This window comes from Ambystoma mexicanum, chromosome 3p (assembly GCF_040938575.1).
Source record: "Ambystoma mexicanum isolate Mex_15411 chromosome 3p, UKY_AmexF1_1, whole genome shotgun sequence".
In the NCBI taxonomy this organism is placed as follows: domain Eukaryota; kingdom Metazoa; phylum Chordata; class Amphibia; order Caudata; family Ambystomatidae; genus Ambystoma; species Ambystoma mexicanum.
The window spans coordinates 347,381,059-347,453,147 of record NC_090925.1 but is presented as its reverse complement, the minus strand read 5'-3'; positions in this window follow the sequence as shown (position 1 = coordinate 347,453,147).

Here is a 72,089-nt window from a genome sequence, read left to right as displayed (position 1 = left end):
CTGACAGAATCTCTCTCTCTCTCTCTCTCTCTCTCTCTCTTTCTCTCTCTCTAACACACACACACACACACACACACTCTCTCTCTCTCTCTCTCTCTCTCTCTCCTCTCTACTCTCTTTCTCCCCCACACCCTCCAACAGATATGAAGAACACAGTTAGCCATTTCAGCTTTCTCCGTATGTAGGTAGACCGGCTGAGTGCCATCGCACACCTCACCCTCTATTGCTCAGTGGCCAGCTAGGATGTAATGCCCATCGGTGCTTCTAACAGCGTTAGCCAGGCATTCATCAGGCAATTGTGGCACGAGCCTCAAACACCTCTCAGAGTGCACGCTGTCCTGGGTTTAAATTAAATTCCACACCCTCCCCACCCACTATGTGGGGAGACTGGCCTATATTAACGCAGCCAGCATAGACATGTTTGGGCAGCATGAAAATACGCTGGAAAATGCTCCTGTGCACGGTTGGTGAGCCGGCATCTATTGGAGTATGTTAGGGAGAATTCTCATAAATGGCTGATTTCCCTTACCTAATGAGTCCTTCAGCACCTTTGCTGGATTTCTAGGATTTATTTTTCTCACCTGGTAAGAGTGTGAGCCCTTTTCCCACTCTTACATGTGTTTTGCTGTGTGTGTTGTCACTTTTAGTGTGATCTTGAGCACTGGAGCCTCACCTACTCCATGGCCCCATATTTTCATGTGTGTTACACAGCACCTTCAGTGCAGTGACACAGGGTTGTCTTTGAGACTTCCCACCAACTCCATTTTCTGGGGCTGACTATTGTCTCCCAGAAAAGGGTGAAGTTGCTATTAATTTTACTTTAGTCACTTGAAACCACAGACCCAGTACACCCCATCTTACACGGAGTATTGGAAAGGGTTAACTCTTGTACCTTTTTGTCTCTTCCTCTTGGAGCATTGTTTCGCTCCCTTTACATTAAGACTTGGCTGGTAGCAGTGGTATCTATCCTAACTTTTCTACCGCGATTATCTTATATAAACGTGGTAATGTTTTAGGCCATTATATTAGCCTCGAACATAAACCCGCTTGACCAAATACATTTTATTTTGTCTCCGGCTGGGTTTATTCACCATTTCTTTTTGTTAAAGTCTTTCTCGTGTTTTTCTCTGCGTGCCAAACTGGGGATGACTCCTTTGTTCGATGTCTTTTCGAGGGCTTCTGCACAGAAGCCCTCCTTAAGGTGCCTGAAAGTCTAGGTAGGCAGGATGTGAGGGGGGGATCTTCGGACCCCTGCCATGGGTTCCCTTGGTAACCCAAGTCACACTCCTGTTTGATTGGCTGAGGGGACTGTCCTTGCCAGGACAGCCACCCTGCTGTGTGATTGACAGCCAGGCTGTATGAATTAGGGAAAACTGCATAAAAAGCAGGTCTCTGGGACTGGAAAGGCAGAGTCGCCACTGGAATGAAAGAACCAAAGAGGAACTGGCAAAAGAGGACCCCTACAATGACTGAACCGCCCAGTGAAGCCCTGCTGCAGGTCCGAATCTTCAGAATCCGACGACAGAGAAGATCCTCCAGGAAACTTCTTCCCTTGAGCTGGTGGGACCAACCAGTTCGCCCAAACTGCAAGCCAGGACCCTTCCTCTGGTCGAATTCGCTGTACAGAGCTACAGTGGGCCGGATAGCCAGGAAGGTCGGACCCTGCTTGGGTTTTAAGGAGCGCACCTTTTATTTGTTGCTTTGCTCTGCTGCTGGTTTCTTCCCTGGGTAGTGCAAGACCCTCCAGTCTTCCTACTTCTTGTCAGTCCGACAGTCGCTTCAGGAACCGTGAGCCTGCAGGAACTACCAGGAACGTCCGCCTCAGCTACAGCTCCTTCTCCGTTTTAAAGTACTGTGCAAATCCGGTTGTCTGTGTCGTTCAACCGCGGTGAAAGTGTTTGAAATCTTTCTCCAATCCGAAGGCTTGTCCTTCTCTTCTCTTTGAACTAACTTTTGTATCAACCAACCTCGTCCGGAAACCGTGCCACGAACTTTACAGCGATCTCCCCTGAACTGTGTGATCTTGAGCAAAAGACTTTTAACCCATTGACTTTGACCCTAAGCCTTTTCTACTTGATTCTATCTCTGTAGTTCCTCTTGTTCATTTGCCCTGAGTACTTACCTGTTGGTGTGATTTAATTTCTATTAACTTTGTCTTCCCCTCCCTTTTAAATTGCTGGAGTGCCATTTTGCTCCCACTTCATTTTGTGAGCTTAACTTGTCTGGAATTTAAGGGAAGTGGTGTGGTGTATTAAGAGTGTGATTTCTAAGATTGCTTATAATAGTGTAATGTTATACAACTGAAGAGTGAAACAAATGTATATTCTTTTACTTGAAAACCTTGAGTCAGTGTTTGCCTGAATCATAGTAATTGCTGTCCTTTGTGTAACTATTTGATACTGATCATTTACTCTTGAGATAAGTCTGGCTGCTCTGCTACTGCTACCAATTTAACTGTGTAGTACAGGCTTGTACCAAAGGTGAAATTGTACTGTCACTTGTAGTCTTAATCGTGTGTGGTGCTCTCAAAGGGTACTGCATATAATTCTGCCTAACAGAGTATTTGATGTTTTACCTCACAATACTGATTGTCAACCGTGTGGCCTCTTACCCAATTTTTCACAGATTGTGTGCTGCAAAATGCTCCAATTTAGCCCATTATTTAATGCATTTTCTCGGGTGTGGGAGAACCCCTTCACCCCCTCAAAAACACTCCTTGTTTATTTGGGGCTCCCTCTGTAAGCTCAGGCGCTCACATTCATGGAAATGTGTACGCCAGTTACCACTGCTCACATGCCCATCACACACACGCCTTATTCTGCACTCATCTGCCCCACACCCCTTACATTCCTCTCACACCCCCTCCCTTCCTGCTCCTTCTCATTTACTCCTCCGCTTTCGCTTAGTTGGCCAAGTTCCAAGCACACTGCAGCATTGTTTCCACATAATGCACATTGCTTGAATCTGGCCACTTCCCTGACATTCTGCCGGTGTGGTAGCAGCGGGGAAAGGGGTGTGGTGCTGTGAGGGCCCCATGGAGCCCCCACCCTGGCTGTGCGCGTGTTGAACTCTAGGCAGGTGGCTCCGGGTCAGAACCCGAGGCACTGAGAGAACCGCAGGGGCCGGGAGGCGGGCTGTGGACTGGTCTGGCTGGTGCCGGCGAGTCTGGGCCCAAAGCTTCCTACAGCAGCCAACAATAACTCACACATCTGTGGGGTCTGTGCCTGCATGCGTGCAACTACAGGAGGCAGCGGCAGGGAGCTTCCTTCCAGCAGCTAACTGCAAAAACACACACACACACACACGTGCAGTGTTCCTTCGCTTATGTGGCAGCAACATGTTTTGTTTAGCACATGTATAGAGAAAGTGCCGTTCCTGATACTATCACACATAAGAAGTGCGGAATGCATCCACCGTGCTTCCATAGTACCACGTGTCATGAACTAATGCTTCAATGGCTCTGCCCTTGCCCACGTGATGTTATAGTTATTGTGATGTGTACCGCACGCATCTGCCATTTTCATGGTCTCCAGGCGCTCTGAGGTGTGCACATGCGCAAGCCTATTCTGTAAGCAGCAGGGTATTGTGTCGAAGACATTATGAATTCAGTACAGTGGGCAAGCACAACTGTTGATGGCACCAACTTCCTGTTTACAAAGAGATATGTCTCGAGGTACAAATTCAGGAACAGAAAAAAATGGATACAAATAAATACATTTTAGGTGCTCCTGGTCTGAACTTGGCTACAAGGTCGGAACAGTGGTGCAAAAAGGAATCCCACGAGGGTAAAAAGTGTCTGAACAACTTTCAGTTCCCTTCTGAATGTGAGTATGGAAGAGTAAGATGTGTGCGCCGAAGGAGAATACCCACTTCCTGGTTTTGCCTATGTACACTCTTTGGAGTTCTAGATGTGGCAAAATGGAGCATCTGTGGGTGCAACGTGGCGAGCTGGGGTTTATCGTTTATCCGCAAGATGGCTGTTTTTTCGAACTAATTTGTGTAGCCTTGTATGTGATGCTGTGACGAAATGGCTGCCAATCTGCACTCCCACAGGAATGAGTAGTGACTAAAGCGCCTCCTCAGCTCTACACTGCTACGAAACCAGGAGTAATCCCAATGTCAAAGGTGAAACAAGGCACAACATGAATGTTGTACGTCCTTCGCCTACAGGCCGAGAGCAGGCTGTACTCTTTAGAAGGGATGTAAGATAGCGCAGACGCGCCCAAAATAAAAGAAATGTCCAATCCAGGTGCTACAACAATACATAACTTTCATTAAACTAAAAATACACAGAACTAATAAAAACACGAATGACCCAACCCTGTAAGGGCGAACACAGATAATGCAGACTTTGGAATAAAGGGACACACTGGGTTTAAGGACAGGCTCTGACAGGCAATCATTTCAGTAGCAAATGTTCAGGTTCACTGAGATTGTCTTTAAATGTTAAGGTGTAGGGTTAAAAAATGTCACTCGTGCCCTTTAAGGCAGGCCAGGGGAATCGAACCACTTCAAACACTGAGCGGGAAACTGGGTCCAGCACAAAGTGCAGTTCACAAGCAGCAATGACGCTGGGCATGAAGGAGTTTGGGACAGGCAGGCAATATCTGTCTGGGCCGGCATAACTCACACACTGCACAGGGCGGGGACAAGAGACCGGGGCTCTTACTTTGTCCTTGGGTTGCTGTGAGACCCAGTCCAGGGTCCCAAAGGGTAAGGAGAGACCTTATTCTCCCCTCCCAGCCAGGAAGGGTGCCAGAGAGCCCTTGCAGGGCTGCCTTTTCCAGTATGGAGAGTTCGGGCACCAGTGTGGCAGGCAGGCAGATCTTGGTCTGAACAGTAGCCACCCATTAAGTGCCCCATGGATGGTTGGGAGGTAGAAACGTACCTCCTTATTGGGAGTCTCTATTATCACCTCGCTGGAAGAGGACTTTGGAGCAGACTGTACCCCCAATAGAGATTGAGGTGAATCCATCTTCAGTACTCGAAAGAGGAATCAACCAAGAGGAACGTTCCCCAACCCACCTTATATAGGCAAAATGCCACTGCGGATTGGTCCAAAGCAAGCCTTCTGTTAAAGGTCCAATCCAGGCTAGCGTAAACAAATGTCATTTGCCTTCTGATGTCATTCCCAGAGTATTTTGTACGTAGGATGTGGGGAGTTAGACAGGAAGTTTGGGAGCCTTAACAATTTCCACGAGGGTGAGACACCTCTCTGGACGGAACCTCTCTCCAGGGCTACTCTAAGTCCACTCACTTCCTTTTTCTGCCTACTTCAAATTGGGTGGTTCGGTTATGCCGATTACATAGTCTCCATTGACCAAACAGCAGTCGGCCTGCAGCGCTCATTAGATGCATTATCTGCCAACGCCAACAAATTAAATATTAACCAGGCAAAAACAAAGATGATTCCAGAAGAAACTGAAGACGCTTCTACTTAGATAGGGCCTCTCAGAATCTCCAACCATGGCGCTGCGAACTGGACAAGTATTTGATATTCCTTTAGGACACCCCCCCCCTTTTATGTTGTTTGTTTTGCACCCGTAAGCCTCCGGGTCACTTGGTGCACGGTAGAAATGAATAAAGTAGAGAAAAGATCCTGTAATTCAGAAAACAAAGAACTATAACTCTGCTAAATTGGCATATTAAAGGGCTCTAAAGGGCTCCCTCTCGAAAGGGTATATAGCTATACATATAGTTGGTTGCCATTATCTGTTCTAGAGCGCAAGAACGCGTTCTGTGCAAAAAGTCACTAGAAACTGCTCAGTAGATTTATGGCTGCAAAGAAATGTATAGGACATTCTGGTGGCTTTTCTGTTAAAGGCCTCATTAAAGGAATAGTGCGCTCAAAAATATTATTGTCCCAACAGACGGGCAATAATGAAAAACATGCATTAAACATAATTTTAATGAAAGTTCCTATGTAAACTTTTGAGCAAACGAGGCTCAAAGCGTTTACATGGGAGCTACTATTTTGCCATTTCAGGCAGCCTCCTCAGCTCATGTTAAGCTCTGCCCTGGCGGCACTAAACAAGCAGCAAAAGCCCCCTACTGGGAGCTTTTGCTTACTGCAGCCAGAGCACAGCTGTACATGAGCTTGCGAGGCTGCCTTCACTTTCCTTTTACGTTTTCGGTGCTCCCCAAGCCCGGTGAAGCACAGAAAACATAAAATGAAAGGCAAAAAGCAAAGGCGCAGCAATTATAAATACAACGTTGTTGTATTTGTAATTGCCGTGGTTGGAAAACCATAGCAATCACAAATAGAACAATGTTATATTTCTGACTGCAGCGGCTTTCGCTTTGAGTCTCCTGGGGCTCCCCCGAGTCGGGGGAGTCCAGGAGACTCCAAGCGAAAGTGCCGCAGTCAGAAATACAACTTTGTTGTATATAAATGCTGCGGTTTTCTTTCTACGTTTCTCGGGCTCTGGAAAATGTAGAAATAAAACCGCAGCATATTTAAATACAACCACGTTGTATTTATTTTTGCTATGGCTTCATCTTTGAGTCTCCTAGGCTCCCCTGACCCGGATCGGGGGAGCACAGGAGACTCAAAGCTGAAGCCACAGCAAAAATAAATACAACGTTATAAATGCTGCACTTTTCTTTCTAAGTTAGAAAGAACACTGCAGCATTTATTTTGCAGTGCTTTCGAAAAAGAATTACATTTAAAACACTTACCAGCAGCACCTTGTGTTACTCTCTGCTCTCCGGCAAAAATGAAGCAAAAGCCACCTGCTGGTAGCTTTTGTTTATTACAGCTGGCTGGCTTTTGCTTCATTAGTGCCGCAAGGGCAGAAATTAACACAAGCACAGGAGGCTCATTCATTTCACAAAATGGATGCCTCCTAGTGCTTGACATTTTTGAGTTTGAGCATCATTTGCTCAAAACTTAACATAAGAACTTTGTTTAAAAATATTTTTTATATATATATTTTTGGTTATGGGCCATCTTTTTAGCCAAAAGAATTTTCGAGTGCATTATCCTTTTAATAATTTATAAAACTAGTGTCGTCCCAAGTAATTTGCATTTTAATTTTTATTTAATTTAATGTGCAATAGTTCATAACTGAACTTTATACACAATACAGAAATGACACATGTACCAATAACCAAGTGCACCGCAAAGAAAGAGATAAAACAGTCACTTCATAATTTAAATGCGGTACAATATTAAAATCCAAGCAGTTCATCAGGTTAACATACAACACGAGGAGTAGGGTGACCAGATTTAAAAAAAACAAACCCGGGACGGGCCATGGAAATAGAACTAGGACTAAAGTAAATGCACATACAACTTTTGTCCTGCTTCTATGTTGCTGGCCTGGTGCAGGGTGCGGGGGGGGGGGGGACAGGCACACGCCTCTCATTGGGGGAGAGTTCCAGGGAGTGGAAAGGGAGGGAATGGGGGCGTGAAAAGCATAATTTCATGCCCCCATTCCCACAGGTAAAGCGTTGGGACCCGATTTCGGGATTTCAAAATCGCGTCCCAGCAACAAAAAAAAAGGACCGTAGGCGAAACCCTGGATGGGGTTTATAAAATAAAAAAACTCCTGCGACCCCGGGATGTCGGGTGATCTCACCGGACTGTCCCGGGACAACCCAGACGTCTGGTCACCCTAACAAGGAGTTCATATAAATCCTATTTAATACACCATATCATCCAGTCTCCTGCAGTAAAATTGAGCTAATGATACATACTGCTGCACAGCCCCGTGCTTTCGGTGGCAAATTTGTATCTTCTCCCACGACTCTTCAATCGATAAAAAATCTAAAGTCTTTGAGCAGCCATCTGAAAAGTTCTAAATGTAATATTGTGAAAGCTTTGCATTCTAAAGGGTCTCCACCTCTCTAGGAAAGTCGCAGAAGCGGCATCTATGCATTTGCCTGGGGGTGCCCTTCCCGGCAGCCAAGATCTCATTGCTAGAGTACAAATGTGACCGCAATCGCACACAGTTCTGTCCCCATTCAGCACTAGGGAATGTAATGACATACTCCAGGAGTGGGTTTAGAGACTTCCCTTGACCAGCTGTTTGTACCAGTGATTTTGTATTTGTTTGGATCATTTTTGCCTTGTTAATCAAATTATGTTGATATTCTTTTTTTTAAACTTCCTACAGAATCACCGTCATCGGCTCTTTGGACGCACCAATTTGTGTTCCAAATTTCACTCCGAAGTAGGCTTTCATTTTAACCCAGTGAAAGCGCATTACTCTTTGAATGCACAAATTGCTAAGAAAGTTTTTCGCAAGGATTGGAGCTCCTGTCCAGATAACCTGGCAAGTAAGCCCAGTTTGCAGGGCGAGGCTTTTCTTTTCTGTGCCCTCAGATATATATCATAAAGACTTCTTATTCGAGATTACGACGATTCATCACTTTACTGCGATCCAATCAACTTCCTTGTTTAATGGTACTAAGCTCTAGGTTTTTCATTCCAAAACACAAAGTTTGTAGACTATGTCATTTGCCGGAGCTGGAGAACTCTAGACATTTACTTGCCTCATGCTCAGTTCTTAAGCCTATATATATTAAATTATTGAGTAACTTTGTTCATGAAATTCAAAACATAATCCATGGTGAGTTTTGGGGCTACTGTTTGTCTGGTAGATCATTATTTTATCATAAGCATTCAGGAATCATGTTAATTTGCATTTATGCATTTTAAACGGTTATGTATTTTAATGTTTTCATATATCATTTGTATAAATGTTAAATGACGATGCAGTGTGGAATGTTATTAATTAACTGTATAACACTGAATAATACATTTAAAAAAAGACGTGAGTAATCAGCACTCTGGTATGAGGTGGCTATGGTAATGAAGGGTAATGACAGCACTGTCTTTGAAGCACCAGTTCTCAGAATACCCCCCAAAGAGTGTTCCTGTTCCCTGCAGGAGGTGACAAACCGTCTCAGAAGAATCAAAGAAGGGCTTCCTGGTTTGAACCCAACATGGTTGTTGTAGATAAACCAAGGCAGACATCTGCATACACACCAGCTTTGTCATGAATGAATCCCTCACCACCAAGCTGACATCAAATGCTTGTGACTGTACAATTGTGTAACCTCAGTAGCCACCATGTCAAAACCAGACATAGCTAATATGTAGTTTTTAACAATTGCCACAAGACTTCTGAGATACAAATGTATGAGATGTTGAACCAGTGGTGCATACAGTTATAAGGCCACCTCTGTCAGTTGGAATTTTGGGTTCAGGAATGTAAATGTGACCTTTGAACCGGCCCTGTTTCCACTGCAGGGCAGCTGCTGGGGATATCGGTAGACTGTCAGAGCACGGCACATGGCTGGATCATGTTTTCTTGGCCTGGGCACTTGGTACATGCGAGTTATGAGGACAACTGCTCTTATTTATCTTGACATACAAGAAAAGGTGATCAAGGCCTCCATGTTACATGGCTTCCACCAAATTTCTACCTAATCACTCAATGTTTTTATCATAAATACATCGTTTTATTCATATGTCAAAGGTTTAAAAATGGTTCAACGTGGTGTACATATTTCAACAGGAGCCTGAGAGCAATTAGAGCTTGGCCAATTAAACGTATTGCATAGCTCCAAATCTACTCAATTCAACAGACACAAAACAACAATATTCAACATAAGGCCCAAACATAAATGGATCCCACATATACGTATAAAGTGCAGAGAAGCCCCTGCCACATGTGGCATGGGAGACATAGATTCTTGCTAGTTATTTTATCCTATAACCTGCCCCTTGTTTGCAGTATCGTGATTGCTTCTTAGAAAGGCGACACAGTGTGTTTCAGCCATCTAAAGAGCATTAGGTGATGCTCCTGCCATTCACCGCCTTCATCAGGACATAGCCAGTTCTTTTGACAACCAAATTTGTCCCTGTGTCTACAAATGAAATGAAACATATGTACGGTGGATTGTCCATATTGGGGGATAGGGTGCCGACCCACCACCTACCACCTATTATGGGGGATCCAATAAAACACTAAACACTCCCTTAACTGCAGCAAGCAGCTGATGGAGCACTCCTGGGATGCCTTTATCTTTATGGGGACATGGTTTTCTTTTGACAGTTCAGTATCCCAGTGTGCATGCCCAGTGTGCCAAGTCTGGCAGCATTTTGCTTCCCAGCCCTGCATTTCCTATTGGGGCCAAATGTGCTAGGGGCGCTCTGGTGCCTCCCCGTTCATTTGGCAAAATGGTGGCGCTTCGGCTCCACCACACATGTACAGGAGCCGGGAAGCTCTCATTGCTCCCTGGCTCCTGTTTGTCTTTTGTGCAGGAGCAGGAAGGGCCATTGTGGGAGGCAGCGTGATTGGGGTGTCTGGAGTCCAGACCAGGGCTGCAGGTAAGAATAAAGTCTGTATGTATGTATGCAAGGGTTTGTCTGTAACTGTGCATGTGTTGTTAAGGTGCACATATGAATAAGCAAGTGTATATTGTATGGGTGTCCATATGAATGAGAGAGTTCATGTGTTGTATGAACATGGGTGCTTGCGTGTGTGCTGGGAGGGGAGCAGGTCTCTGATTGGGGGGACTAGATTGGTGCAGTGGCATTTTTTTAACTAGCATTAATGCTTAAGCCTTCATGATGAGTTTTCGTACGTGGCCATTTTGACCAACATTGGTGCAGCCAGTCTGGACATATTTTTTTTACTGTGGCACATCATTTTTTACTGGTATCAGGGGAAAGCTGACATGTTGCGTGTTCTTACATGGGTTTACTGATCTAAATTGGTGCAGTCAATCTGGGTATGTTTTCTTTTAGTGGCATTGGATTTTGGCCTGGCAAATACAACAGGAGTATGTTCATATATGGGGATATTGGCATATATTGGTGTATGCAGCATGGACAAGTATGAGCCCAGCCAGCATGAAAAGTCATTTTTATACAGGCATATATTGTGTGCAAAGGCATCATGAAATTGCATTAAACTTGACATCTATTGTATATTTGTAGGTGTTACCTTACAGATCCTATGATAAACTGTGCCTTTTCACCCACTTTTCACCCAATTCTTTATAGAAAGTATACTGTAAAAGGCACTACTAAACCCATTATATGGTGAGAAACCCCATGCCCCAAAACCCACTCGACTGGTTTGGACTCAGTCACTCATGCTTATTCATGGTAAACATTCAGGCCTCTCCAATTGAGAAATTCACCACAAGCTACCACCACATAGAGGTTATACATCTTCCAATCAAGTGGGTTCATTCCAGGGGGCTGGTCATATCTGTGTGGGCCTCCAAGGAGCCTGTGCAACCTGTGGGCATATGCTTGAATACTAGCAGGGCCGTCTGTGCTCTTTTGTGGTAGCAACACTTAACTCATTTCAGGTATTTCCAACATTTTGTTGTAAATCATGATAGTTTCGCTACATTAGTTTTAAGGGTTTCGTAAGCGCACAATAAAAACAAACATTGCCCCTGTAGCAAAAATCAAATGTCGGCACACAGGCTTTTTGTCATGACGCATTATGAAAGTGGGGTATGACTGGCTGAGCCCACTTTCAGAAAGAATTACCAGCATCGCGTTGTTGCAACAACAACACAAAAGAATACACAAAAAAAAAATGAAGCTCTCTAACCCTCGCTGATGACATTCCAATGCTGCTGCATAGTGGCCTAGCCTAGGGAGAGCTGGAAGGGGCAACTAATGTAAATCGGGGAGTCTTGGGGTGCTTGCACATAGCTATTCTGGCTGGCGATGAGCCAGTGAAGATGGAAAGCGGCAGGTGAGATGGTGGAGGCGGTGGGGGGGGGGGGGATGAAATTGGCACTTTACAGTGGAGCATATAGAAGCCTGGTGTGAGCACAGTCAGTTTAAGGTTTCTGCAGCCCTCAAAGGAGGTGTTGATCCATATTTGGGGAAATAAAGATGCTGTGCCCTTCATGAGAAGGGGCTGGGGAGCAGCATACATGCCAACATTAGTCATTCCGTATGGAGAGGGAAGTCTATTCCTGGTTTTAAGTCTGCAGTCTAGGACTTGTAGTACTGGATTTATAATGGGGAAATTAAGGAGTTAAAAGTTATAGCAAGATCGTGGCTAGACTCTGCGGAATGGAATGGTTAATGTTGGTGGCAGAGGCGGGCAGTGATGGCGGCTGCAGTGTTTTGGTCTTAAACCAGTACTGAATCGGAAGGTGAGAAGGGCCGTGGGCACCTAGATCGACCTCAGTTTTGGTTGGCAACGGCTTTAAACAGACAGAGGGCATCTCGCGAGCCGAAACTTCAGGCAGAGAGTGCTGGGCGCCCTGCTGGGCTTCATGCGCGATACTGCCAGGGGAGGGCATTTTGAGTCATAAGTGAAGAACCTCTCCACGGCTGTCCAGGGCAGTGCCCGTCTGGTCATCTGTGCGAATATGAACGGGAGAAGCCGTTATTCTGTGCTAGAAACAGTTCAGCTGTGTTGTCCTTATTAAGGGCGCGCGCCGAACTGCTCATTTCGTTGGAGTTTTGTGTAGCATGCACGCCACCTTGAGGCGGCTTGAGGAACCTCATGAGCAAGGGATGGTGAAAAAGGGAGGAGGAATGGGGGGGGACACATTCTGTTATGTTAATGTTGGTTCCCAATGGTGGCACTCTTAGTTTAATCTATTACGCATGCACATCTCCATTTCTTAAATGCACCCCCTTTCCTTGTTTTTGGAACGTTTATTTTAAACACCCCTTATTCCAGATATCAAGGAGTCAGTAAAACTATTATCTCCTGGAGACCATGAAAAATGGTAGCTGTTGCGCGGTATAAGTCCCCATTACATAACACCACCCTATGCTTGGGAATGTCTTACCTACCAAGAGACAACCAGACATCTCTGTGTATTGTAAAACAAGGAGGGTCTGGGAAACTCTCTACCAGCACGAACACAGCCCATTGACTTGTTCTTGGGTGGATGGCCCATGGGAGAGTCTCAACCAAGTCTTTAGCTCACTGTTCTTTTCACAGAGAAGAAATGTCCCTGCATATCAGTCTTTGTCCTGCCCAGGGGCAGTCCAGCACCGAAATGCTAGGCAATTCTCTTCTGAACAAGAGCACCTCAGCAACCCCATACACGTGTTTCAGCCTTGTTGGGCTTCATCGGTGAGGTGAAGCTGCGCCTCTCTAAGAACAGTGAGCAGACCCCTCTGTTTTGCATAACAAGTAACTTTGGGTCTCACCCTAAGTTACCAGGGGAATCCAGACGTGGACCCCTTGCTCACTGTTATTAGTGAGGCACAGCTTCATCTCACTGATGATGGCCAACAAGGCTGAAACATGTGTATGGGGTTGCTGTGGTACTCTTGTTCAGAGGAGAATTGCCTAGCATTTCGGTGCTGGACTGCCCCTGGGCAGGACAAAGACTGATATGTTTGGGATATTTCTTCTCTGTGAAAATAACAGTGAGCTAACGACTTGGTTGAGACTCTCCCAGGGGCCATCCACCCAAGAACAAGTCAATGGGCTGTGTTCGTGCTGGTAGAGAGTTTCCCAGACCCCCCTCTGTTTTGCATCTCTGTGTATTGCCTTACTATATGCACAACACAGAGGTCAGTGCTTCACACAAGCATCTTGTGAATAAAATGTGCAAGCACGCAATGCATTGTTAACACACAGGATGCATGTCAACAAATTGTACACATCATAGGCTAGTTTGGAAAGTTAAAATAAAACAAGTTTATGTGAGGGAGGTGTTCACTGTGGAGTATACACAGGGTGAGGGGCTTTCGATTTTCTAACGGCCCCGTCCCAGTGAGCTGCGACTGCACAGATAAGGGGGACATTAGCTCGCTCCATTTCACACGTGTGTCTGCCCCAGCCCAGTAATATAGGAAAAGACTTGAAAGAAATAGACCTGTGGAATCACCTGGGGCCCGACCCGGCTATGACTTCACTGTGACATTATGTCAAAGCCCTTGATAGGTGCCATCGAACAGTGTACAAAAAAAGAACTCTTTGGTTGGGATTTCACGGGTCTCACCACTGGTAGGGGTGCCCAAATTAGAAGGGAACATCTGACTGTGCATCGATATGCAGTTGCCTAAAAGCGCAATAGACGAGAACACCACCTGGGACCTTACGTAGACGACATGGCCATCTGCCCCTTAAAAGCCAAAGGGCTCACAAAACTCAATCTAAAGAAAGGATAACGCCAACAATAAATGCGCCCAAATCCTGGCACCTCACCACTTTCTCCCCTCACCAGTGGCTATACCGCTACAAAAGGCTGAACATTTGTTCTACAACCCCCCCCCCCCCCCCACACCCCACAACTGGAATTTTTCAAGAAAGATTCTCACCATTTTTGGAAACTCAGAAGCTAAGGTGCCAGTCCACACATAGAGCACGGCCGTCACGAGGGGGGTGCCAGAGGGGCACATTTCCTCAGGCGTCGCTTGGCAGGGGGGCCTGGCAGGGTGGAGGGTCCTCCCTACTGCTCCATGTCGGCAGTCCTTTTGAAAAACAAAGCAATTACAGACTTCTCTATGTAAGTGCGCTTTGCAGCAAGCGCATTACAGGTGCGCATCTCTGGTGCCATCAGGCGGGTGTCCACACCAGCCATTAGCACCTCGTAAACCTCAAAGAGTCTCGGTAGGGTGCTGGCTGACTACACTAGAAAGTCATTACAGGCCGCTCTGGCTCATGCCCCTTCCAGCTGTGCTAGGCCCACCTAAATCACAGCTTTGCCTCCTGGAGCCTCTGCAGCTGCAAGTACTTGCCCTGTAAAGCACAAGCAAGTTGCCCTCCATGTGCCTGCATACATACACATAGAGGTCACACCATGATGATATACAGTGTGCTCATTAGACTGCTCATTACGATGTGTTAAACCTGTAATGCATTCCGTGTTCACTCTAGTACACCCACTTTCTGCATTCACTAAAGCATAACCTTTGTAGCATGTTCATCTTTCTTTGATCAAACGCAATTATCGTAGTTGAAATTAATATTATTATGTTTGAGTACCAGCTGGTGAAGAAGATAACTCAGGGAGTTTAGCACTTGCTGCAGAAACCTAGGTTCATGTAGCACCAGAGTAGCCAAATCCTGGAAGGAGCAGCTCAGCCTTTCCTCTAACTGAGGTTGACATGTGTGTGCATACATGCTGCTGATAGTAACACTTACTGTGCTCCAAAACAACATATCCACAGTTAAAAGCACTGTTTATACAAACTGGAATAGCCTCATCATGATGCAGTACTATTTACCTTCCAAATAAAGAGCACAATGTGTAAGTCAGAAGAGGTGGTTAGGTAGTCAGACTAGAGACAGTGAAACCAACGTGCTGATGCTCCTATCCCGGCTTCCCCACCAACCAACACAATGATCCTGGATAAATCATCTTCATTGATTGTATGCTACGGGCCTATCTTTGGAGAAAACGTTTCCCTGCTCATATTCTGGCTGAATTATTTAGCCCATTGCCTGCACTTTCCTTTCATTTTGGCCATTTGAGCCGAAGGGGTCCTAGGCAGGAGAGGGCCGGTCAAAGGCCTCCGGTGAGCTTATATGGCACAAAGTTTGCCTTTTCCACAATTTCAAATGTTCTTCATGTCATAAAAAGCATGCTGCAAGGCTGTGTCAATAATGACTATATGCAGATGGTATTATCACTCAGTTTGTTTCTGTAGTGGGGGTCTAGTTAAATCTTTAAAATTGCAGCAATAAGCAACCTGGCACACAAGTACTTCCGTTTATGATGGATGGATAAAACTGCAACTTTGTTCCTTTGGCATTACATGGTTCTAAAACGATTTTCTTTAAAAAATATTGTCATGTTGGTTTATCATACATTTATTGCACTTTCTATGGCAGGTCTGCAAAACTTGGTATTTTAGTCCCTGGATGTTAAACATTCACAAATAATGCTGAATGACCAGAACTGGGAAACAAAGCAGTCAACTGTTAACTTTGCAGAGGGGGCTCATATACAAATTCACCACTCAATAAATGTGTGTGGTGATGGCCAACATATTTCATCTCAGTGTCTTTCCTGTCATACTGCCCAGTCAGTAAAGATTTAAAAATGGTCAGTTCCTTACTGATTTAGTTCTCAGGATAAGCTCTTTGCATAAACCTCATTCATGGGAACTTGATTGGAGAAAACAAAACAACGCTGCGAATAAGCTGAAATTCCTACAACACAACCGCACATACAAAAAGGAAATACAAAAAGCGAAGAGGAAACACAACGACAACCGAATCTTTGAAGCACCAAACACCCAAAAAGAACTCTTCAAAATCATAAATGAAATTAAAAATCCTCCGGGATGCAACAACACAACAACTCCGTCTACGAAACTATGCAATGACCTTGCAAACCATTTCAAAAACAAAATCACCAACATCTAACAAACCATACAAAGCAGACCTCCCGATCTGACCACGATCCCTGCCCACACCCAGGAAGAACACCCGAACAAACTACAAAGCTTTCCAGAAATATCAGAGGAGACATTCGTCAAACTGGTGAATGAAAGCAATAACTCAGGTTCTCCGAAGACCCCTGCCCACCAGACATACATCGATTCTTAAACAAGGAACGCCCATGGAATATCACAGGAACGTCCTCAACCTTTCAATCGCAACTGGGAAAGTGCCACAAGACTTCAAATCTGAATACATCAGGCCACTACTCAAAGACACAGCGGGAACCATAGAGGACCTTTCCAACTACAGACCCCTCTCCAACATCCCGTAAACAGCCAAGCTGCTCGAAACGTACATATACAAAACGACACAAGAATTCATAGAAGAGCACAGCCTACTAGACCAGGCACAAGGTGGCTTCAGACCAATGAGAGGAACGAATCAGCTCTCCTCTCAATATGGGACGACCTAAAAATGAACGCAGACTCGGACAACAGCACTGCCTTGATACTCCTAGACCTATCAGCAGCATTTGACACAGTTAATCACGACACCCTCATAACGAGATTAGGAGGACTTGGAATAACAGACACCGCCCTACTCTGGATCAAATCTTTCCTAACAAACAGAACGGAAACCGTATGGATGAAACCCTTCAAATCCAGCCCGAGAGATTCTACCTGTGGAGTACCACAAGGATCATCCTTCTCCCCGCTACTATTCAACATCTACCTGTATCTACTTATCAGAATCATCAAAAGTCACGGCCTCACCTGCTACAACTATGCCGGCAATACACAAATAATCTTCAAAATACAAGACAACCTGGAAATAAACTCAACGCTAGAAAACTGCATCCGCAATGTATTCATCTGGATGAACTCCAACTGCCTCAAAATCAACCGAGGCAAAACAGAAATAATGATTGTCACAAAAAAATGGAGGAGAAAACCACTTCATCCCTTGGCCAAAGGAACTCGGGAAAACCCCAGCACCCTCGCCGATTGTAAAAAACGTGGGGGTCCTGATGGACAATAATCTCATTGTAGAGCCACAAGTAAAGGCTCTTCTCAAAAAATGCTTCTTTCTCCTGCGAGCGGCAAAGAGGATCCTACCGTTCCTATCATTCACCAACAAAACATCCACCATCATCGCCCTCGTCATGTACAGAGTAAACTATGCCAACGCCTATATTTAGGTATGCCTGAACGACTTTTAAAAAAACTACAATGCATACAAAATGAGTCAGCCAGACTGATTCTGAAACTACCCTGAAGAGAACACACCACACCAGAGCTGAAAACACTACATTGGCTACCAGTAAAACAACAAATAAAATTCAAAACAATGTGCATCACGCATAGAGCAGTACACAACCAAGGCGTTGAGTTCCTGAGAGACAAACTGCATCTACATCAACCAACAAGAACGCTCAGATCAAGCATTGACATCCGCCTGGAACCAAAACCCTACAACAAAAGAAAACTCTGAGGATCTTCCTTCTCTCACCAAGTGCCGAAAACCTGAAACAACCTTCCAAAGTACATAGGTAACATCAGAAACCACTTACTATTCAGGAAACTACTCAAAACCTGGCTCTTCACGTCATAACTAGAAAGACCGCCACAGGGGCACACACACAACTAAAACATCGATTAACGAAGAGACAGACCCTGATCCACACCAAGCAATCGACGGAAAAATCCTTAGGAAAATATCCCACGACATACCAAACGACTAACCGAGAGACAGCCGTAATAGGACCAAAGACGGAATACATAGCAAGACGAAGACAGAAACACCAGGACGACTCATCAATAGGACCCTGACCCTAAACTATAGCCATTCCCAACAGACCTAATCACGGCAGATAGCAAGGAAATAGGAAACCCTGTACCATTAGCTCCATTTCAGAGGGTGAGAAACAGAAATAAGCACCCACATTACACAATGCTCATCAAGATACAGCGGGAAGCACAATCGCCATCACACACAAACTACAACCAAACAATAGCCCTAAGGAAGTCACCCCACGGAAACCAAAGAACTAACTGAAAGCTAGTCATGATAGGAGGAAACTAACGACTGAATACACAGGCTGACCAAGATGGATGCACTAGGACGCCTCATTAACAGCACTCTGACCCTGAACCATTCAAAGCTTCAACTGACCAGTGTCACATTAGAGAACAAGAGAATAGATCGTACCAACCCAGTTCCACACCCGAAGAAAAGGCTCAGACACACCTATCACTCCATACAATACTTTCTATGATACAGCTGGACCCACGCAGCTCCACTACAGCAAGACGGCCTATAAGGAACCAGAAACAACCCCACCCACAGGAATACAGCTCAAACGGAACCAGAAGTACCTGAATCAGGATACAGACCCCACTAACCCAACCCTCAATTTTCTGCATACTCAACCCACACAAAACTCACACAACCATTTCTCTCCCAGCAATCCGCACGCACTTCAGCACATTGCATGAACAACACATAAACAGCACCTGCAGCACACAAGGTCTCGCCCAATCTGATACTTGCACCAAAGCCCAGCACTCGTTGTATACCGAGCTGAAGCTGCCAACAGCACACCACCTCTCCCACCCTCCTACTCCCCTCCTCCCGACTAACCCTACCCGCCCTCCTTCCTGTTCACAGATCCACCAGAGCGCCTGGGGACCAATTCCGTTGGTGACGGTGGGCTAACATAACATAACATGGGTTAACTGGCTTTAGTGTTGCTTCATACATCATTTAAGTGACCATTCACCAAAAAGTCACGTGTTTCTTGGCTCACTTAAGGCTACAGTACTTGAAAACCCTTCCCATCTTGCAATCTCTGTGTATGTTTGGCCATGTGCCCCCCTCCTAGTAACGTCTAGCCTGTATGTACTACTGATGCCATCACGCGCACTCTCTTCCTTGCTTCCAGTCTGCCTTCTCTGTCCATGCTTGAGCACGTGCTTGTAAAACACGTGGTATATATTCCACCTGGCTGCTCGAAATTAATCCTGTACACAACCCTGGGGGCAGCCTTCTCGGGTGCCATTTGCAAAGTCGGTCTTTTCTATGCAGGATTTGGAACCCGAACCAAAAAATGAAAGGGAGAACCCTTGCATCTCTCCCTGGTTCAGTCCCTGGGCAAGCGCAAAAAATGTTGGAGGGGGACGGGGCCTCGCCAAATGTTCTGCCCCAGGCCTCACAAAACCCCGCGACAGCTCTGACAGAGTGATAGGGCCTTCTCTTGCAAGATAGGGAAGGATCACATGCAGGTTGACTGCATGTCCAGTCATCCGCCAGTCAAACAAACTATGGAGCGGAATAGTACTTAGGTTTCATGCAGGTGTCGACGAAAAAACCCAAAATGGAGGAGGCACCCCGATAACCCGAGCGGTGTCCTCCTCCAAAGGCGGCCTCCCCCTCTCCACAGAGGTGGTGGGGGAAGGCAGGCGCGGCAAACAACGGGAGAAGCCCGCGAAAAGGGAGCGCGGCAAAGGAACGAAAAGCCCGCGAAGCAGGACAATGGGAAAGGGGCGGAGTTATCCCCTTAAAAGCAGGCGGGTCCCCACTGCAGAACTCAGTCACCCCTGGCAGTGGGACCCGCTTGCCATCAAGGACTTTGTTTTCTTCGTGTCGTGTCAGGTGCAGTGCGAGAAGGAAACGAGGGAGAGCGTCGGCGAACCAGCAGCGAAGCTCGAGAGGGTGAAGACGGCTGCGGCGACGCGGGAAGAGAACGGAACACCGGAAGCAGCCAGCAGCAGGCGAGCCGAGGGAGGAAAGCAGAAGAAGTGCATCGGCAGAGGAAGCGGCAAACGAGGAGCAGCTGGAGCGGCGGGGAGGACCAGACGGGCGAAGCAGGAATCGGAGGGGGAGCGACAAAGGAAGCCGCTGCTAAAAGGTCGGTGTCCCCCCCCACAAAGAGATCGCGGCCCAGGGGAGGAGCAGGCACCCCTCCCCTCCGACTAAACGACGCAAGGAGGCAAAAGGCGGTGCGCCCCTCGACGAGTCCACAGCTCGGCGAACGAGCAGGCTCGGAAGGAAGAGGCAAGGGAGAAGCAGAGGAAGCCGCGGCCGCGCACGGGGAAGCGCTCGGCACATTCGGCGGCGAGGCGGTCCGGAGCGCCGCGAGAGCACGGCGAACAAGCGGGCACGCCCACGGCAAGGCACCCCACGTGGCCAGGTAGTCGAGCGGTGCACGGGGGTGCAGGCTAGCAAATTTGCAGGCCATCCTTACAAAGTACCTCGGAGGCAGCAGCAGCAATAATGGACTTGGCTGCATTTCTGGACATGGCTAAGCAGGCAGCAGCGAAACATGGGCCTAGGTGGCTGGAGGTCTTGGCAAATCAACAAGAGGGGGACTGCACGAGCCCCGGGCCTAGCTCCCCAGTTCTTTTCCCGGACAATGAGGACATTCAGGAGCTAGATGAAGAAGAGCGAGGCGGGGAGGAAGAAGAACCGGCTGGAAAACGGAGGAGGACTCAGACACAGCGGGCCAAGGCGAGCAAGGAACAGGCGGCAAGGAAGCCCAAGACCGTGGGGGCAAAGAATAAGGGACGGGCACAGGAGGTTGCAGCCAGCCCGGCACCTGCACCTGTGGCGCCACCAAGGGAAACAGGTCCACCCAGCACGCTTGTGACCGTACCGGTGGCTGCAAGGGAAGAGGGGCCAGCATCCCTGGAGGCGGTTAAAGGTATGCTAATGCAATGCATGCAGGCCTGCGGTAACGGGGGTGCGGGGCAGGTGCTAAGAGGAAATGTAAATAATGTAAATGCATTTAATCAATTGAGCGACAGCACAGTGTTGGGACAACAGCCATTGGGGTTTTGGGGTCCTGGGGGCCTGGGAGCTAGGGGATTCCAGGGAGGGAACCTGAATGGGTATGGGTCACCAGGGGGGGCGAACCAGTGGGCCGGGGCCTGGGTGAACCCCCCTTTCTCAAGTGGAGGGGCGCAGCAGGGTTTCGGGACAATGGCCGGGCAAAATGGGAATGCCGCAGGTCTGAACAGCCAGGGGCAGGGGCCTCTGGGCGCACAAGCTACGACAGGGAGCGGGCCTAGTCCTTTAGGGGGGCACAGCCTAGCTGCAGCACAAGGGGTAGGGCCAATGACGGATGGGACTCAAGCACCAGCAGGGTGGGGTCCAGGCCCTGCGGGGGCAGTAACACCGCAAGGGGGAGAGTCCGGGGCAGGAGCCAGCCCAGCTCCAACCTGGTGGGGCCAAGGAGGTGCAGGTTTAGGCGCAACCCCGGGGCCCAACGGTACTGGAGGGCTAGGGGGGATGTGGGGCCCCGTAATGACACAATATGGGAGGGCAATGCCGGGTTTTGGTCCAGTAAGGGTGGCAGTGAACTCCCTGTCATGGCACATTCCATTATCGATAAAGGAGAGGGTGTGGAAAAAAGAATTTATTGAGATTCTGGATTTTGTGGGGATGGAACCTCTGGGTAATGGGTTGAAAGAACTATCAGAAAAGGAGAAAGAGAAAAGAGACAAGGAGCAACCTAAAACAGAGGCGTCCATTCACAACTGGCTGAAATCATTTAAGGTTTACACATCAGTGATGATTGAAAAATATCCTCAAGACGCGCTCTCAATGTTGGCTTATGAACAGTACATCCATGACCTGTATTTGAAGCACGGGGGGGAAGGATGGTTGCAATATGACAGAGCGTTTCGTTTAAAAATGCAAGTATGGCCAGCTTTGTCTTGGGATGAAATGGATGTGGGCGGTTTTTTAGACAAAATGATCCAGCCCGGAGGGGGGGGAGAGAAAGTCCCAGGGGAGAAACCTCAAGTTTGGAAGGGTAGGGGGGGTTACACCAAACGAGGGAGGGCGTCCTTTCGCGGGCACTCCTCCTGGAACAGTAGAACCAGCTACCAGGGGGAGCAAGCTGAATGCTGGAGGGTCAATTCAGAGGAAGGCTGCCCCTTTGGGAAGACATGCAGATTCAAACACCCCCGAGGGGGGAGGGCCAAGGGACACACCTCCTCAACCAGTGAAGGGAAGCGCAAGAGCAGCCCCAGACCTAATGAAAAAGTCAAGAGGGATTGATAAGTGTAACAGTATGTCTGGGTCAATGCGGCAATTGTGTAACAATACCATTAAAGAGAGGCTGCCAACCCCGGTCAATCTGCAAGCAATGACTCCGTGGTTGAATGTGTATCATAACGTCAGAGATGCCAGACTTTTATGGGAAGGTTTCAGATGGGGCTTTAAGATACCATGTTCAGGAGTAAGTAAGGGAAGGGAGGCAGCTAACCTCAGGTCAGCTTTGGCAATGCCGGAGGTAGTGGCAGCCAAGATCGCCAAAGAAATCAAGTTGGGGAGGGTGGCGGGCCCTTTCATTGAACCCCCACTGAAGGACTTGGTAGTTTCACCGTTGGGGCTGGTACCTGAAAAGGAGGAGGGGCAGTACCGGCTGATTCACCACCTCTCCTTCCCCGAGGGAGACTCAGTCAACGATGGGATCGAAGGGGAACTGTGCAAAGTACAGTATTCCTCCTTTGAGGATGCAGTGGAGGTGATAAGGAAGGCGGGGGAAGGAGCACTCTTGGGGAAGGCAGATATTGAGGCGGCATTCCGGCTACTACCAATCCACAAAGACAGTCAGCGGTTGTTTGGGTTCAAAGTTCAGGACAAGTACTATTTTGATAAATGCCTGCCGATGGGGTGTGCCATATCTTGTGCATATTTTGAGACATTTAGCAGCTTTATAGAATTCACGGTCAAGCACGAGTGCAAGGAAGGGGCAGTGGTGCACTACTTAGATGATTTCCTGTTTGTGGGGAAGAAGGGGTCAGATGAGTGTAAGGCTCTCATGCACACATTCCAGAGAGTGACAAAGGAGATGGGGATCCCATTAGCGGGGGACAAGACAGTGGGGCCAGTGACGTGTCTAGCATTCCTGGGAATCGAAATTGATACTTTGAAAGGGGAGTGCAGGCTCCCGCAGGAGAAAGTGCACAAGCTAAAGGCAGTCATCCAAAGTCTAAAGGGGAAGAAGAAGGCTACGCTAAAGGAACTCCAGGTTCTGGCGGGAAACCTTAACTTTGCGGGAAAGGTAATCCCAGTGGGTAGGGTGTTTGCCAGGAAGATTGAACTGAAGACAGTGGGGTTGCAACATGCTAACCAGCACGTACGGTTGGGTCCGGAAGTGCAGGAAGACCTCGACATGTGGGATAAGTTTCTGGAGCATTTCAACGGGGTGCGAATATGGAGACAGGAGAGGGAGAAGGATGACAGGTTCAGGTTAGTCACAGATGCATCCGGGGCTCTGGGATTCGGGGCAATCTTGGACACCAAATGGTGCGGCATGGCCTGGCCAGAGGATTGGCATCGGGCAGGGGTCACCAAGGACATCACGCTGTTGGAACTCTTTCCCATTGTAGTCGCATTCAGATTGTGGGGGGAACAACTGAAAGACAGCAGAGTCGTGCTATGGTCTGACAACTTGGCAGTAGTCCAGGTCATTAATCAAGGTACCGCTAGCAACGCCAGGGTGCTAAGGTTGTTGAGAAGGCTCTACAAATGCATGCTGCAACTCAACATTGAAGTGCGAGCGAGGCACATTCAGGGGGTGCAGAACACAGCAGCTGATGCTCTCTCTCGTTTGCAGCTGGAAAAATTCCGGAGGAATTGCCCGGGAGCAGACGAGACGATGGCCACATTCAAGGCGCGATGGTGGGGCATGATTGGGGCGATCTGAGCACACTGATCCAAACGGCGCTCGCCCCAGGCACCACGAACAGATACAAGGCATGCTGGGAGCGCTATCTGCAATTCAAGCAGGAGGTGTTGGAGGGCGAAAAAGGGGAGCATCCAGTAAGAGCTTTCGTGGGATGGGGTTGGCGAGAAGGAAAGTCCAGGTCATGGATGGCTTACCATCTGGCAGCCATCGCCCATCACTGCAAACTCAAAGGGGAGAGGGATCCCACCAAGGACCACTACATTATCACGGCCATGAAAGGTTGGGCGAAGCAAGGAGTGCATCAGGGCGACAGTAGGAGGCCCATAGACGTGGCCAAACTACAGAGGATTGTGGCACATTTGCAGGAGATATGTCGGGGTGGGTTCGAGGTGGCCCTGTTTAGAGCAGCTTTTACACTGGCATTTTTTGGGGCGTTCAGAATCAGTGAATTGGTAGCGGAGAACAAAGAGGCAAAAGGGGCCGGGTTTGTGAGGGTAAAAGACGTCCAGGTCACAGGGTCCCAGATGACGGTATGGGTCAGACGATCTAAAACAGATCAGGGTGGCAAGGGGTGCACAGTTACTCTCCAAGCCATCGGGGGCGACCCAATTTGCCCAGTCAGAGCAATGGCCGAGTTCCTAAATGTGAGGCCGCCTTCAGGCGAAGAGGCACCGCTGCTCATTCACCAGGAAGGGTTGGCGCTAAGCCGCTTTCAATTTAGACGGGTTATGGAAATGGCTCTGGAGGGGATTGGGGAGACAAAAGGTGGCTTTGGGACGCACTCATTCAGGATTGGAGCGGCCACGTCTGCCGCAGTAATGGGGATGAGCGAGGGGGGGATCAAACAGATTGGCAGATGGAAGTCAGGGTGTTTTAAGAGATATATCAGGCCTGAAAAAATGTAACTTAACGTGCCATCTTCTCTCCCTCCCAGCGGCAGCCCAGAAAGAAAAACAGACGGTCTGGGTGATAGGGCACTCATTCGTGGCAAGGGCAGGGGCGTGCTGGTCGAAAGAACATGAGGAGATGACGGGGGGCAGGTTTCAAATGGAGTGGCACGGGAATCCAGGCATGAAATGGGCGCAGCTACAGGGGCAGGTGCATAGGCTTCTGGCGAAGCGGCGGAGGCCAGAGCTGTTGATCATACACCTGGGGGGAAATGATCTGACGAGCTTAGGGAGAGGGGCCCTGATGCGGGCGATGATGGCCTCCTTACAGGAGCTGGCAGGCCATCTGGGGGACACGGAAATCATCTGGTCCGAGTTAATCCCGAGGCAGGTATGGCGGGGGGCGGACAACCATGCAGCCGTCGAGAGGTCCAGAAGGAAACTGAACGGCGCGATGGCCAGATTTTGTAAGGGGAGGGGCTTTGGCCAGATCAGACACGGCCTAATCAATTTAAAATCACCCGAGTATTTCCTAAAGGACGGGGTGCATTTGTCCCCACAAGGGTTGGAGTTGTTTTTTTGGAACATTTGCTCGCATTTGTCAGATTTGTAGGCAAGGGGGCAAGGGGGAGCCACAGCGGGCGGTAACCCGCGGGTGGCGTGGCGGTGTTTGGGCAACCAAACACAAGAGACAGACTCCGGAAGAGCCAGGCGAAAGCGGGAAGGGTCTTCGCCCTTCCCAGACCCAGCGCCCCTTGGGAGCCTAACACGGCGGGGGCGTCTGGGGGCGAACAACAAGGGCTCAGCTTCCCCAAAGATACGGCGCTCTCCCCGCTCAAGATGACCTGCAGGGGCAGGCGAGGCTCAGGCAAAAGGGCTGGGAGAGTTGGGCCTATGAGGACTTGTGGAAAGCAAGGGGGAAGCAGGTTTTCGGACACGGAGCAGTCGCCGCATCTTACAAAGCATCTCCACTAATGTGTGCACTGTGTTTATGACTTGTGGAGAATAAAATCTGCGGCCTTTTATGCCAAAAAACCAAGCAAGGCTCATGCGACACCTTTTTGGGGGGAGAAAAAAGGGGGGGGAGTGTGAGTTTGCAGAATAAAGGGTCCAGAATGGACAGATGCACGGGTTATGCAGGTGTCGACGAAAAAACCCAAAATGGAGGAGGCACCCCGATAACCCGAGCGGTGTCCTCCTCCAAAGGCGGCCTCCCCCTCTCCACAGAGGTGGTGGGGGAAGGCAGGCGCGGCAAACAACGGGAGAAGCCCGCGAAAAGGGAGCGCGGCAAAGGAACGAAAAGCCCGCGAAGCAGGACAATGGGAAAGGGGCGGAGTTATCCCCTTAAAAGCAGGCGGGTCCCCACCGCAGAACTCAGTCACCCCTGGCAGTGGGACCCGCTTGCCATCAAGGACTTTGTTTTCCACCCACCCACCCGGCAAAACGAGAACAAACTGGAGGTCTGATCGTCGACGTCGCAGGACGACAGGCGGTGTGGCGGTGTTTGGGCAACCAAACACAAGAGACAGACTCCGGAAGAGCCAGGCGAAAGCGGGAAGGGTCTTCGCCCTTCCCAGACCCAGCGCCCCTTGGGAGCCTAACACGGCGGGGGCGTCTGGGGGCGAACAACAAGGGCTCAGCTTCCCCAAAGATACGGCGCTCTCCCCGCTCAAGATGACCTGCAGGGGCAGGCGAGGCTCAGGCAAAAGGGCTGGGAGAGTTGGGCCTATGAGGACTTGTGGAAAGCAAGGGGGAAGCAGGTTTTCGGACACGGAGCAGTCGCCGCATCTTACAAAGCATCTCCACTAATGTGTGCACTGTGTTTATGACTTGTGGAGAATAAAATCTGCGGCCTTTTATGCCAAAAAACCAAGCAAGGCTCATGCGACACCTTTTTGGGGGGAGAAAAAAGGGGGGGGGAGTGTGAGTTTGCAGAATAAAGGGTCCAGAATGGACAGATGCACGGGTTATGAATCCTCATGCAAGACCCCTATCTCTCTCGTTAGAATAAACGAGACTTAAAATAGAACGTCCAGCCACTTGTTTGCGAGAGTGCACCCCCCCCCCCGTGATTTTAAGAAAACAAATATATATATAAACAAAAAGCTGCAGTCGGGAATCGAATCGTGGCCTCGCTCCACGGAAACGAGACACTTAACCACAGGAGCACGCAATGGTTGCTTGTGGAGTTGCACAATTCTCCCATTGACATCTTACTGGGTAGGACAGGTTCTCAGATGTAAAAGGGGCGTGCATTTTATAACTCAGCAGCAAGGTAATGCGTTTTTGTCGTGTGTGGGTGTTTTAATCGTGAAAGACAAGCCTGAATGAAATGTGCATATTTCACTTTGACGTCCCGTGACATCACTTGCTCGTCAGAATCATCCCCCCACCCCACACCTCCCTTAGGACTCAGGCCTGTATGAGATTCATAATCCCCAAGTGTGTGCCCATTGTATTGTGCAGGGGCCGTGTCCCACGTAAACCAGTGTGAAACGTCCTCTGCACAATTCATGGTAAGCGAAAAGGGACAGGCCACGGCAGCGAGGAGAAGGTGCAGTAAATGTGTAGGCGGAAGGGGGTGCGGACTGAGGAGTGGAGCGTTGCCGAGGGAGAGGGGATGACAATGGGGCGGGGAGTGACAGGGGCCACCAGAAAAGGTAAGTGGAAAGATGGGCTGGAGAATTGTGCAGTGTAAATGGACTGAGGATCCAGGGGAGTCCCCCAGAAAGGGAGCCGGGCAGGGGGAAGTGGGTGGAGCGTACTGGGAGCTAAAATATATCCTTTTCCAATCCTATTGCGCGAGAGTCTAACTGCATTGAAAGCTGCGAAACGGATCATGTTCGCAATCATCACACAGAACCTTCCCAAGGGCTTGAGGGCAGAAGCCATTGCATCCGGACATGAAGGCTATCGAGTTACGACCACCACAAAAGGCCTTCTATGAGACAGAATGTGGTTCTCACTCATGGATGAAATGACAGAAACAGTGACACAACCATGGGTACCTTTCAATGCACCTCACCCGGCAACCCACCGCCACCAGTGGACGAGTCCCAACCGCCCAGTTCAGTCTAGCAACAAGCAGCTGCCCATAGCTGTGGGACCTAAGAAGACATCAACTACACACTGGGAGCAATGGATGCATATCGCATGTTCCCCATCATCAGGACACGTCAACAATTAGCAGTTGTACTTTATGATAAGTTTATTGAATATAGAGTCCCAGAGTTTCTGGAAACTGGCCACTGGCTGCCTTTCCAGAGCCAGGAGTTCAAGAGACAGTCACAGTATATCTGGGGTTCCGCAATTGGAGAGTGGCCCCACCCTGGCCACAAGCCTGTAGGAAGTTCGAGTGATTTATGGCCACCATTACAAGGCACCACAACAAGCAAAGACTAAAGAGACATCAGCACATCAGGCCCTCTGCAAAGTCACCTGCCATTGCAGAAACACACCACAACTCAGCACAGAGAAGATCCACGCTGAACTATTGACTGTCTGTCAGGGAGCTAAGAGCCCCGTGCACGCGGTGGTAGGAAGAGCAAGAGGATGCTGGCATCGCCAATTGGCATCTTCTGTGCAAGAAGAAAGGGAAGAAGTACACAGATAAATGGCGTTGAGCAAATGCGAGCAACACTGAAATTGGAGATGTCGTTCTGAAGCGCCAGAGACAACAGCAGAAATTGGATGGTAGACTCCACAGAGATCAAATGACAGTCGCACAAGCAAAAGGAACCATCACAGCAGCTGAGGCTGAGACACACTCAAATACAAGTAACAAGCCACTTCACACTGAACCTCAAAAGTAGAAGCAAAAGTAGAATTAAGGGAGACACCTCAAGACCCAATACAAGCAGAAGGTGAGAAAATAGACACAAAGTTGGACGTCCAGCTTGTGGAAACGGATAAACCAAGGCCATGGGGTGAGGATGGTGTAAGACTCATAGAGGAGCTATTAAACGAAAATAGCAAGAAAGGGGAAGACGCTGTATTCCTGTAAAGACCTACAATGGAAGGGAGAACTTTGTCCTCAATGGAGATGATTCATGGAGGGTAGAGGAAGGCGTGCACTCTGCCGCTGCGCACAGATACGAGGGGTAGACTCGAGATCCATTCCAATGCCAAGTAATAGGTAATAGGATCCGCCATTATGAAATACAGTATTGTTTCTATACTTTATGGAACCTACCCGAGTTCCTTTGAAGAGGGCCCAAAAGTGGCCCTGCAACTCGACGGTGACAGTGAAAGGAATATCTGGGAGTGATTTTCTAAGTTAGAGTGTTGGCAGCAACATTTTTGGAGATAGCAATAATTAGGTTGGAGAATGCAGACTCCATTCCAAACATGTTAGCATGCTCAAAGATACAGGGTGCACGTGTTTGCCCAATCCCCATACCCATTCCCATTCCAATCAGAACACCCTAAGATGTGAACCCCATTCTTTGATGTGCACATCACCCCAAATACCTTCCCTTACAGCACTCAGCCTATTTTCTTAAGCACTCTTCTGTTTAAGAACAGTTAAATGAATGGGCTGTAAGGAGAAAGGTGCCTGCTGAAACACAAGGCGTTCATCACAATCACTGACCAATGGATCTTCAAAGATATATGGCAACTCAAACGCAAACATGACTCCTGAGATGGCGAAAGGGGTTTACTTCTTCAAGACTATACATTTTGGACATTCTATGAATGAGTAATTTGAGGGCGGGTAGTTGTTACGTTTCCACTGTAATGTAAGCGTCTCCCCGCCTCCAAACGTTCATCATTTGCACTGCAGCGTGCAAATTGTAAGGGCAAAAGACTGTGTACAAGCGTGTATGCCACCTTTTGCCCTTCAGATTTGCACTCCGCCGTGCAGAGTGAGTAAACGCTGCCTGGCATGCTGGCATTACCAGGCAGCTTTTACTTTTGTGTGTGTGCTGCTTACAAGCAGCGCTCACAAATATAATTAAACCTTCCCCGACATGTTAGTACGTAGGGGAGGGTTTCATTTCAACTGGGAACACTGCTTACCATGCGTGCATGGTAGGCATTGTTGCCAATTTAAATTAAACCCTCCTCAACATGCGAGCATGTCAGGGAGTATTTAATTTCAAGTGTACACGCTGCCTGCCATGCTCGCATGACAGGGAGCGTGTACAAAGGATTCCTTTGGGGTCTGCCTGCTTTATTCTATTGCATAAAGTAGGCAGAGCCCATAGGGATCCCCAGCATTTGTGATGGCCCAAGTTGCGTTCCGTCCCTCCTCTCAACCGTAAAAATGCTTGAAAATGAGCCTGGTGTAATTGGAAGGTGTTAAAGCCTTACTCAAGGCTCTTACGCCTTCCAATCACGTTACAGCTCCGATGAACATGAGCCCCTGACTATTTATCCAGACATCCTTTATCATTACCTGGCACAACAAAAATTGCCTGCATAACAATATATTAATGATGTAGTGAAGAATGCGCACACAGAATCATTAGAATTGACAGACATAAGTAACCAGACACCTATGGGCTGTATGTTGGCTCTGCTACAATCTTCAATCAGGGCAATGGCACAGTTCCCAATCTATCACAAACATTGATCAAAATAAAGTGGTTTCTTCCTAACAATCTTTGTATAAACAAATTGTTGTAGTCTGCTTCGTCTATAACAACTCTGGTGTTTTATTGCCAACAGCGAATGCTCTGTATGTGTCTATTATAAGTAAGTCTCCTGGTTTTATGGTATTTATTTTTCTGACATTTCTGTCTGTATCATCCATATTCATTTTTTGGCATTTTTTTCTGCATTTATCCACATTTATTTGTTGTCATATAAAAAGATAATTTGCAGCCAGTATTATTCTACATTTATTCGACTGACAAAAATACCTTTTTTAAAAATACATATGCAGCCATACAGGAAAGAAATGTCAGCTAATTTTTGCCATAACAACAAACGGTTGCTCCTGCGATTGCTGCTGACTTAAGGTATATGTTGTCAGCAATTTGAAGAACTTTAATCCAATTGTGTATACAACCTTTACCTCTTCCTGCTGCTAGTCCGCAATGTGATTGGCCTGCAATGCATGTTTGACAGCGAAAGGAACCAAGCAGAAAGCCCTGTTTTTCAGTTTTTTTTCTCCATTTTTTCAATTCTTATAAATAGACAAAAAACAAATTGCTTTCTGTCTGTATTTATGTCTACAAATCAGTAAAAACGGAAAACAGGGAGCTTTGATTATAAGTGAATATTTTGTTGCTTGATATAGAAGTAGAGGCATCTACCCCCTCTCTCCCCACCTACCCTGGTTGTCACACATCCACCTTTGCCTTTCACACAGTCTAAGGAACACAGCCTGGAGAGGAACCCCAGGCTATATTTTCACACTATAGATGGCAATCTATTACTATACTTGGAAAGGCTACTTCGAAATAAGGCACCACCCGTGTCGCACTTCACAGTTACATCTAAAAATGTAAATGAATCTCCAATTAACCCCAAACTGTCCAGATAGATTCACCTAAGTAAATCTGGGAAAGTAAAGGGCATGGAATTCCAGAGAAAGCTATTTGAAAATAGGAAAACAGGTGCATATATTTGACATGCCCTGTGTCATCCCAGTTATATAACTCCTTTAAAGTTGGGTGGTATTCTGGCAGTAAATCCAGTAAATCCACTGGACTACCACCCAATGGAATTACCATTACCACCACTTGGTCCGGCGGAATTACCTTGGATTACAAGTGGCCGTGGCAAAGTAAAACCTCATTTTCTTTAGAGTACATTGGACTCTATGGGGCATTTTTGGCAGAATTACCAACACAGTAATTCTGCTGATTTTTGGCAGAAAGACAGAGGATTTACCTTCAGCATCATACTGGAGGTAAAACCCCACTCCAAGGCCATACTCGTAGTTTGGCGGTGGGGGAAAAGTGGCAGTAATTTCATTACCGCCAATTGTTTCCTGTGCCGCCATACTTGAGCCCCAATGTACTTTGTACGGAGAAACAAAATGTAAAACTAAATGCATTTTGGTGCCAGTTTAAAGTCGAATTTCCTTTGTAAAATTAAGTACTGTTTAAAATATAATTAGTGGTTTAAGCCGGTCCAGAGTCATTTTGATCCATGGTATCATTGCAAAATACCATTGCCTAATGTGTGATCATGCATTAAGGGAGCCAGGGAGGCCATAGTCATATATTACGTGTTTGTGCCACAAAAATGCATGCTGAAGGAATTAATTCTGTTTAATAAGAATTGTGCAAAGTGCAAACACCTGCATTCCCCTATATTCAATGAACAGGCAGACTCATGTGTAATGTTGAATGGACATTTTATTTAACATTGTACATGTTGCAAGGGAATAGTATATCTTCATTCCAAAAATACATGCAGATTGAAAACCACACACAGATGCATTAAAGTTGTGCTGGCATATATAGATTAAAAAGTTGCGCAAGCACGTTGTTTGAAAACAGCACACACAACTGAATTTAAAGCTGCATATTTAGCTGTTTTCAAAGTAATACACACACACATAGACAGCAAGTAACATGCTCGGAATTAGTGAAAGTCACACTTACATGTATATAGAAAGTTGTACCCAGGTCTTTTGAGAACACAGTATGCATGTGGGTTCACAATAGAATCAGCGTAATATTTAAAATTCAAACCTGCAGGATACAAATGTAACGCTCACCTGATTCCCACGGAGGCGCCGACCCGTTCTGGACTGCTACAACTTCTTCCACGGTAAAGCGTAGTGCTTGGAAGATGGACTGGACCCCCAAACCCCCTCTGTCTGGCCCATAGAATAATCCTTCTGTAGATGGGAAAAGGGAGTTGTCTGCTAGATTGTGTGTGAGATTCCCCCTTTTTTCCCCTTCTCACCCTCCTCGAACCCTAGCTGTGCCTTCCGCAGACTCTCACCTTAATTTCTATATGGACGAGCTCTCCATCCTGCTTCTGACGCAGGGGCGAGTAGATTTCCAGTTACTTCACTGGATCTCGGATTTGGCGAGGGTTCGATGTCTGCTTGCCTTTACCAAAATGCTGCCGTAAGTATATAGTTCAAAAGATCAAGTCTTATTTGTCCCTTGGCCTTTGTTTAATTTTCAGGGACTAGGTGAGGAATCCGTGTGGAGGAATGGATTCGCTGAGGTAAGCTCAGGTGAGTACTTTTAATGAAGGTGTGCCGTAGTGGTTTGCTCCGACACCTTAATGAGTGTGTCTTATTTCCCCATAGGGGCCGGGGCACGGAAAAGCCAGAAAAGCCGCTCCGACCCGAAAAGGGAACTGAGGTCCCAACAAAATTCAGGTAAGACTTAAGGTGAGTAATCTGTCCTTTTGCAATTAGTTCGTTGCTCACCTTGTTTTGTCCTTTTTCTCCGTAGGTCTTGAATGCGACCGATGTCGCCTATGGGCCCTGAAAAGGTTGCCGGCGCCACGTGAAGGTAAGTGGAAGCGGCGCGGCAGCGTGAGAAGCGGAGCGCTTCTAACTATTGTCTTTCTTTTCCGTAGGTGCTGGGATGCGGCCGATGTCGCCTATGTCCGCTGAAGAGCTAGACAGCGCCACGTGAAGGTAAGTGGAAGCGGCACTGCAGTGAGCGATGAGATGCGTTTCTAACCCTTGACTTTCTTTTGCAGGATCGACGGAGTGAAGAATCCGAATGCTGGATGAAGTTAGGTAATGTCCTAATGCTTGCCTTTCTCTCCTTGCAGGTGTTCCAGGTGCTGGCGGGCGTGGCAGGAGCCAGGATGCAGGAGCCGACTCGGTGAGCGTCCTGCTGCAGATGCAGAATAACGCCAAGCACGTGTGGCCATCTGGGCGTGGTTTAAATAGCCTTGGAAGAGCTTCAGGTGAGTGTTCTTCCACTGGCCCCACCCGAGTAAGAAAAGAGTTCCTGAAAGAAAATAGTTCCTCCCCAGCCTTAGTTGGCTTGGAGCTTCAGACAGCATGGTCTGCCTCGGGTGAGTATGCAGCATGGTCTGCCTCAGGTGAGTTCAAGCAAGCATTACCATATGTTCTGCCATGATGAGCCTGGCGCCTATGGCACCAGGACAGATGCCTTTTATGAGCATGGTGCCAAAGGCGCCAGGACAAGGTCCAAAGAGCCCCTATAGGGGTTTGCTGGGTCCTGCGTGGTGAGTATGAAGTCTGCTTCCGGGGACGCTGGGCCTGACCTGGCTCCTCGGGAGCAGGCATCATGACAGCACTCCCCCCCAAGGCCCCTCCCAAGGTTGTTTTCCCCGGGGGTTTTGGTTTGTCTGGGAAGGTCCGGTGAAATTTTTTAATTAACCGAGGAGCATGTACATGGTCATGGGGTTCCCATGACCTCTCTTGAGGCCCGTAACCCTTCCAATCGATTAGATAGAAAAGCCTTGATCTTATCATTTTAGAATCTAAAATGTTCTTCACCTCAAACTCACGTTCTCCCTCCACTTGAATGGGTTCTGGAGGCTTGATTAGTCTGGTTCCAGGTTGCACAAGTGACACATGAAAAACAGGATGTATTCGCATATGAGCTGGTAAATCCAGTTTAATGGCCACAGGATTGATTATGGCCGTAATGGAATATGGTCCCAGGTATTTGGGATTAAAAGTTCGAGGTCCTTTGAGTGATAAGTGTCTGGTAGCCAGCCAGACTTGGTCCCCAATCTGGTACTGAGGTGCCTCACTTCGATGCCGATCAGCACTTTTCTTGTATCTTTTCTTGGCTTGTTGTAAATGTTCAGTTGCTTCTTTGAAGGCTCTGGTAATTGCGGTATGCAGCTGGTCCACTGCGGGTGTTCCGAGATCATGAGGTGGATCCAGGTCAGAGGTTCGAGGATGAAGCCCATATAAAGTGTAAAAAGGACTTTGCCCAGTTCCAGAGTGCACAGAATTATTATATGCATACTCAGCTATCCAAAGAATGTATTTCCAGTTACTTTCAGATTGTTGCAGCATACAACGTAAATATTGTTCGAGAGTCTGGTTCGTTCTTTCTGTTTGACCATCGGTCTGGGGGTGATGACTGGTTGATAGTCTTACATCGATTTGTGCCAATTGACAACATCTATGCCAAAAGTGGGAAATAAATTGGCTTCCTCGATCTGAAATCAGCACAGACGGAAATCTGTGTAACCGGACAACATTTTCAAGGAATTCCTTAGCTAGAACCCAAGCTGAAGGTAAACCTTTTAATGGAATGAAGTGTGCCATCTTGGAGAATAAATCCACAATAACAAGAATAGTGTTATATCCTGAACAGGGGGGTAAGTCCGTAATAAAATCCAATAACAGGGTGTGCCAGGGTGATGGTGGAATGTCTAACGGTTGAAGAAGACCGGCTGGTCTTTTCTTTTGGCCTTTATTTTGGGCACACACACCACAGGACATCACATATGATTTTACATCTTTTCACCAAGAAGGCCACCAGAATTGTCTTTTCACCTTTTCCTCAGTTTTGGCAATGCCGGGGTGTCCCTCTATTAGTGTATCGTGATAGCAAGAAACAACTAGCTTTTGTAAATCCGTGTGTGGAAGAAATAATCGTCCTCGGAAATAAGGTAAATCGTTATCTATAGTAAAATCAGATCCCTTTTGAACCCAGTCCTGCAAGTCTGTTGGGTCCAGGAGTTGTTTAACTCTAGTTTGGATATTTTCTAGCGATTGTGAAGAAGTCATACCTAAGATCCTCTGTTCGGGAATTATCGGCACAGGCTCAGAGTTAGTGACTGTGCCCCCCATTCCAATTCGGGATAGAGCATCCGCTTTGCCATTCTTACAGCCAGGACGGTAGGTGATTATGAAATCAAATTCAGCAAAAAACAGAGCCCAACGGAGCTGTCGAGATGACTGAGCCTTGGCGGTTTTCAAGTACTGTAAATTCCGATGGTCGGTGATCACCGTGATGGTATGTCTTGCGCCAAGGAGATAATGTCGCCAGGCCTTAAAAGCAGATTTTTTTTTTTAAACTTTGGTTTTATTAACATTTTCTTAGACAAACAGTGGGGCATCAAGCTTATTCTCATGAAATCAAATGACGGGCCCGAAGGCTTCTGCCCCCCCACCCCCACCGCCCCAATGCAGTCCCACCCCCCTAACCCAAAAGAACAAAAACCCCACATCGGGGCTTTGAGCTGCAAGCTTTTCTAGTCTGGAGCTTAGAAGCGAGCGTGAGCGTTGACTTCTCGTATGGTTGTTGTTCGTCTGCCGATTCCCGGGCCATGGGCACCCACTCCTTTCCCAGTTCCACGTTACGGATCAATGGACATCCCATCCCCAGGTCTGTTGCACCCCGTACCAGTTCGCTTGGAAGGAGGCCGGGACATTGTTCACCATTGCCGTCAGTTTGTCCATCAAGAACATATTTTTGACCTTCTTTAGCCATTCCACCTTGGAGGGAGTTTCTGGGCTCTTCCATTTTTGGGCGAGGGCAACTCTACCCGCTCGTAGCATTGTTTCCAACATTCTTGGATACCTCAATGTGTCCGTGTCCTCTGGGGGGAGGCCCAGCAGCATGGTCAGAGGGTTCTGGGGGAGCATTTCCTCAGAGATTTCAGCGATCCAGCCCCTTACCTCCTCCCAATATGCCTGTACCTTCGGGCAGTGCCACCACATGTGTGCCCTCGAACCCTCCTGATCGCAGCCCCTTGGGCATGCTGGGGACACCCCGGGGAACATTTTTGACAACTTTGCTGGGTCTCTGTGCCATCCTTGGAGGATTTTAAAATTGTGTTCCATGCCCGCGGTAAATAAGTTCCCGTGGAATGCTATTTTAAATATCCTGGACCATGCATCCTCCGAGATCTCTTCCCCTGCCAGCTCGTTCCAATAAGAGCGGAACCGCCTCCTCTCTCCCAAATTAACAGTGTTCAGAATTTTATATATCCCTGAAACCGCCCCCTTCCTGGAGGATGCTGTATCAAGGAACTTCTCAAAGGGGGACAGTTGTCTTTTCAAGTCTTGGCCCCAGGCCTGGTCACATAGGATGCCCTTCAAGCGGAGATATTCAAAAATGGATAGTGACCCCTGACCAAGGGCTTCCCTCAGTTCCTCGTATGGTAGGAATTCTCCTTCCCTGAACATCTGCCCTGCCCATTCCATTCCCAAATCGGACCAGGACTGTGCACAACGGAACCCCCTACTTCCCAACTTGAGGGGTTGGCTCCATAGAGAGGACATCGGGGACGGCCATGACGTTAAATGTGCTGTCTGGGGGCCCTCCCGCCAGATCGCCCAGAGAACGCCTAATGTTGGGTGGGACTTCAATCTATTCGGGATAAATTTCCGCGGGGTCCATAGGAGGTCCCGGACCTTTAGTGGATGGGCATCTATGTCCTCCAGATAGGACCAATATGTGCCCAGCCCCTCTTTCATATGTTCCAGGAGGACCCTCAACTGGGCGGCACGATAGTAGAGTTGGAAATCTGGCAGCCCGAACCCTCCCTCCTCCCTAGGTAGAGTCAGGACATTTTTTGCGGTTCTCGGTGTCCTACCCTGCCATATAAACTCACGGACCGCGTTTTGGAGGACCCTGAAGGTTTGGTCAGGGACGACCACAGGAAGCGAGGTAAAGAGATACAACAACCTTGGTAGAATGTTCATCTTGACTGCCGTCATGCGGCCATACCAGGACAAGATCATGGAGCCCCATCTCCTCAGGTCTGCCGTAATCCCCGCCATCACAGGATCGTAATTAATAGGGGCGAGTTTGGATAGGTCCCTGGGGATGAGGACACCCAAGTAACGGACAGCGGCCTTCCCCACTGCTATCCCCTCCAACCTGTCCAGGGGGTCCAGACCCGGGTCTAATGTTCTCATGGGAAGGAGGACCGATTCGGATGTGTTAATTTTGAGCCCCGAGAAGCGCCCAAATGCGGCCAACAGAGACAAGAGGGGGGGAAGCGAGCGCCGCGGGTCCACCAGGTAGGCCAGGATGTCATCTGCGAAGAGGGATAGCTTAAATTCCACCTCGCCTCTCTCGATCCCCTTGATATCTCTGTGAGCTCTGACTGCGATGGCCAGGGGTTCCATAGCGAGAACGTAGATCAGGGGGGAAAGCGGACATCCCTGCCTGGTTCCCCGCGAGAGGGAGAACGGGTCCGATAGCCTGCCATTCTCCTGAACCCTCACCTTCGGGGCCCTGTAAAGTGCGGCCACCCAGTCCCGTATCTGTGGTCCAAAGCCCATTCTCTGGAGGGTGAGTGCCATGAATCTCCATTCGACCCTGTCGAACGCCTTTTCAGAGTCCAAGGATAGGACGCTCGCGTCAAGATCAGCCCTCTGGGCATGGTGGATCAAGTCTATAGTTTTTCGGATGTTGTCTGCACCCTGACGACCTCCTATGAAACCCACTTGGTCTCCATGGACCAGTTTCGGCAGGACCCCCTCTATTCGCCTCCCAATCACCTTAGCCAAAATCTTCACGTCAGTATTCAACAGTGATATCGGGCGGTAGGAGGCACACTCCGAGGGGTCCCTACCTTCCTTGGGGGGCACCACTATGATCGCCTCCATCATGGAGTCCGGGAGAGACCCTCCCTCCAGCACTGCGTTGAACACCTTTACCAGGTACGGGGCCAGGGTGGAACGGAACCTTTTGTAGAAGGAGACTGAGTAACCATCTTCACCCGGGGAGGTACCCCCCTTCATGCCGCTAATCACTCGCTCCACCTCATCCTCGGTCACCGGGCTCTCCAACCCCTCTGCCATCTCCCTGGAAAGGGCCGGGATCTGTATAGAGTTTAGAAACCCCTCGATTTCCTCCTTATCCCCATTATATTCGGATGAGTATAATTTCTCATAGTATCTGCGGAACGCCTCTCCTATGTGGGGTATATCCTGGCCTAGTTTCCCCTCCTCATTTTTAACCGCTCTCACCATTTTGCTTTTCTGGACCTCTCGCAGCTTCCAGGCCAGGATCCTGTCCGCCCTGTCCCCCTTCTCATAGTACCTCTGTCTGACCAGCTGGAGACTTCTCTCGGTTTTTTGGAGTAGGAGTTCCTTCAACTGGAGCCTATAATCGGCCAGGGCGGCCATCCTGTCACAGTCTAAGGGCTCCGCCGGGGAACCCCCTGGTTGGAATTGGGCAATTTTCTCCCTCAGGTCCCTTTCCTGGGTAGCCCTTACCCTCTTTTCCCGGGATCCTATTTTGATCAGGACTCCTCGTAAGGTGGCCTTGAAGGCGTCCCAGAGGGTGTGTAAGCCTACCTCCCCATTGTCGTTAAACTCAAAAAATTTGGTGATGGCCTCAAGTATCTCCTGCGCTAGTACATCGTCTTTTAGAAGAAAGTCATTACACTTCCATCTCCCCCCCGTTCACTCAGCCCTTCCCTTGCTATAGTAATCCTGACTAGATCGTGGTCAGACCAGGGGACCGGCTCCACCCCATAGCCAGATATAAATGGGGACAAGGATTCGTCCACCAGGATGTAGTCTATCCTGGAAAACGATGTATGGATTGCTGAGTAGTACGTAAAGGAGGGGGTCTCGGCTCTGGGGGTTGGGACCGTGTCCACCAAGCCTAGTTCTGAGTTGACCCTCTGGAAGGTTCGGGCCATGATTTCATCCGCTGCCCTGAGGGTCTGGGGGCCTGTTCGCTTCCTGTCCCGGATTGGGTCCAGGACCATGTTAAAATCCCCACCCACCACCAGCGTGCCGTGAACAAAGAGTTGTATTTTTTCCCTCATCTCCTCCCAGAACTGTGCTTGGCCTTCGTTTGGACCGTAAATGACCGCTAGGGTGAGTGGGGCCCCCTGCAGGGTTCCCCGGACTAGCAGAAAGCGGCCCCCCGGGTCTTTCAATGTGGTATCTTTTTCGAAGTTGACTCCTCTAGCTAGTAGTATAGCCACTCCTCGTTTCTTTCCCCTGTGGGAGGCGCTGAGGACCTCCCCAATCCCACCACCCCGCAATTTGGGCTCCCTCCCCAGGGGCCAATGGGTCTCTTGCAAGAAGAGGATGTCGAGCTTGGCTCTTCGGAACTCCCTACTAACCAGGGATCGTTTCGTGGGGGAGTTCAAGCCCCGGACATTGAGGGAGCCCACACCCAGGGCCGGCAGACTCTCAGCCATGGTCAAAGTAGTTTTCCCGCACTGTCGACGACTCTGTAATGCTCGTTCCCGAATGCTCCTTGAATTGTGCACTGAACTCTCCTCTTCCCCCCACCCTTCCCCCCCCCCCGGATGGGCATGAAACAAAACTCCAACTGCCCCCCGACCCCAACTCCCAACTGAACCCCTTTAACTCTCGTGTACCCCCCCCCCCTCCCCTGCGTCCAGCCAAATAGTTCCGCCAACACTGGCTTTTGGCCGAACCACCAGCCTGCCCCCTGTGGCCAGGCTAATCACCCTTAAAGCTGATCTTCTTGAGCCCCCCAAACCCTCCCACGGCTGCTTTCCTTTTGTGAGACCCATATACTTGCTGTTCGTGGGGATGCAGATAGCGAATACACCTCCGACTCCTCCAAGTGCCATTTTGAGTCATAACGGATCGAGTCCGTTCTCAGTCCTCGGAACCGTTCCGAAGACCTTCCTTCGCCGGAGATGGAGTATTCATTTTCCTAAATTTTCGCGACCCGGTTCTCTTTCTCCTGTCTCTCGATGGGCCAGGGTCCACGGGCTCGCCCCCCCCTGGGCCCGAAGGGCCCCTCCGGGGGCTCGTGTCCACCACGTATTCCTGGATCGCACCGCGGATGTCTTCTTCTGTGATTAGGGTAGATCTTTGGCCCATGTATTCGAATGTCAGGGAGAAGGGATAGCCCCATCTATAGCGTATCCCTTTTTCCTTTAGCAGCTGCGTGAGGGGGCGGCACATTCTCCGCTTAGCCAACGTGTATGCGGAGAGGTCCTGGTATATGGAGACCTGGGCGTTATTATAAGTGATTTCTCGGGCCTTCCTGGCCTCCTCCAGCACCTTAGTTTTTTCCGAGTAGTAATGGAACCGTGCCAAGATCGAACGGGGGCCCCCCGCTCTGCCCCCCGCCCTGTGCACTCTGTCAAATGTAGGCTCTGTGGTCATCTCCTCCGCAAACAGTAGAGTGATAATGTCCCGCACCGCTCTGGTGACGTCCCTCTCCGTTTCCCCCTCCATTTCAGGCACCCCGAAAATCCTGAGGTTGTTCCTCCTCTCCCTGTTTTCGAAATCGTCCATCTGGCGGGCTCTCTCCTCGTCCCTCTTTTCCAGGGCTTCCAACCTCATGTTGAGTTGAATCTCTTGGGGTGCCGAGGTTGTTTGCTGCATCTCGACCTGGAGCAATCTGTCCTCAATATTTTCCACCCGCTGGTCTATTTTTTCAAACTTCTGTGCGATATCCGAACGCATGTCCCTTATTTCTTGCAAAATTGAGGCGAAGCCCCTTTCCATGGCTGAGGAGGAGGGGGCTGCATCATCAGACTGGGCCATGGTTCTTTTCAGGCTTGTACCTTTGTTGCCTTTTTTGCCCTCCTGGAAGCGATATTCCTGCAGTGACTCCGGCCAGCTCATCAGGTGCCTTCCCGTGGTCCACTGTCTGGGCCTCAATGTTCCCAGCGGGGAGAACGCTCTCCCAGGGACGTCTGCAGGGGGGGGCCCCCTAGACCGAGGGACCGACCCCTCGGGCGGACCCGTCCCGGGCCGACACCAGCCGGGGCTGTAAAACGTTGCCGGGGGGGCGGGCACACGCCCCACCGTCACCTGGTGGGGGCCTCACACCCTGTCCAGACTCCTCGTGGGGGATCGGGGCCTCTGCTGGTTGCCCTTTGGAGGTGCGCCGGGGGCCCGATAGCCCGTGTGGTCAGTTTCGTGGGTTTCTTAGGTTCCGCTGGGGGGGAGGGGGCGATCCAGAGCCAGTGCCCGTCCAGCGGAGTCCCAGCCTTTCGTCCGTGGCTTGCTTTTACTGGGGGGGGGGGAGTGGTGGGCCACCCCCGGGCGGGCACACGCCCCACCTACGACAGGCGGGGGCCTCACACCCTGGTAACCCCCCTGTCTGATGATGCTCCTGCGTTGGGGGGGTGGGGGGGGCGGCACTCACCTCCAGAGCGATCCGAGGGCCCGCACGCCCGCGGGGAGCGGTCCCCGGGCCTCCTGAGGTTCTGCCGCCTTCTTCTTTCGTTGGGCTTATGGCAGCCCGCGTTTGAGAATCCGGGGTGGAGGGGGGGCCTCCCACCTCGCCTCGCTCCGTCTGCCTCGTTCGGTCTTCGTGGGTGGAGGGGAAGGCACGGGTCCCCAGAGCCCGCCACGGGTCCCCGGACTCCGGGTGGGTCCCGCCGTCTCCTGTTCGAGGGAGAGTCCCCAGGCTTGTTCCGCCTGGCCGGGGCGAAGAGCGTGGGGGGGGAGGGCGTGTCTCCCAGGCCCCGGCGGTGTCCTCGGGGAAACAATGCCCGTCGCGGGGGGGGGGAGGGCGGGCCGGGCTATGGACCTGCCTTGCCGCGGGCGGGGCCCACCTCTCTTCTGTCTTCGTGGCCTTCCGGGCCGCGCTCCTCTCCCAGCGCAAGTCCCGAGTCCCGATCTTCCTTCTCCCGGGGGCCTCGAGAGCCGCTCTTTCGCTCCCGAGGTGCTCGGGGGGGCGCCCGGCGAAATCGTTGGGTCGGGGGGGGCTCAATCCCTTGCCGAAGCCCAGTCACGGCGGGAGCTACGCACTTAGGCAGCCATTGCCTGTGCGCCCCCTGGTGGCCTCCCTTAAAAGCAGATTTAATCGCTAACAGTTCTTTGTCCGTGATGGCGTGGTTAATCTCGGGAGCCGAGAATTTTCTGGACCAGAACGCAACGGGATGCAGTTGGTTAGTCTCTGGGTCCCTTTGAGAAAGGACAGCTCCCATAGCTAGACTAGATGCGTCGGTTTCGACGATATAAGGGAGATCTGGGCGCGGGTGTTTCAATACAGGTGCAGAAGTAAATTTATCTTTTAGTTCTTGAAAGGCTTGCTCAGCTTCTTTAGACCATTCAAAACTTTTATTTTTTCTTAAGAGTGCAGTGATGGGTTGAACCACCCGTGAAAACTCCGGAATGAACCTGCGATAAAAATTGGCAAAGCCAAGCATGCTTTGAACACCTTTTACAGAGCTGGGTGATGGCCATTTGAGGATAGCATCCACTTTTCGTGAGTTCATGTGGACTCCTTTAGGTGTCAGGATAAAACCTAGAAATTCGACTTCTGTGACATGGAAAACACATTTTTCAAGTTTAGCAAATAGTTTGTGTTGGCGCAATTTCTCGAGGACTGCCCTGACATGGTTTCGATGATCAGATTCTGAAGAGGAGTATACAAGAATGTCATCGATGTATACGATAACACAAACATCGATGAGTTCCCTGAGGACATCGTTCATGAAATATTGGAAGGCAGCCGGTGCATTGCACAGTCCAAAAGGCATAACTTGGTACTTGAACAACCCATATTTAGTGCGGAAGGCAGTTTTCCATTCATCGCCTTCTTTGATTCGCACTAGATGGTAAGCCCCCCGGAGATCTAGCTTGGTGTATATGCAGGCATCTTTCACTTGGTCAAGGAGTTCAGGGATCAAAGGCAGAGGGTATCTGTTTTTGACAGTTATCTGGTTCAGTGCGCGGTAGTCTATACAAGTTCTGAGATCGCCTTCTTTTTTTGGTACGAAGAATAAAGCCGAGGATGCAGGAGACTTAGACGGGCGAATAAAACCATTGGCTAAGTACTGGTCCAGATATTGTCGTAAATGAAGATTCTCGGGCTCGGTAAGGGCATAGATCCTGCTGCAAGGGGGTGTTTCACCGGGTAGTAGATCTATCTGGCAATCGTATGACTTGTGGGGCGGTAGAGTATTGGCCTGTTCCTTTTGGAAGACGTCTTGAAACTCTTGGTACTCTGGCGGTATTTGCAAACTGACAGGAGTTACGGTAGCTAGGCCAATGCTTGTATTTCGTGGATAGCAGGTTTGTACACACTCTGGAAAGGTTATCCTCTTTGTTCGCCAATCAATTTGAGGATTGTGTGTTTCCAACCAAGGGATTCCTAGAATTACTTGAAATTGCGGAGCCTTGATTACGTCAAACACCATTGCCTCCCGATGCCCGTCTTGACCCAGCAATGTCACTTCCATGGTGGAGTGAGTTACCGGCCCAGAGGCGATTTCGGTTCCATCCACAGTGGTGATGACATCTTTATTGGTTTTAGGGCAAAGAGGGAGGTTCATCCTAGAAACCAATTCACGATCCACGTAGTTTCCTATAGCCCCACTATCGATGTATGCCGTAATTGCATGCAATCGTTCAGGCTGCTTTCGATTTACGAGGACCATTGGCATGGTGAAGTGCGAGGTCAAAGAGTTAGTTTTTAAGCTCGGCAAGCGGACCTCTACGTTTGTCGGGCGTGGTCGTTTCCCGGCTCAGATTCTACAAGATCTTTATCCGTGGCTCCTACCGCCTTTTTGGGCGGTTTTACAGGGCAGTCTCGTAAGAAGTGTCCTGAAGTTCCACAGTAGAGGCACAACTGCATTTGCCGTCTTCTTTCACGCTCCCTTTGGGTCAAAGGTCCCTTGACTACTCCAATCTGCATAGGTTCAGTAGCATCGACACCCTTGGGGTGAACCTGGGCTTTGGCAAAAACCCGGGTTTCAAACCTGGACCGATCTGCTTTTTTGTTTTGAAGCCTGTGATCCAGTTGGACCACTAAGTCAATATAGTCCGAGCAGTCCTGGAGTGGATTTACGACCTGGGCCAAGACATCTTTAAGTTCTCCACGTAGACCTCGATGGAATAGCGTAATTCTCTTATCCTCGGGCCATCTTGTTTGCACAACTAACCTATCGAAGGTCGCAATGTAAGCTAAGAGGTCCAGATTACCCTGTCGTAGAGATAGGAGTTCATTGTCCAGGGCCTGTCCCTGAGAATGCCTCGCAAAAAGTCTTTCCATACTTGTCTGGAAGGCTTGAAAGTTCTGAAGGATCGGGTCGTCTTGAGTAACCAATGGGATTGACCAATCAGCTGCGCTGCCGCTGAGATAAGAAAATACAAAGGCTACCTTGGTTTGGTCATTCGGGAAGGCCCCAGGTCTGCAGCAGAAATGCAATCGGCATTGATTCATAAATACTGCAAATCTTTTGGGATCTCCAGCAAAACGTTCAGGTGTGGCCAGTGGCACGTTTCCAGGTAGATTGATTTGCACTGGATTAGTTGACGCCATGGGGGTGAAACTACCCCCTGAACTTGGTAGAGGAGTTTGACCAGCTTGACTCTGCAACAGCTGGCGGGCAAGGTCATCAGTTTGTTCCTTTGACACAATTAACTCCCTCCTGAGGGCATTCGTCTCCTGGCGAGCGGAATGAACTTCGGCCCGTAATTCCCCTAATAGCTGGGCCAGCTGGTCTGTCTCAGAAGTTTCCATGGCGCCTGGGTAGGAAGTTATTGGTAGGCTTCGCGTTCTGTAACGCTCACCTGATTCCCACGGAGGCGCCGACCCGTTCTGGACTGCTACAACTTCTTCCACGGTAAAGCGTAGTGCTTGGAAGATGGACTGGACTGGACCCCCAAACCTCGTCTGTCTGGCCCGTAGAATAATCCTTCTGTAGATGGGAAAAGGGAGTTAACTGTCTGCTAGATTGTGTGTGAGATTCCCCCTTTTTTCCCCTTCTCACCCTCCTCGAACCCTTGCTGTGCCTTCCGCAGACTCTCACCTTAATTTCTGTATGGACGAGCTCTCCATCCTGCTTCTGACGCAGGGGCGCGTAGATTTCCAGTTACTTCACTGGATCTCGGATTTGGCGAGGGTTCGATGTCTGCTTGCCTTTACCAAAATGCTGCCGTAAGTATATAGTTCAAAAGATCAAGTCTTATTTGTCCCTTGGCCTTTGTTTATTTTCAGGGACTAGGTGAGGAATCCGTGTGGAGGAATGGATTCGCCGAGGTAAGCTCAGGTGAGTACTTTTAATGAAGGTGTGCCGTAGTGGTTTGCTCCGACACCTTAATGAGTGTGTCTTATTTCCCCATAGGGGCCGGGGCACGGAAAAGCCAGAAAAACCGCTCCGACCCGAAAAGGGAACTGAGGTCCCAACAAAATTCAGGTAAGACTTAAGGTGAGTAATCTGTCCTTTTGCAATTAGTTCGTTGCTCACCTTGTTTTGTCCTTTTTCTCCGTAGGTCTTGAATGCGACCGATGTTGCCTATGGGCGCTGAAAAGGTTGCCGGCGCCACGTGAAGGTAAGAGGAAAGCGGCGCGGCAGCGTGAGAAGCGGAGCGCTTCTAACTATTGTCTTTCTTTTCCGTAGGTGCTGGGATGCGGCCGATGTCGCCTATGACCGCTGAAGAGCTAGACAGCGACACGTGAAGGTAAGTGGAAGCGGCGCTGCAGTGAGCGATGAGATGCGTTTCTAACCCTTGACTTTCTTTTGCAGGATCGACGGAGTGAAGAATCCGGATGCTGGATGAAGGTAGGTAATGTCCTAATGCTTGCCTTTCTCTCCTTGCAGGTGTTCCAGGTGCTGGCGGGCGTGGCAGGAGCCAGGATGCAGGAGCCGACTCGGTGAGCGTCCTGCTGCAGATGCAGAATAACGCGAAGCACGTGTGGCCATCCGGGCGTGGTTTAAATAGCCTTGCAAGAGCTTCAGGTGAGTGTTCTTCCACTGGCCCCACCCGAGTAAGCATGGTCTGCCTCAGGTGAGTTCACCCAAGCATTACCATATGTTCTGCCATGATGAGCCTGGCACCTATGGCGCCAGGACAGATGCCCTTTATGAGCCTGGCGCCAAAGGCGCCAGGACAAGGTCCAAAGAGCCCCTATAGGGGTTTGCTGGGTCCTGCTTGGTGAGTATGAAGTCTGCTTCCGGGGACGCTGGGCCTGACCTGGCTCCTCGGGAGCAGGCATCATGACAACAAATCTAAGATGCTCATTGTCTACAGTCAGGTAGCCTATACATAGACAATACATTCACTGAAATGTATGCCTGAAATACTCATGCATAGATGCATTAGATGACCAACCACCAATCTCGCCAGGCCTAGTACAGTAGGTTATTGGTCAGTATGTCCTTTTCCCTCTCCCACCCCCATTCATCCCCCCACTCTTTGTCGCACACTTACACTAGTAGATATGCCTCTGGCCAGTATGCTAGTTATTGTTGTTAGACTATTTGGAATATTCAAGGCCTAAGAATGACGACTGTATTCCCTTCCCACCTTGAAGCGCTTTAAAGCACTTCACTTATGTATTAGCACTTTTCAAATAAGCAATTACAATTACCTCATACCTGCACAGTGGATTTGATTGTTTGTAAATGTATTTTAAATGTTATTGTCGTGTAACCTTTTCGGATACCATACTTGTATGGATGCTGGAGATAATCAAATGTTTTAAACACACATGCCTCATCTTGACCTGCTATCATTGAGTTAAAATATGTTGTTTAGACTGAAGTCAATGCAAAATAGAAATGTTTTGAATGTCTAGTGTCTTTTAGGATTCAATATATATTTCAATCAAACAACTTTATTCGGCCAAAAGGCCATCAACGTATAACCTACAAATACAGTTCTAAAAATGAAGCTACAGTTCTGGTGCATAATTACAAAAGACACAACAAAAAAGGGAACAGCAAAGCAATGATAGAAGGCCATCCCCTCCGTAGGAACCCCCAGACAGGACTTTAAGCCAATAATCAAGTCCCACCATCCCCTGGCCTCAGCCAATCCCCATGGCGCCTCAGGCCCAAGGCTGTCAGATTTGCCCCTGAAAGGGGGCTGTTGCTAGGTGGCTCCCTTGTGTGACACACTAGGGCATGAGTGGGGAGTGAGCTGGCTATGATGCCACCATTCCTTGGCAATGAGGGTGTCCTGAAAGGCCAGTTTAACAGTGTCCGTTTTGGCTGAGGGATTAGACAGTCTGATACATGCCAACAAAGAGCCCCTGGTCACAAACCCACAATTCCCCACCGCCCGCAACCAGTGAAGACATTTGTTCCGGAGTCCATCCCTTGGTTCTCTTGCAGCGATGGATAGTTTGGGCACATCATGAAGAAACACCCCCAGGCTACTACAGCCTTCAGGTAAATAATGTCCAGACGAAGGACTACATAAACCAGGAGTTGAGGCCCTATCCTTCCTCCCCATTGACTGCCTGTTGCCCCAGGCTCTCCCACTGGGATTCCGCAATAATGGGGGTCAGCCCCAGAGACTCTAAACAGGTGACACCCCTCCCCATGTCTTCCTCACGCTTGGCCCCCAGCACCCCGTTGATCAAGACATGTAGGAGATTTTTGAACTCGGCCAGCTCAGGGAGGAGGAGGTGACAGGGGCAGCCAGACAAGTTGATGGAAGCCGTGGGAGGTGAGGCTGATGGATAGTGTTCTCCATTTGTAGGGGGTTTGGAAGCCCAAAGAGGGCGAAGACGAAGAAATGAACTAGCCCCCGAGGGAGCATCAGACAGAGGCTGACTCCCAGTGCTGGATGGAGGGCTCGGCATTTCTCCCAAGCCCAAGTCCAAGCCAACTTGGCCCACATCACCAGGAACTAGAGACATGGGCACAGGAAGCGGGAGTAAATGTGCTTTGAGAAGAGCCGAAGTCGACTGCAAGGCTTGAGTGACAGAGTTTGACACAGAGGTTGGATAAGGGGGGCCAGGTCCGAAAAGGAGGCGCAGGATGAAGCCAAGGGTGGGGCCGGGAAAACAGGACCCCCAGTCATCTTCGTGATGCCCACTGAAATCCTCTCACAGCCATTTGCCAAATTGTTTAGAAGATCCACTGTGGCCACATAGTCAAAGGCCCCACCAGGGGTGAGCAGATTAACAGGGGGTGCAAGTCCTTCCAGAAAAGGACTAGCCAGAGAATTTGTGGAGCCCAGGAATGGCAGAGCGCTGCAATACCCAGCGTGGCATATTAGCGGCCCTGGTAGCAAGCTGTGCGTAAGGGAATGCATAGGTGTAGGCTCCCCAGGGACTCCCTCTTTGTCTCTCACTTTATCGCGGGCAGTGGCCGAAAGTGCCCCATTCCCACCAGGGGTCACAAGACATGCTCCATTTTGTTGCTTGTCCCCAGGGACTATGCACATCAAGCCCCTTCTCAGTCTTCTTCCTTGAATAGGTTTGCGGAGTGCCATAGGGATGGGGGGGGGGGGGTCCATGACTGTTTGACAGAAGGGAGGATTGCGAGAGGTGGTGGGGGGAGAAAGGGGAAGAGATGTCTCCTTCTTCCGGGGCTCCAATGGTGGCAATTCGAGGAGGGCAAACCATCATGTATTTGGGTGGTGAGGGGCCCTGGGAGACCGTTCAGGGGTGGCTAAGGTTTCCAAAGTTTAGTCCAGAGAACAAAAGTTCCCAGCCCCATAAGAGAAAGGGAGGATTCACACCCCCACAGTGCTCGTCACCCAACCTTGTGTGTCAGTGAAGAAAGTACAAGTTCAGGCCACCCCCCCACAACACTAAATGCCCGCTACGGTGGGTGGCTCACCTCACCGCGCAGTCCAGTTCCAAAGGTTCCAACAATGCCCACAGGGTCTTCACTCCATTTTGGGTTGGACTAACTTTGTGCCTCGCCCTGCAGGTGCCGAACACCCTATGGGCGCGCATCACCCGCGCCCTTGTTCCCCGCAGGCTTCCAGCCCTGCGGGTGAATGCAGGAGGCTATGAATGGAGGGGGCATGGCCTCTCCACAGCAGATACGGTGGTCCTACTGGGCAGGAAAAATAAATAAAAATAAAAATGCTTCAAACGAGCCGCAACACCCACGCCCTTGCTGCCCGTTGCTATGTTGCTTAGACTGAAGCCAATTTAAAATAGAAATGTTTAGAATGTCTAGTGTCTTTTAGGATTCAATATATATTTAAATTAAGAGTGAATGCTTGTATTAAAAGATAATGGTGATATGTATATAGAAAGGTAATTTGTTTTGCTATTGACTATTGGTTTTGCTATAGCTTTGCATTGATCTCCATGCTGTATCGCTGGTGACCAATGGGGTCGGGGTTATGTTATCCTTTAAAATAAATTCTGAATACCTCACAGTCTGTTCCTTACCCAGAATTGTGGGGTGAGATTGTATACATGCAGATGTTGGATTGGCATGTTACGCCAGCGTGAGCCTAGAATTGAAAAGATTTACAAACACAGAATATTCCTTCACATCGGTTCTTCCTCCTGTTACACGTTATTAGCCTCTTTTTGCCCGCTTGAGGCTCAGAAATAAAAATACAGTACTGGAAACTAATTTTCACCCCTTGAACAGAATCCGGAGCTCTTATACTAAATAACTGCCCTTGCTTTAAATTCATCATCTCTGCTTTCCCCATCAACATCCCTGGATAGAACTGAAAACATAGCAAAGACACTTTTGAAATGTTTTTTTAAAGAACCGGTCTTCAGTTTTACTCTTCCTCTATCAGTTAAACACTGAGTTGCGTGGTGTCCCAGAGGTGCATCCAGCCGGAATACCTCCCAATGCAATTACCGTCATTGCCACTTGGTATGGCGGGATTACTGCTGGATTACAAGTGGCAGTGGAAGGTGTAAATCCTCCCCATTTTCTTGGATTCCATTGGACTCAAAGGGGCATTTTCGTCGCAATTACTGCAGCTGTAATTCCGCTGCAAAATTGCACCAAAAATGGATGGAAAGTTGGAGAATTCAACTCCAGCTATGAGCTGGAGGTAAATCCGCCAACATTACGGCCATTTACACAGTGGGGTGTGCGGTAATGCATCGGTAACGCTATCACAGCTACATTTTTACTGCACCGGCCAACTCGTGATGAGGCCCTTAGTACCAGAAAGCCATGGTTATGACCCTTTTCCCCTACTTTTTTACTGTGTGTTTTTAAGGTAAGCATTATTTCGTCTGTTTTAAACTAAAGGCCACCAGCTGAACATTATGAGTGAATGTTTAGGCAACTAGCATTGTGATGGGACATTTTCAACCGAAAGACCCCATCTACAGATCTGTGTCTGCCGCCAAGACAATGAGTAAAAAAGTAAACCTCCCTTTCTTATGTTTTATTTATTGGGTATTTATAAAGCGCCTATACAACAAATGGTGTTTCAAGGCGCCACAAGACAAAAAAGGGGACGGGTGGGAACAGGGATGAACAATAACAATAATGGTCCTATTAGGCCTTGTGGCATTCGGATCGTGCAAGTGCAGTCACAAGAAGTGCAAGGGAGAGGGAAGTGGGGGGGGAGTGCCGGTTGGAACGTAATGGGAAAAACTAGGGTGGGAAGGGAAGTGCCAGGCAGAGTAGAGAGCGCGCAGGTTCTGGGGGGATAATGGGAAGAAGAGTGCCCCTTGGGCTAGGCGAGTGCTAAGGGGAGGCCAGGTGGGCAAGTGCCGGGGAATGCAGGGAATGCAGGACGAGGTTCGACCGGACCCGGTAGGAATGCACACCCAGCCAGGCTAGTGAGGGGAAGGGGGGCCAGAAGGGCAAGTGCAGGTTAGAGGGGTAGTGGGGGACAGGGGAGACCAGGTTGCTTGGGTAGACTGGGCGAGGCGGACCTGGTGCACTGTGGGACTCAGAAGGAACCAGACAGCCAGTCAAAGCGGCAGAGGGGGGATTAGCAGGGGAGAAGGAAGGAAGAAAAGAAAAGGAGGGTCTTGAGAAGCTTCCGGAACTTAAGGAGATCCGGCTCAAGCCTGAGAGGGGCAGGGAGGCAATTCCAGAGGGAGGCTCCTGCCGAAGAGCGAGATCTATGCCCCACTCTCTGCTTGAAAAAGCGTCTAATCTGCAGAGAGTTTGAGCTAGAAAACCGAAGGGCTCTAGCAGGGAGGTATTTAGGAAATGTTGGATGTAGCAGAGTCCCAGGCCCCAGAAGGCCTCGTGAATGATGCAGAGGGTATTGAACTTGATCCTCACAGCCGACCAGGAGCCAGCCAGTGGAGAGATTTTAGGCTGGAGAGATGCAGTCCCCGGGCTTGCGGCCACATACAAGTATTGCAGTCCTATTCTGGATTAGTTGAAGGGGGCAAAGGGAGTATAAAGGTAGATTGAGGAAGCGGCTGTAGCACTAATCCATCTTAGAGAGGACCGGAGCTCTGGAGACATTGAGTTTCTGGGGGAAGGTGAAGAAAGGAAGTATGCCTCTGAGGAGGTGCAGCTGAAAGTCCACGCAGGCCAAAGGGGCAGTGTTGTATGGGGAAGGTCCGCAGATAACGCTGCCCCGAACTACGCGATACATTCTACACAACGCTCAATGCTCGTTTCTGCCACGCTAAAAGCAATGCTCTGGATCATCTGTGGCAAAGCCTGCAAAGGCCAAGGGAGCTGTGTTGTGCACCGCAGGGCCGCAGAGCATGCTGCCCGATCTACGTGCTACATTCTACATGACGCTCGACACTTGTTTCCGCCACGCTAAAAGCCATGCTCCGGACCCTCTGTGGCAAAGCCTGCACAGGCTAAGGGAGCTGTGTTGTGTGCCGCAGGGCCACAGAGCACGCTCCCCGATCTACGTGCTATGTTGTTAGGGAGAATTCTCCATATGTGCTAATTTCCCTTATCTTTTGAGACTCCCCAGCAACTTTGCTGGATTTCTAGGATTTGATTTTTTTACCTGGAAATAGTGTCTCACTCTTTCATGTATTTTGATGTGTGTTTTACTTTTGTTTTCTTTGGCTATGGAGTTTTAAAACAACTCCATAGGCATCATCTTTTTCTGTGTGTCACACAGCACCTTTAGTGCAGTGGCACAGGGTTGTCTTTCAGACTTCCCAAGGTTTAAATACCTTCTCTGGGACTGACTACTGTCTCCCAGAGCATGTAAAGTTAAATTGACTTTACTAGTCTCTTTAAATGTACTCACCCAGCACACCCTATCTTCCTATAGAGTGCTGGAGGGGTTGCTTAGCTTCCCCTGAGTCAAAGCAGTCATGTAATCGTAAAATGCTACCCTTTCCTACTTTAAATGGCTGGTGGCAGTGGTTTAGATGAAACTACCATGATTTTTCCCGACCGCTAACAACGGTAGCTGAAAATCGGGTCAGCCATGTTTTCCAAAATGCCGCCCAAGACCTATCTGTAAAAACAGACTCCGGTCATCTTTTTTCGCCATTTCTTTTAGGAAAGGTCCTTCTTGTGTTTGTCACTGCGTGCCAAACCAGGTTTGATCCCTTTGTTCATTGGCCTTTGGCGGGCTTCAGTGCTGAAGCCCTCCTCTGGTGCCTGAGGGTCTGGGGTGGACAGAATGTGAGGGAGGTGCCCGAATCTCCCTGTGCTTAGTCTCCTAGGAGACCTGAATGTACTCTAGTGTGATTGGCCGGCTGGCTGTCCGGCAAGGACAGTCACCCTGCTGTGTGAATGACAGCCAGGCTGGAATGAATGGGGGAAAACTGTTTAAAAGCAGGTCTCTGGGACTGGAAAGCAGAGTCGACCACTGGAACGAAAGAACCGAAGATGAGCTGAAGGAAGAGGACTGCTGCAACTCCTGGACGACCAGTGAAGCTGCAGGTCCGAATTGCCTGAAACTCCATCGACAGAGAAGCCCTTCAAGGTAAACTTCTTCCCTTGAGTTTGGTGGGAACAACCAACTCGCAAGCCACCTGGACACCGTCCCCATCTGGTCGAATTTTCATCAGAGTGCTGTTGAAACCCAGATAGCCAGAGGGAAGAAAACCACCTCGTGGACTTTAAGGCACTCACACCTTAAACCGACGTCTTGCTAAAGCTTTTGGCCACATCCCTGGGAAGTGCAGGAGCCTCCCAAAGTCCTCCTTCTTGTCCCCATGACTGAAGCTCAGGAACAGCGAGACCTGCTCGAACTGCCAGGAACAACTTCCTCAGCTACAGCTCTTCTTCATTAACAAGGTACTGTGCAAACGTGGTCCGGAAATCTTTTCAGCCATCGAGAAAGTGCGTGAAACTTTCCTCAACTACGAAGTCTTGTCCTTCCCTTAACATTCGTCAAATCTTTCGCCTAGCCAAATTCTTCTAATCTCTGTGGCAAAGACTTAACCGTTATCTACCAGAACTGTGCTATCCTATACAAGAGACTCTGAACCATTGAATTTGGCCCAGGCCTATTGAGAAAAATTGTTGGTTGTATTTAACGTATTTGGGCTGTCTATTCTTATAACCTTGTCTTTTTACTCCTTTAATAAGTATCTGAAGTGCCATTTTACTCCCATTTCATTGGAGCTAAACTTGTTCATTTACTTATCGGTTGTATTTTTGTGGTTTATTAGTGTGTGATATTGAGCTGTTTATGCTAGTGTAATGTTTACTAACTGACTGAGTAAATAAATGTATATTCTTTTACCAAGAAACCTTGAATACGTGTATATTTCAATCACTGTATTTGTTGGTCCTTTGTGTAACTTGTTCTACTGCTCACTTAAACTCTTGAGATAAGTCTGGCTGCTCAGCCATCACTACCACTTTACTGTGTAGTACAACCACTTTACTGTGTAGTACATGCTTGTACCAAAGGTGAAATTGTGCTTACACTTGTAGTCCTAATTGCCTGTAGTGTTCCCAAAGGGTACTGCAGGTGATTCTGCCTAACATATGTCCTACACGACATTCAATGCTCGTTTCCACCACACTAAAAGCCACGCTCCAGACCCTCTGCGGCAAAGCCCACGCAGGTCAAGGGTGCGGTGTTGTGCACCGCAGGTGCACAGAGCATGCTACCCAATCTACATGCTACGTTCTACATGACGCTCAATGCTTGTTTCTGCCATGAAAATGCCACGCTTCGGACCCTCTGCAGCAAAGCCTGTGCAGGTCAAGGGTACAGTGCTGTGCGCCGCAGGTCCACAGAGCACTCTGCCCGATCTACGTACTACGTTCTACACGATGCTCAATGCACGTTTCTGCCACACTAAAAGCCATGCTCTGCACCCTCTGCGGCAAAGCCCACGCTTGTCAAGGGCGCAGTGTTGTGCGCTGAAGGTCCGCAGAGCATGCTGCCCGATCTACGTTCTACACGATGCTCATTTCTGCCAGACTAAAAGCCACGCTACAGACCCTCTGCAGCAAAGCCCACGCTGGCCAAGGGCACGGTGTTGTGCACTGCAGGTCAGCAGAGCACGCTGCCCAATCTGCACGCTACATTCTACAAGACGCTCGGGGCTCATTTCCGCCATGCTAAAAGCCACGGTCCAGACCCTCTGTGGCAAAGCCCACACAGGCCAAGGGTGCAGTGTTGTGCACCGCATGTCTGCAGAGCATGCTGCCCGATCTATGCACTATGTTCTACACAACACTTGATGCTAATTTCCGCCATGCTAAAAGCCACACTCCAGACCCTCTGTGGCAAAGCTTGCACAGGCCAAGGGAGCTGTGTTGTGTGCTGCAGGTCCACAGAGCACGCTGCCGGAGCTACGTGCTACATTCTACACGACACTCAATGCTCATTTCCGCCACACTAAAAGCCATGCTCTGGACCCTCAGTGGCAAAGCCTGTGAAGGCCAAGGAAACAGTGCTGTGAGCTGCAGGTGCGCATAGCACAGTGTCCAATCTACACGCTAAGTTCTACACAACGCTCAGTGCTCGTTTCCACCATGCTAAAAGCCACGCTCCGGACCCACTGGGGCAAAGCCCACGCATGCCAAGGGTGCAGTGTTGTGCGCTGGAGGTCCGCAGAGCACTATGCCCGATGGACCCGCTACGTTGTACATGATGCTTAATGCTCATTTCCACCACACTAAAAGCCACGCTCCGGAACCTCTGCGGCAAAGCCTGCGCATGCCAAGGGTGCAGTGTTGTGCGCCGCAGGTCCGCAGAGCACGCTGCCTGATCTACACGCTACGTTCTACATGATGCTCGATGCACATTTCTGCCACGCTACAAGCCGCCCTCCGGACCCTCTGCGGAAAAGCCTGCGCAGGCCAAGGGCGCAGTGTTGTGCGCTGGAGGTCTCTGCTATGTTCTACACGACACTCAACGCTCGCTTCCGCCATGCTCCGGACCCTCTGTGGCAAAGCTTGTGCAGGCCAAGGGCATGGTGTTGTGCGCTGCAGGTGTTAGGTGCCACACAAATAGAGCCGCAGAACTCGCCTGCTATGCCCTTTGCCTCACAAATTCAGTGGAACTACTTCACTGCGGATCTGTAATGCCTCCCAACAGACCAGAGAGGACCACTTCCACACCCGCCATGCAAGCTAAGTCAACCTCAAGGACGTGCGCCCCCTGATCGACAGGTAAGCGCCCTGGTGCCTCACCCCTCAGCCCCTTGCTGCTCCTCTTACACTCCCCTAGGCCACTCCTGGCACTTCACCATCAGCTCAACACTCCATGCTCCGCCGTCTCCATGCTCCCCTCAATCCTGATGAGGAACAGCCTCCTCAGTCTGCGCACTCGACTTATGGCATGCGCACCACGCATCGCAATCACTCGGCCCACCGCAAATACACAGTCCAGGCTCCTCGCAACCCTAAATCCTTGGATCGGCCATTGTTACGCACCTCAATCTCTCTGAGGAACTCGACCCATTGCATGCGCCCATCACCACGTATTGCAATCACTTGGCCCCCCGCAAAAACACAGTACAGGCCCCTCGCAACCCGAACTCTGCGGTTCGGTTAGGGTCAAGCATCCGCCGATATGCATGAGGAAAAGTCTCCTCAGGCTGCACACTCGACTCATTACATGTGCCCCACACCACACATCGCAAGCAATCGGCCCACAGCAGATCCACAGACTAGGCCCCACGCAACCTGAAATCCCCAACACGGCCATACCCTTGCCCCCTCCAGCCTTCACGAGGAACAGATTCCTCAGATTTCACACCCAGTTCATCCCACGCTTCCCTCTCTATGCTGCCCAACCATTGCGAAATCAGCAAACATGCAAACCCGCCAGTCCCAACCGCAAAGCCATGAACTGCAAGCTCATCAACGCAAGATCAGTCCCGGCTCATGCAGCTGATATCCTCGACCTCATAACATCCAACGACCTTGACCTGCTTGCCATCACGGAAACATAGCTCCATCCCGCTGCTGGCCCAGCCCTTTCCATTGCCATCCCCCTGGTTTCACCACCCTAAAATGGGATAGATCCTCAAAAATAGGAGGCAGCGTCGCCCTCATCTTTAAAAATACCCTCACCATCAGAGTCACACAAAACAATGTCATCCAAAAATGTAAATCCCTATGCTCACTAAGATCTCCATGTCACCTACCGATTCCATCACACTCCTCCTTGTCTATCGTCCACCTCGCCCTAGCCCCACCGTCGAAGATAACTCAATGCAGAGTATTTTCACCTTCATCAAACCCAAATCCAAAATCATAATCCTTGGGGACCTCAACCTAGGCCTCAACGACCCAGCTGACTCTCTAGCCACCAGCGTAGCTATGGCACTTAATGGTTTCGTACAATGCTCTCTTGATCAAGGCCGTGCCCTAGATTGGTTAAGCAACCTCAACTGCAACATCCCCACTACCATCACCTCCGCCTGGCCATGGTCGGACCATTACATCATAACATTCGAAATACCCCACTCCGAACCCCCCAGACCCGCTCACCCTGCCAAACCTGAATGTGTGGCCCAATGCACCAAAAACCTCAACCTGACCAACCTCACACTGCTACTTGCCATCCTGGCGCACCTACCACCTTCAGTAATAGACCCATCACCATTAGTTGACCTCTACATGCTATCTATCGCACAAGCAGTGAACACGCCCACCCAACTCAAACTCAGAAAAGCCAAACCCTCACTAAAAAGAAACCTGGTTCGCGCCTGAACTCCTTGAATTCTGCACAAATAAGCGCACCACCGAGGTAGCTTGGATAAAAGAACCCTTCCATGCTTCCAAAACCCTTTTCTTCTCCATTGCCAAAAACGATAAAAAGAAAATCCACGCTGCCAAAGCCAACAGCTACAACTCTAGAATTAGTAAAGCCTCATCCAACTCCCGGGAACTGTTCACCATTCTCCGGGACCTCTAGTCTCCCTCCCCCACCTAGACAGACCTGATAGTAGACAGCACCTGGTGCGAATAAAATCCAAGACGCCCAAACTGCAAAGGTGAATTCCCTCAAAGAAAAAATCATTGGCAAGCAATTTACCATGCTCACCAAACCACCACCACCCATAGCACTGAACCCAGAACTGTCCCACTCCAGCACCCTGTTCAGCTTCCACCCCTTCTCAGACATGGACGTCTCCACGATTGTCAAGAGCCTCAAACCATCACGCTGTAAAGACGACACCTGCCCAGCACCAATCATCAAAGACTGTGCCGAGACACCTATACCCCTCTTCACAGCCATCATCACTGTATCCTTCTCTACCAACTCAGTGCCAACTTTCCTAGAGAGAAATATGCCCATGCCCGCCCATTGAGATCATCCAACGCTCACCTCCTGAAGACCCCCAACTTCAACCACCACTCAGTAGGGGACAACAGCTTAACGGTCACAGCAACCAAACTTTGGAACAAACTCCCACTTGCTCTTAGAAAAGAACAGGCCTACTGGACCTTCCAAACAGAAACCTGAAGACGTGGCTGTTCAACTGATCGTACCCCTCCTAAGACTATTGCATCCTCCACTGCTTTGCCCCACCCCCCTTTTTTAACTCCCTTCGCTAATGTAAAATGTATTATTAATTCTGTTCCTTGTGTAACATTCCTTGCACCTCTTTTCATGTAATGTAACATGTAACCTTGCACCCCAATGTAACCAATGTACCTAACTAATGCACCCTAATGTAACTAGCGCTCAGATACCCAAGAGTTTTATGCCCTCTAACAAATGCATAAATATATCAAATAAATAAAGCAGTCCTTCTTGGCAAGGTCCACGATGTGAGGAGAGAAGGAGAAAGAGGAGTTGAAGATGACGCCAAGGTTTGTAGCCTCACAAGAGGGCGAGGGCAGGGGACCCATGGAGGGCAGCCAGAGAGTAGGAGGCAAGAAGGGAGCAGGGGGTCCCAATAAGAACGATCTCAGTCTTACTGGCATAAGGTAGAGATCGTTTGCAGCGCACCATGCCTGAATAGCAGTCAGACAGTCAGAAATGAGAGAGGAAGAAGAGGAGGAAGTGGAGGGAAGCTTGAAGGAGAGCTGCTGTTGTTGCATAACAATGGAAGTGGGGAGAGAAGGTGGAGTTCAGGTGGGCCAGAGGGGCAAGGTAGATGTTGAAGAGCCACAGCAAGAGGATAGAGCCTGAGGTATGCCTCAGTGGAGAGTGCATTGGAGGACAGGAAAGGGCCCAGTTGAACCTGGGAAGGTCAGTCAGATAGGAAGGAGGTCAACCAATCCAGTACCAGGTCTGTGATGCCGAGGGTATCACGGAGCCGATTTATAAGGGTGCCCTGATTGAACATGTGAAAGGCAGAGGAAAGATCGAAAAGTATGAGAACAGAGGGAGAGATGGAGTTGAGATTGTAAAGAAGTCTTCACGAGTGTTAAGAAGAGAATTTCCCATGCCTCTGGCTGCTCTGAAGCCAGACTGGTGGTCGGGGAGACAACCAACAGATTCAGTGTGGTGGATCAGTTGGGAGATGACCAACTTCTCCAAGAGTTTTCCCAGGAAGAGCGTAATGGAGATAGGGTGGTAGTTAGCCAGGCAGGAAGGGTCGGCAGAAGGCTTTTTAAGGAGAAGGTGCACAAGGGAGTGCTTGAGGGGTCGTGGCAAGGAACCAGTGGCAAAGAGGTGATTGCAGAAATCAGCCACAGCTGGAGCAAGGGAGGCAATGTTGTCCTTGATAGTTCTGGAGGAGCAGGGGAGCACCTGTTTGGAGGAGACGTTCATAGCGAGGACTGATTTAGAGACCTCATCAGGTGCTAAGGGCGAGAAGGAAGAGAGTAGAAGGGAAGGGGTGAGGGGGCCAAGTGATGCCTTAGAGAGGGTGAGGTAGGAGGGTAGTAGAGGAGAGTGAGGACAGGATGTACTGAGTTTTGGTTGTGAAGTGGGAGGCCAGTGCAGTGCAGAGGGCCTGGGATGGAAGGGGATACTGCAGTTGGATTGCCGAGTTCCTTGCAGATTTTGAATAGTTCGGCCGAGTTGTTGGTGGCACCAGAGATGTGGGCTTGGATATGGGCTCTCTTCTTTGAGCAGATGGAGAGTATGTATTGCCTTTGGAGCAGGCGGCAGGCCAGTGTGTCAGTGGACATGCTTGAAGCCAGTCACTTCCGTTCAGCAACTCTGCACTTGCTTTTCAGAGAGGCTAGGTCAGAATCATACCAGGTGTTGTGCTTGGAGGCAGGCTTCATGCAGTTCCTCATGACAGTGGCAAGGATGTCCAGGATGTTGGAGATGGAGAAGTGAAAGTTAGCAAGGGCTGTGTCAGTGTGACAGTCAGTGGCTAGAGTACTAGGGGTAATGAAAGTGGCAGCAAAAGCAGCAACTGACACTCGCTTCACTGGTCGAATGACAGAGAAGGAGACTGGTAGTGCGGGCAGAGAGTTAGCCGGGGGAACCAAGAGATCCAAATGAGATGACATGAGAACATGATCAAATCAGGAGAGAGGTGTAATGAGAGGGTTGGAGATGGGGATGTCTGCTGACATGAGAGCATGCAAGGTGTGTCCAGCTGAGTGCATCAGACCAGAGGGAAGAATAGTGAGGAAAAGAGAGTCACAGAGGCCACTCAGGAGAATCAAGGCGAATATTTAAGTCTCTGAGGAAGAGAAGCTTGGAGGTGGAGGCCAGGAGAGAAGAGGAGATGTCACGCTATCCTCTCATTCCGTCCCTATTTCACAAGCATCTAGGACAGGTAACACTCACAATGCCTCAGTTAACCCAGCCAGGTTCCCATTTCCTGTTACTCACAGTGGACGAGTGTCACGTGAGCGGGTTTACCCCAAGGTCCACATACACAGACTCGGGGGTTCCCCGTTCCTTCACTGGCGTCTGCCATGGCGTCTGCAGGAGGGAGCTTGCAGACGCTGGCTGCAGGACGCTGCGCGCAGAAAGTCATTTCCGCGATCATTGAGATCATTGAGATCTAAACAACGCTCACGTGTCGCGCTTGCGGATCACGTGACGCGTTCATCCGTCTCACTCGTGGATCATGTGACGCGGAAGCACCCACTACTTAAGCGCTGAACTTCCGCACTTCCACGCTTCACAGCTGTTCTTTGGAGGACTCTGTACGGCGTTCGGATACTTTGTGTTTCACAGCTCTTGACTCTTGGACTGTTATTCGGATTTGCTTTGATCACGTCCTTTGGCTCTGTTTGCTGGATCAATTGAACTCGGAACGCCTTTTGGACTGTCTTGGATTACCCTGAATGAACTTGGCATTTTCCTCTTCAGTGCATTACGTTACCAAGTACTTTGGATTTTGGTCCTTTTGTTTCATCAGTTACAGGAGGGCAGGTTGGGTCTATACCCAGTCTACAGTTCTTCTCCCTATTGTCATCGGGGAAACCAGCTCACGTGCCCCTCCACGGAATTATCACCCATCATAGGATTCCTGGCTCCATCACCCATCAGCTTAGGTAAGCACTGCTCTTGATCCTGCTTGTTTGCTTGTACTGTACTCATTTGATTGCTAATAAAGGTTTTCCTTTACAGCTGCCTTGGGTTTCAACATTCCGTGGTTCCGGGCTTCAAGAACTACCCACCTGTGGCCTCAATGATCGAATAGGGAGTAATCTTGAATTCTCTCTCTGTGGTACTTGGGGACGGAGGTATCATACTCTTCACGACAATCAAGCAACCTGACAGGAGATGTCCGACCACTCCGGAGGGAAGAGGGAGACCAGACATGGCATCCTGTAGATAGTGGCAAGAGTCAGCGAGATGATAGCAGAGACACCAAGCCTGCAGATGAGGCATTCGAAGGAAGAGTAGGACTGAATGGGTATGACAGTAGCAGGGATCCATTCAGGGAAGATCAGGGCCACTCCACTTCCAGACCAGTTAGGCCTGGGCTTAGAGGGGATCTTGTAGTCCTCAGGAAGGAGCGTGTCAAAAACAGTGACAGAGATGACAGTGAACCACTAGCGAGGATGTCAAGGTCAAAGTCTTCAAGGAGGTGACAGATGTCAGAGGAGCACTTGAAGGCAGGGTGAGAGTTGAAGGTAGCTAAGTGAAGCTGGTTGCCAGCTTTGAAGGTCTTCCAAGGAGGAGTACAGGAATGTGGTACACCCATCACTGGTGGCAAAGGGGATGGGGGGTGACAAAAGGAGGAGTGGCAGGAGGACAGAGGAAGTTGAAGAGAGACGGAAGACACCTATCAAGACGGAGGAGGTTGGGCTTAGAGCCCTGGGCCATGACAGTGCCATTCTGGTGGACATTTATTATGCACCTAGAGGATGGGTTAGTTTATATTCAGGATGCCTACCCGGACATGCAAAAAACGGGTGTGCTCTCATGTGGAAAGACACATGTTCTTAACATCACGCATAACAGTAAGCTGGAAGCCTGTGACAAACAATCTATATCAGTCTATCACAAGCTTTCAACCTTTGGCTTTCCAGATATTTGAACTACAGCTCCCATCAACCCCAGCCAGCATAGTCAATTGTGAAGGATCATCATGGGAGGCAAAGTCCAAAACAGCTGCAGACACACAGGTTTTAGACCCCTTCTCTATACCAGATGACCTTATTACACAATGGGGGTCATTCTGAGTTTGGAGGTAGCCATGGTGCTATTAGCGCCATGGCTGCCTCAAAACTCGGGTCCGGGTTCACTGAATGGGGACTTACTGGGTCATTCCAACCTTGGAGGACCCGGTAAGTCCCCATTCAGAAAACCATTCCCCATTCCCATTCGAGCCCCCATAGGGCTCAATCGGAATGGGGAAGGAGCTAATTTGCGGGCCCGTTATTAGCTCCATGGTCCCTAAACAGGTTCCGCTAAAACAGGCTGGTAAAACCAGCCGGTCCTGGTGGGACTTGCTAAGGGACCTCGTAATAGGGCGGTAGGGCGTTAACGGAACCGGCATCCTTACCAGTGCCGTTAACCCCCTACCGCCAGGGTCGTAATGACCCCCAATGTATTTTAGCATGTGCCTTAAAGTGTTGGAAGTACTATGATTTCAGGCTCACATTATTTTGCTTTCTGGAACTTGTAGTTTTCCATTCCGGATGTGGAAATAAGGCTACAATGATATTCTTTTGGCTCTACATGTTTCTATAAAAGAGGTCTGCAACCATTGGCTCTCCAAATGTTTGGGAGTATAACACCCATCAGCCCTTGCCCAAATATTGGCATGTGAGGGATCATGGGAGTTGTACTTCAAAACATCTGGACAGCCAATGTTTGCATACCTATGTAATCCATAGCAGGGACTGCAAACCTTCAGTTCTCCAGATGTTTTGGACTGCAATTCCTATTATCCCTAGACAACATAGTCAATGTTGATAAACCATAGAGTCATAGTCCAAAGGATATAGAGAGCCACATGTTGCAGGCCCCTTTATTATAAGGATGAAAATATTGTCAAGTTGATTTGCCATGTGATGTGTGTATTTTGTACGTAAACCCTATAAGACATAACTATTGCAGGTTTTTGAAAGACAAAACTTAAATATTTGTACCAAGTAGAGTTCAGAATGTATGTGGTCAAGTGCCAAAATTGCACAGTGGGTTAATAACCCAGCATCACTGCTTAACCAAAGGGTATCACCCTGATGAAATAATGTAATCCTGCTGTGATTTAACTGCAAACCTAGTACTTAGAAGTGATTATACTCAGATTATTGAAAGAAAATACTTCTTTACAATGGGCATGTGAGCAATTTGACCATCTGCACGGTGGGTGTGCGCAAGCCTGGCCTTTTTTTGAAATTTTAAATGAAATTGAATGATGGTAGATCAACCTCCTGAAAATGTGTGTGGCTAATCCGTACACATTTTCCTATGATCACAGCATGACATACACATAGGCCTGTGTACTCTGGGTGGACACAGCCTACAGGCGCCATCCCCCTGTCATATTTAGTTGGAATATGACAACCAAGAGTACATCAAGGCATCTCAGAAGGAGGAAGGCAAAACCTTCCTCCTGCCATGGCCAGCCTAATTAATTAGCAAAGGCTCCATGAATCCACCCTTTCCTTTGTTAGCTGCTGGTGGCAGCCTCGCATAACATTCAAACAGGCCCACGGGGGGCCTGGTCGCAGGACTAAAAAAGGACAGGAAAAACCCAACAACCTTTGATAAGCACTGTGTCAATCTGAAGCCAGCACCCACCTCTCAGTATCAATGGCAGTGACCTGTCATGTCTGGAACTATATTTTTACAGTAGTCATCCCTGCAGGGGAACTCCACTCAGAAGGTACGAGTATGTGGTTTGGCAGAGACCAAAATTCTGGCCTGCCACAGCTTCAAGGGAGACCTGGCGCTTTAATCTAGAACCAAAATTAACCAGAGAGACCCTTTGATCCAAAACAGAGAGGGAGATGGGTGGGACTTAGTATTACTTGTTTTCACTCCCTTAGCTTTTCTGTTGCAAAGCACTCTGGTTATGACCTCACGCATACAGGAGATTGTTGGTGGGGACCCAGTATTGGTTCTTTAAGGTAGGCTTTGCATATACCAATCACTGGGGCCCATTTGGCTTTAAAAGAGGGTTGAGCCCCTCTGTTGCTCAGGTCATCTGAAGACTTTGCAAATAGTAACAAGAAGAACACATTTTGACCCTGGCTAAAAGAACAGTCTGCCTTACTGCTTCCGCCAGTGAAGGAAGGCCAAGATGTCCAAAGAGGAAAGCAAGATCCCTCCCCTAAACATCTCCTAGGGAACAGACGGTGATACCGAATCCAGAGGACCCTCCATGAGCTCCAGAACTGGTACCCAGCCAGCACACATTTTTGCCCTGCTAGTGCTGCAGCAAGCTTCCTAGTTGGCAAGTGACAGAGAGTCTCTGAACCAAACCAAGGGCAAGGCAGCTGCCTGCAATACTCTCCTCAGCTTCTGGCTGTCCGCCTTAAAGGAAGGCACAAGCCCAGTGAAGAAGCTAGGAGTGCACGATAAGCATCAACTAGCATCAGCCTTAAAGGACATTTTTGAGCCAATCAAGCTGCAACCGACTGCACTGCTAACTGTTGTTACGGCGCAGTCTCTCGCGCCGTTCGAGAGGTCTCAACCCGTGCTTCAGACCTGCCAATCAGCACTGAGACAATGATTCCTGATAGGCCAGCATGCAGCCGTCTGTCCAGCCTTGCTTGCCGAACTGCTTGCAGCCTGATATCCGCAGCTGTCTCCCATCTTGAACTCTGTGGCAGGGGCTGCAAGGTGCCCTGAAACTGACTCGACCTTGTCGAGCACCAAGAACGTCTACAAGCACAAGGTACATTGTGTTCTATCCCCCTAGTCCTTCTCCAAAGGCCCCTGGTGTCATTTTACAACATTGTGTTCTGTCCCCCTGGTCCTTCTCCGAAGGCCCCTAGTGGCATTTTATGACCCATTGCTCCCATTGTGCTGAAACCAAGTATCCTTGAATTATTGCGATTAATTACTTTACCAACTACCCTCCTGTCAGTATCCAGAGTACATCCCTTTTTCTTCTTGAAACCGTCTGTCCTCTGCATTCCTTTACAGGGTGGGTTGTATTTTGTAGTGTGCTAGAACTGTCTGTTGAATAATAATAAAGCAGACATTTTTATACAATCTTGACTGGACAGTCCCTTTTATCATTGGGTAATAATTGTATTTTTGCTGTGTTGCAACTAACCAACTATCCACAACCTTGCAGAGATAAGCCTGCCGTTCCGTCCACGTTACCAACATTGGAGAAGGAGGTTTATAATTTGCTGGTGTTTCCAATCTGTTAGGATCCCTTCTGGTGTGGGGTTGATTGATGGTTTAGAAACCGATATTCATCCCTAGACCACTGGTGCCCAGGAAGTTGATTCGTCACAGGGCAGATGTAATTATTTTAGAGATAATATGGTGTCCCCTCATGCTACTCAAGTAGTAGTGCCAGAGGATGCCACCTGGAATTGTGTTAGGGTTGCATTGCCGCTTCCATAGTCCCATATCGCTTGATGTGACAGGCAAATATGGTTTCACCAGCCAGACAGTGCACCAGAGATCCTCATATAGTGGATCTGCTGCAGTAGAACCAACATTAATTTTTACCCCACCCCATTGCGGCCAGTCAATCTAATTTAATTTAAATTTATTTATTGTGCATTTCAGTACAGATTTGAACACATTCTCACAATAGAAAAACGCTGATTACATAGAAGGTTACACGCATTATTTCCACAAAAATTCCCTACATAACTAAAATTCTTCATATCAACATGAAATCTTGAAATCCATGGTTACAACTCTTAGGGCCTCATTACACGGATGGCGGTATTAGCACATGGACCAAGGTGCTATTAGCACCTTGGTCCATGCCGGTAAAATACCGGCACCGCCTTGGTGGAAAGGGGAATTACCGCCCCATTCCAAGGTTGGTGGGGCGGTAATTCCCCCTACCACCACTGCCCTTCCCCATTCCCATTTTTGCCCCATAGGGCATAATGGGAATGGGGAAGGTGCTAATTACGGCACCGCAATTTTGCAGTGCCGTAATTAGCACCAAGGTCCCTTAGCGGGTTGGTTTTTAACGCCTGCAAAAAGCAGGCGTTAAAGCACCAACCCGCTAAGGGACCTCGTAGTAAGGCGGTAATGGTTAACGGTCACCGTTACCATTAACGGTGACCGTTAACCATTACCGCCATCCGTGTAATGAGGCCCTAAACCTTTAAAATCCATACATATCCTAAAAAAAACATTAAAACTCTGATAAAACTGTCTTTAAAAGCTCTAAAAAACCTTACGGACAATGAGATTTCATTTGTATTCAAAAGTCTAATCCAGAGGTCCTCCTCCATAGGTCTGTTGGTCAGTTGGATGCTGTAGCCCCTTTGGACGCACAGGGAAGGTATTGCACACAAAGATGTTTTAAAGTCTCTACCTCTTGGTCACAGAGCAACAGAGTCTCTGCTCCCTAGGCACCTTTGTCCACCTTCGTGGGTTGGCAAACCTTTATTGAGTGTAGGCGCTGGTTGGATCTGTGTGTCCAATGTTGGTAGTTGAGCTACCTATTATTAATCTAATAACAAACCAGTCTTAAGTTCAGTCTTTCTCAAGGCCAGGGTAGTATATCGGAGGGCTCGAGTCCTGCTCGAAGTGAAGCGACTCACTTCAAGCAGGACTACAGCGGATACACCACGCCGATCCCGGCATCAGACCAGGCTATTCAGCCAACATCCTGACATCCAGATGCAGGTGGAATATCAACAGCTCCAACTCGAGCCCTCCGATATACTACCCTTGCCTTGAGAAAGACTTAGGCTGAAACGCGCGTCGGCTGTTTTGTTTCACTTTGTTGGCTCAAAATGCTAAATTAAATGGTTTTTGGTAATGTTTACCAATAAAACACCATGTCCACAAAAGCTTAAGACTGGTTTATTATTAGATTAATAATAGGTAGCTCAACTACCAACATTGGACACACAGATCCAACCAGCGCCTACACTCAATCAAGGTTTGTCAACCCACAAAGCATTAATTACCCAGGAACCTTGGAGTTGGTTTCCCGGACAAACCATGTACTAGGCAGCAGGTAGAAATCAGAGTACTAATACAAGGTGCGCAGAGGACCACCAATCCCGAACCCACAACTCCACACTCTTTTGAAACCTTTGTCCACCTGCCTAAAACCTCCATGGTTGGCAATAGATTTAGAGTTAGGGCCTCATTACGAGTTTGTCTGGGTCCAAACTCGGGTCTGGGTTCCTTGAATGAGGAATTACCGGGCCAATCCAACCTGGGGGACCCGGTAATTCCTCGTTCAATTTACCCATCTCCATTCCAATTTGAGCCCCCATAGGTCTCAATGGGAATGGGGAGGGAGCTAACAACGGGCCCGTTCTTAACGGGCCCGTTGTTAGCTCCCTGGTCCCCACGCGGGACCCGCAAAGGACATCTGGTCTGACCAGAAGTCCAGAGCGGGTCCCGCGAGGGAACCTCGTTATAGGGCAGAATGGGTGTAACGGCACCGGCACCATTTCCGGCGCTGTTAAACCCATTCCGCCAGGGTCATAATGAGGCCCTTAGTCTCAGGATTTGCGTCCTAAAAAGCCTTGAGGGGTGCTTCTTCAAATATGGAGCAATGGTGAGTAGTTCTTAATCGTCCACACCAAATGATCACCAAAGCACTGATAATTCATCAGCTCCTCTCTCAGCTGAATCCAAACATTTCTAAAAAGTTTCTGTTTCACTCTGTGTGGGGTCCCAATAAGGTCTTGTGTTGAGGCCTATATTTCTGCCAACAATTTCACACAAACAGCCCCGCATCCCAGTAATACTTTACAGAAACCTTTGTGCCAAGCCTCATTAAGACACATATAAATGGAACCTGCTGGAGGGGACAAAATACTTGACAAAATTGTGCAATCAATGAATGCCTGTATGGGGAGCTGCCCAAATTCATACAATATCCCCACAAGTGGAACTGAAGCTTGGAGACGCAGGACCCGTCTCCCGAGGTTTGCTTCCAATTCTGACCAGGCGATCGAGTCGTCCCTGGTTTGAGCCCCAAAGATGTTGCCCGTCAATGAAGTTGGTTGGGATGTCCAAAGCGCTACCCACTGGCGAATGAATGAAACTTTTTGCTATGCCCTGTTGTGATATTTCTTTAGTCTTGTAATAACACACTTATGTAATAACATACAGTTATGTGCCAGGATGTGTTGTCGAGCTTCAGTGGCGGCGTGGTAGAATGATTTTGAGGTGATTACTTTTACCACACCTTACGGAAGAGTCCACCCAACAAGCACTTGGGACAATCTTTTTCATCTTGGAAACAACACAGGTGGTCACTTTAATTGGTTTATTCTTTCTCCAGCTTGTATGTCTTGTTATGCCATATTATGTGAAGCTAAGCTAAGTGACGCTACGTCAGGTGATTCAGGGCCCACAAGTTCTAGTCAGTTGCCTGGCACCTCTGTTCTGACTCCCCACTAAAACCTCATAGATACCCCAACTGTAGGTCAAATCAGTCTGACATGGGAGTATGGCCAAATGCAGCTGCACATGCACCATCAACTAGCAACTGACCAAGCCAACCACACACAGCATCACACCCCCAGCATTGCCATGCTGACAGGTGCCATGAGAAATGTGCATTTTGTTATTAAATCCTTTCATGTTCTTGGGCAATGGCACTGGCCAAATGTGCTCTAATTTGTACCATTTGCTTCTAATTTGACACCAGTACCCACAAACATTTCTTGGGGAGAATATGAAAGGGGGGGTCTATAAAAGTAAGTTTGTTTGACCCACCCGCACAGATGGTAGCCTCTTCCACACAATTTGAAAAGTTAGACCTCCCAAAGTTTCGGTCTAGTTTTAACCCTGACCTCAGACCTCTGAATCGGACATCTCGAGTCTTCATGAAGCAGCTTGGATATAAGGGTGCAGATTTGAGCAAAAGAGGGCGTCCACTGCCTATGATTGCAAAAATCAGAATTGGAATCAAGAGGATAATGGGCCTCATTACAAGTATGGCGGTCTGCAAATAAGGGGGCCGGGAGCAACGTACTGGCACCTTTTACAGACTGACATACTACAACAACGGCGTTAGGGGGGCCACAGATCCCCCAGCAGGCCTGACCTGACGGGAGTTCAGGCCCCTGCCGGCATGGTTGTCACGGAAGCACTGGCACATCGCTAACAGTGCCAGTGCTTCCGTGTCCCCATTTCCATGGAGTCCTGTGGGACTACATGGAATTGGGAGTAACCGTTACCATCGCCACTTGTGAGATCCCAGTGCCACTAGGATATCGGGTGGCAGTAACAGTTTTACAGGATTGGCGGCAAATTCGTAATGAAGCCCAATGTAAAATATATTTCCAAACGGGATCAAAAATTAAGTGCTTGACCCCAAGTGAAAGCCTGAGTTTTTTCTATGGAGGTAGAAACGCAATAACGTTTTCACTGGGGGAGCTACGATTGATGGTTAATCGTTTTGGAAATATATTGAAAATGATCCTCTTGGATACCATTAGATTTTCGGTTCCACTTACACCTGGATCGGGTTGTAGGGGTACCCTTAGGCTTGTGCAGCCCAGCCAGTGATTGGACAATCGAGGATCACGTCATCAGACTGCACAAGGAGGCTACCATGCCTAATGGCGTCGGAGCTGTGTAGTAAGCACTGTCACTAGAGAATGAGGTATTCCTACCAAGTGGCAAGGCAGGTAGCATGGCCTGTAGGGAGTCAAGGGATGGAGTCAGGGTGTAGAATATGTGTGGGAAGCGGGCCATGGTTGACCCTGGTGGTCTTATTTGTGGAAGGCCTTCCGGAATTGTCAAATGGGGACAGTGAATTTTGAAGGATTTTAGTTTAACAGTTCAAGGTTTGGTGGTATAAGTAGGGGTGTGGGGGAGGTCAGCCCCGTATTTTGAGGCAAGGGGTGAATGGGTGACCAGCGGGTGGGACGGGAGCATCCTTTTAAGGGAATACATAAGTAGGTGGTGCAGAGGCCAGGTTAACAAGAATTGTTGCCTGTCTGACAAAATGGAGGCCAAAAAGCTTGAAGGAAGAAAGGTGTGGGACTCTATGCAGTCATGATGTCAGCGTGATGGGCGGATTTTTTGCCACTGCGGGTAGGTTATTAATGTTAATCGGTGTGCAATTTCCATGCCCTAGCAAGCCGTTTGGGGCATATTTCGCTTTTGGCGCGAAAGAGCTGAGGATGTGGATATATAGGTCGTTGACAACCTCCCATATGTGCATACTTGCCAACCCTACTGATTTAGGCAGTAGGATACTGTTTTTAAGCAGTCCTACCGCCTACAGATTTGGGTGTCAGATCCTACTGCTTTTTACAGGGGCAGGTAATGTATGTGACTCTAAGGCCACCTGCTTGAGACCGGCCCAGGACAAAGCAGGCAACACATTAGTCTGTCTGAGCGGTGGGCGGGTAAGTGATTACTTTGAGTGATGGACGTAGACCAATCCAGTGACCTCCCAGCTACATGACTTGGCCCTGCACTCTGGCCGGGACAGGCCTTAGGTGAAGATCCATTGAAGGCAAGTGGCAGAGCGCACCACCATCACACAGCATCTGCATATCAGACTGAGGAGGGTATCAGTCTCCATGTTGTTCAGTTATTCATCTTGCACTGCAGGAAAATATATATATATATATATATATATATATATATATGTATATATATATATATATATATATATATATATATATATATATATATATATATATATTACCCAGGCTGCTGCTACAGAGCACTGGACTGGCAAACGTTGCCTACCAGCTCTGTGTGATTACCTTCTGTGAAGTTAGGTAATTGAATTCGGTGTTAACGTACCATTCAGAATTATACATTTTGAACATTTGAACATCTTTCCAGGTTCTGCTGTTTGATGGGTTGTGTATTTTAGAATGCTGTAGTGGTGGCAACAATGTATGCTTTGTATTTTCCTGTGATTTAAATGTTATGGGAAGTATTATTTTTGAACCTGTCCTATCCTGAGGTTTCTGCTTTACCTGTCCATGGAGTCCCCGTAATCGTGTGACATCATACTTTCTGTTCTGGCATGGGGATTAGTCCGGGGGACTCTCTCGAGTCAATAGGTACGCCGTAAAAGGGTTCAAAATGTTTTTGGGCCGGTTTTGCAGCCCAGTTAGGTTTGCATTGTCTATATCCGTGTCACTGAACCATATTAGATCTCTCAACCCTGCTTGCACCCCCGGCGGGATGCACTTGTCCACTTCATCAAGACGCATCTCCTCGCTATTATCATGCAGGTAGAGAACAGCTTTCGGTAATGTTTCGGCAACCCAGGGAGCCACCCAAACATGCATCGCAACAATTCCCCCGCTACTGGCCGCCCCAACGTTTCTGACATGATACCAACCACACCCGCCTTAAAGAGGCGTATTTTAACACAGGCCCATAGCATATGTAGCATATTGGCTGGGTCCACATTGCATCTCTGGCAGTTGACAGGTCTCGTGGTGTCATATTGGTGGATGCATGCTTGAGTTCAATTTGTTGTAGCCGGGAGCTAAAAGCTCCTTTATTTGTTGTGCCACAAACCACCGCCCATTGGGCCTCATTAAGAGTTTGGAGGTAGCCATGCCGTTTCTTCCGGCATGGCTACCCCCAAACTCAGGTCCGGGTCCCGAAAAATGGGAATTACCGGGCCATTCCGACCTTATTATTTTTGAAACATGAAAAATCCTACATCTTTTTGACCACAGAATGTTGTGATGTTTCATCAAACGCGAATGTGCGGGTGTCTGCTTTGCACCGGTCACACCCCATGTGCCTCGAGAGGTCCCCGAGAAGAGGGGTTCCTGGATTCCTGCGCCAGAGGGGTATGAGCACGAATTCACCCACGCGTTTAT